General features: G+C 47.3%; 1 protein-coding gene, 1 long non-coding RNA gene and 1 pseudogene across 2 annotated transcripts; 2 read left to right on the forward strand and 1 right to left on the reverse strand.

Moving 5' to 3' along the window:
* Positions 1–11,433: 11,433 nt before the first annotated feature.
* On the forward strand, positions 11,434–28,625 carry LOC144163651 (uncharacterized). The gene is made up of 3 exons (XR_013320964.1): positions 11,434–11,651; positions 13,711–13,817; positions 26,466–28,625. It is a non-coding gene; the product is annotated as an uncharacterized LOC144163651 (long non-coding RNA).
* A 32,619-nt stretch (positions 28,626–61,244) lies between these two features.
* On the forward strand, positions 61,245–67,139 carry LOC144163661 (uncharacterized). The gene is made up of 3 exons (XM_077694456.1): positions 61,245–61,400; positions 64,017–64,626; positions 66,511–67,139. Exons 1-3 carry the CDS (start codon positions 61,361–61,363, stop codon positions 66,854–66,856), a joined length of 996 nt encoding a protein of 331 aa, XP_077550582.1. The 5' UTR covers positions 61,245–61,360; the 3' UTR covers positions 66,857–67,139.
* Positions 67,140–67,406: 267 nt separating this feature from the next.
* LOC144163658 (uncharacterized) lies at positions 67,407–69,568 on the reverse strand (annotated as a pseudogene).
* Positions 69,569–72,089: the final 2,521 nt, after the last annotated feature.

Consider the following 72,089-nt stretch of genomic DNA (forward strand, 5'->3'; position numbering starts at 1 on the left):
AGGGAATGACGTAAATCTTCTTGTATATTTTGCGTTGCTCGCCCTGTTCTTTTCTTTGGTGCATCAATTCCTGCTAAAGTGACTCACGAACAACAGACAGAACGAAAGACGGCACCATGCTTGTTTAAGCCATTCAATCTGACTGTGAAGGCTATATTGTACTTCGCGAGTGCAGAATCTGTTCAACGCAGCCCTTAGGCAAGTCACGGATACTGTTCGTTTCATCAATTGTGAGTGTGCTCAGTGAAAGGAAATCAGTTGCTTGTTGGCATGCGGATGATACCGCCAGCGCACGTGGGTGTCTCCGAACGCAATTAGCAAATCGGGAAAACAAAAAATGCCTAATGTTTATTTTTGCTGAACAATGTTGACCATTATAAGCAGTAATGCTATGCCTATATAAATGTCTTGTTCAAGAATTATTTTACTTGCTGCACGTGTGGTTGGCAGTTACTGTCACACTAACTGGGTTATGCCCTCTCCACATTGTTGTTCTCGCGTTACCACGCCTAATCCTATGAAAGCCTCGACGAAGAACAGCTTCCAGGTTAAAAACATAGCGCACGGATTATTTTGTTCACTATTTCTTGGAATAGGTGCGTTGCCGGCGCTACAATGGACTAGTTATTAATACATTAACCAGTACACGGACGCGTTTCTTTATGGGGAACGCCTGCCAACATGTAAAAAAATATACATGATTTTGTGGTACGGCACTATTTCTGAGAAATGTTCTCAAAATCATACGGCAACGTGAAAACTTTGTAAAAGTTCTTCGAACGTTCACGGTAGAGGGTTCTGCAGAAGTTTTAAGAGAACGCGTTTTTTTTGTTATCCTGGTTGCTTTCACCCTTCAGGGCATAACAACAAGGCCACCCACCCAGATTTCGACTCTCGATGAAGCATCTCCTCTTACTGATACGTGCATGTTTCTATGCAGTATAACCAGAAATATTAAATAAACGCCCCGGGGGAGTTAATATTTTAATGCAGGGCTGCTTATATTGCCGCTTAAAAACTGCGTTGTCAGATATTCGTTGGTGCAATAAAATGAAGATTACTGTAAAGGGTTTGGCGTATACTCGATTTCTGTGGGCTTGATATCCCTCATTTCTCGTTACAGTGAAGCCTTGCTCCAATAGACATAAATAACCCTATACCTAAAATACGGGTTTGCCGACATCGCGAACGCAAGGCATTCGTTAGCAGTAGATACAACAAAGGCCGGGAAACGCCTATGGCTGAAAGTTGGGCTAGTTGGTGTTGACTTAGAACCATTTTACCAGCCAAAAAAGGACAAGGACATAGAAAGCCGTAGATGAGACAATCGGGGTGCTATTCCAGAAGGCCAGAGTTTCGCCTACTCCCGAGTTTCCAGCTGCTTGGTTTATGAAAGTAGTGATATTGGAGCATTTAATACACCTTGAGTAAAACCACCGCAATCGCGTGCAGCACGCCTGACATATTCAGCGCGCTGTGTTGGGGCCGCTTACATTGATAAAGTAGGGCGTGTGCTATCTTCCGCATGCATCACCCTCTGAAATTGCTCTCCTACACTCATTCCCTAGCATAAACTAGATAACCCCACTGCTACTTTGGAATCCTCCGCGTTGGTGTGGCCACGCCCGTAAGGGGCAGTTCGTTTTTCTCGGTGTTCTGTTGTTCCACTAAATTATGTTTTCAACGTGGCCTGAGGGCAGTCCCAGTGCAGCTATGGGTAAGCGCAAAAAGTAATCAAGCGGGTCCGATGTAGCGAATGGAACGCGCCCTGCTCCGGATCATCAAATATGGCTTTTGTTTACGACTTGCTTGAGTCTGCACGACGGGCGCTTATGATAAATCGTCCCGTGTCAATCGAAGAGCGCGTTTGAGAATCGGCAAGCGCGTTTTGGGCGTTGAAGTTGTGTCATTAGTCGTCGAATATGTTTTGACGGTGTATGAAGAAGGCTCCCATCAGAACAATCGTGTCGTTGTTTACTCTCCTGTCGACTTGTACAATAGTGAAGTCCAGTTCGAACTGAACACTCCCGCGACAGTGACACCGTTAGCTGACGGTGGCCTGGGGACTTCATTTGTGCTTTGTGCGAAGTTCTTGTCGCTGCTAGGGGCATCAAGGGACGACTTAGTGACTGCAACGCTACGCCCCTACAAAGCAGACGTCATGGGTGGGTGTGGCTTCGGTTGTTACGCCGCGCCTCCGAAGGGACTGGGTGGGTTCGACTGACATCAGAACCCGGAGGTAACTGAGGCATGGTTTTACACGGCCGAGTTGAACTTGGGACGCCCGTGGTGGCCGCTGCTGCGGCGTGGTTTATATTTATGGTATCCGTAGCACGCATATTTCTGCCCCGACAGGCCTTTTAAACGAAACAGGAATTTCGAGCCCATTTCTTTCTCTCGAATAGTGCTTTGCATTGGTTGTGCAGTCGTTTAGCGAGAGACCCCCGTTTGCGATGACTTAGAAGCGACTTTAGCTCCGTGACCGTCGAGGAGCACGTTTAGTGTGCGCTGCGGTTTTGCGCGACGGGCAGCTTTTACAGAAGCGTTGGTGGCGACCACACCATCGACCGCCACCAGTCGACTGCCAACGGGTGTGTGCGCAATATAATCAGTGGAGACGTATTTTGCAGACCTAGCCTTTCTTTGATGTGGTTTGGCGGACATGGCTTCCGCAGGTTCCTACCGCAGGTCTATCCGTCTGCAGCCGGAGGATGCGCTTCAGTTATCGTCTGCTCGCAAAGCAGTTTCGAACGAAGCGTTGCCTGACCGTGTGCTTTGTTTATCATCAGCGCGGCGGATAGTCTCCCTCGAGGGTTTGCGTAGCACGCATTTCTTGTGAAAACGTTACTGACAGGATAGCTTATACGTATTACATATGCTGTCAAGGAGACAGTCGACGCACCGATAGTCGGTTGATGTGGTGCATTCGCAGGGGTGAAGTCCATAGGAACGCATGTCCGAGCGTTGAGATAACCCAGCTGGTTTTTGGCGCATGCACCGTATGGGGTTCATGTTCTTCCCCTGGCACGTATTTCGTGCATATCATCGTGTCTGGATTGGACATAATCCTGCCTTCCTCTTCCACATGGCCGATACTGTACGGCGAATACCCCGACAGCTTGATGACCTGTAGCATCGTTTCATTATTCTCTCTACAATACAATGAACGTCGCGTGCCTATTGTGAGAGGCGATCTTAACACATTTGAACCATTTTTGTTCAGCGTCAGTCGTGTGGTAGGAAGCAGGGCATAGAAAGCTAGTAAAGGGGAGAGCTAAAACTTAAAGCAACCACGTGAAGCCAGAGGGAGGGAAAGCGGGATTGGGAAGGGCGCGAAGGAAAGGACGGTTGCGAGGGGATTGATCTCTACGAAAAAAAAACGACTGTGGAGAGCTTTTTCGAACAAAAGCGATGAAGAGCAAAACAAAATAAACCAAACAAACCTGAAAAGTTGGTTTCCTTGTTGCTATTCCTTCCTCCGTATCACATGGCCACTTGGGGGAAGGGCCCGGAATTTAGACCTGTGCGGAAATACCGTGCCCGGTTCGCAAAATTCGTAACACTGTAGAAGCGATCAGTAACAGTTGTAGAATAGTGCACGCAACGTAAAGCCTGAACGTGATGTCACTGGAGGAGGACAGGTGCACACCACCCTCGCAGAACCTCGATTCTAGGGAGGCTGTGACGTGTTCCAGTCTGCTTGCACACTGAGGCGAACAAATAAAAGAGAAGAAACTGACGCAAACACGCAACAGCAGAAACAAAGCCGTGTAAACTTGTCCGTGCCAAAAGAGAAAAATCGCGCCAATCCACCCCGTGAATGTGGTTGGAAAGCAAAGCTGTAAACGGCACCCATAACGATTACCCATGCGACGTCACTTAAATTCACTCACATCACTCTAAAAATAGTAAAACCAGAGAGAAGTGAAATGCACTTACCCACGTCACTTATTACTTCAAAGAGATATTCTTGGTAAGGTTAAATCAATGAATGATGCATGAACGGTGTTTGGTTGAGTTGTATTGGTGTAGCACAAGAGAGGAAACTTTTTTTATAAAATAAAGTAAGCTCGTGTTAGACGATCTGACTTCTCCGTCTCTGCGCCGCGGACGGAGGCGACGAGATTTGCGGCAGAGAAGGAGGACGAGGAGGAAGAAATACTTCTGTTCAGATTTTTGAACGTCTCAGAGTGCAGCCCTGGGGAGTGATTCCTTCTTCTGTGGGGCCCATATGCAGTCCGCGCGGCCTGTGTTCTGTCCACCCGCTGAAGCTGGGTAGGTAGAGAGGGCCTGGACAGCAGCATCTCCCATTGCTCTTGTTGGGTAGTTGACGGAAAGAGAGGAGGGTGCTCAGGGCTAACGTCGCACACCCCAATTACGGGGCGGAGTGTTCTACTTCTGAGCAAAATTTACATTCAGCGTCGTAGCGATTCGCATGCGTTAAATGAAGAGGCGTAGGCTGTGGGAAGGAGCCATGATTGTATGAGTCGTACGATAGTTTGTTCTTCTCTGGAAAGGCCAGGGTAAGGCGAAGATAGGGTCTGTCTCTGAAGGCGATAATGCTGGGTTATCTCCCTGAACGTTACAAGCGGGTGACTGTCCTCGTGCAGCCACATAACACGGGAGGTAAATCTGCAGGCTTGTTGGGTGGGCGTATTTGTTGCCCTCCATTGAAGCGTGAGGGGTGTCCAGATGAGCTGAATGGAACCGTTTGGGGAGTGTTTGTTTAGCACGCGCAGTGCAGGTCAGGACACTGAACACGACTGGTAATTCCAGTAGGCTTGCTGGGAATCGGTGACTACATTCCAAACACCTGGTTGAGTGAGAGCCAAGGTGATGGCTGCCTCTTCTGCTGCCGTCATTGTTTGGGTCCTAAGTGAGGTACACGCAAGGAGGTTGGTTCTGCAGGTAGCCACATTGACGGCGCTTGCTGCCCTCGATGTTTGGAGGCGTCGGTGTAGATAACTGCATGATCCCCACCGAGGGTGATGTTTAGCGCTTGAGCCCATGCGTTTCGGTGACCCTGGTCATGTGAGGGGTTCATATTTCCAAGCAAAGGAAGCATCTTTAGTTTTAGTCGCCAAGAGTCTGGGAGTATGTCAAGCGGAGTGACATTCTGCGCTGCCCAGCCAATCTGGTGAAGCATGCGGTTTCCCACCGCAGTTCTAGTCGGACCTTCTGGTTAGAAATATGGCCTTCTATCAGCTCTTCCACCGTGTTATGGAGCCCCGTGCGAAGCAGCCTCTGTGAGGACGCACTCATGAGAAACCCAATGGCCTGCTCGACCACCTTTCTGATCATTATATAACGCATCTCTATGTCTTCCTTGTTCAAATACTCCTTGATGGCCCGGCCATCACTCCAAGGCCCAGCATCAAGATCCTGGGCCTACGTCTCGAGGCTAACACCAAGAGTGACGTCCCCTTGTAGCGTCTCAAAAACAGCATTATTCAAATCATACACATGATCAGGCGAGTTGCCACCAAGAAGCGAGGCCTAAAGGAATCCGGTACCTTTCGATTAATTGAAGCTTTTGTCCTCTCGAGAGTCACTTACCTCAACCCCCTGTCTTCTTCTCAACAAGGAAGACATAGATATGAATTATATAATGATTAGAAAGGTGGTCGAGCAGGCCATTGGTCTTCTCAAAAGTGCGTCCACAAAGGGGCTGCTTAGCACGGGCTTCACAACACGGTGGAAGAGCTGATAGAAGGCCATCTTTCTAACCAGAAGGTCTGACTCAGAACTACGGTAGGTGACCGCATGCTTCACCAGATTGGCTGGGCAGCCCAGAATGTCACTCCGCTTGACATACTCCCAGACTCTTGGCGACTAAAACTAAAGATGCTTCCTTTGCTTGGAAATATGAACCCCTCACATGACCAGGGTCACCGAAACGCATGGGCTCAAGCGCTAAACATCACCCTCGGTGGGGATCATGCAGTTATCTACACCGACGCCTCCAAACATCGAGGGCAGCAAGCGCCGTCAATGTGGCTACCTGCAGAACCAACCTCCTTGCGTGTACCTCACTTAGGACCCAAACAATGACGGCAGCAGAAGATGCAGCCATCACCTTGGCTCTCACTCAACCAGGTGTTTGGAATGTAGTCACCGATTCCCAGCAAGCCTACTGGAATTACCAGTCGTGTTCAGTGTCCTGACCTGCACTGCGCGTGCTAAACAAACACTCCCCAAACGGTTCCATTCAGCTCATCTGGACACCCCTCACGCTTCAATGGAGGGCAACAAATACGCCCACCCAACAAGCCTGCAGATGTACCTCCCGTGCTATGGAGCTGCACGAAGACAGTCACCCGCTTGTCAAGTTCAGGGAGGTAACCCAGCATTATCGCCTTCAGAGACAGACCCTATCTTCGCCTTACCCTGACAATTCCAGAGAACAACAAACTACCCTACGGCTCATACAATCCTGGCTCCTTCCCACAGCCTACGCGTCTTTACTTAATGCATCCGAATCGCTACTACGCTGAATGTAAATTTTGCTCAGAAGTAGGAACACTCCGCGCCGTAATCGGGGTGTGCGATTTAGCCCTGAGCACCCTCCTTTCTTTCCGTCAAGTACCCAACAAGAGCAATAGGAGATTATGCTGTCCAGGCCCTTTCTACCTACCCAGCTTCAGCGGGTGGACAGAACACAGGCCGCGCGGACTGCATATGGGCCCCACAGAAGAAGGAATCACTCCCCAGGGCTGCACTCTGAGACGTTCAAAAATCTGAACAGAAGTATTTCTTCCTCCTCGTCCTCCTTCTCTGCCGCAAATCTCGTCGCCTCCGTCCGCGGCGCAGAGACGGAGAAGTCAGATCGTCTAACACGAGCTTACTCTATTTTATAAAAACAGTTTCCACTCTTGTGCTACACCAATACAACTCAACCAAACACCGTTCATGCATCATGCATTGATTTAACCTTACCAAGAATATCTCTTTGAAGTAATAAGTGACGTGGGTACGTGCATTTCACTTCTCTCTGGTTTTACTATTTCTAGAGTGATGTGAGTGAATTTAAGTGACGTCGCATGGGTAATCAAAATGGGTGCCGCTTACAGCTTTGCTTTTGAACCACATTCACGGGGTGGATTGGCGCGATTTTTTTGAGACGCTGCAAGGAGACGTCACTCTTGGTGTTCGCCTCGAGACGTAGGCCCAGGATCTTGATGCTCGGGCTTGGAGTGATGACCTGGCCATCAAGGAGTATTTGAATGTATTCCTTGATTTGGCGTGAAGGCGGACGACAAGGAGCTGTGATTTTTTACGTGAACACTGGAGGGCACAGGCGTTAGCACATTGGCGTGCTAGAAGTGTGATGTCATGCATTGGTGTGAGCTTCCTATAATATTTGTCACTCTTAGCACATGAGCAAGGTGCGCAGAGGGCCGCTAGACGGGCGTGAGTGGTCACGTGACGCTTTCACGTGGCATTCAGCGCGAAGGCAGGGGGTAAACCCGTAGATGTGCTTGGTGAGTACACCACCTGTCTTCCCCGTGTTCGCGTGGGCTGGTGGTTAAATCGGTAAGAGAACGGGCTCTCGCTTTGTTAGTCTATTAGTTCCAGGTTCGATTCCCGGCGGTGCCAGTGAATTCTTTTATTTGTTTGCTGGAGTTTTCTGGTGACACCAACGGTTGCGAAAGAACCCTTGGGGGGTAGAAGTAAAAAGCTTTGCTTTAAAAGAAACGAAAGCGAGGAAAAGGCGTCAAGCGGGCGCGAGCCCAGTGAAACGAGATATGTAGACCTTCCATATTCACAGTGAGGCAGATAAATGTATGAGCGTGCTTTCGATCGCCCTAACGGCAAAGGGCTAAGCTTCTTGCAAGGGTGCATGCGCGGGACGTAGCTTGGTCATGTGGGGTGGCATGCATGTGTTACTGTATATTGTTTTTTATCATTTTTAAATGTTGCCTTTTTAGCCCTGTCAGTTAGCCTTTAATATATTACGTGTCTCAACTAAAAGCTGTCAAGTCTATGTCTAGCAATTGTTCCGTCTACTTCTTTCTGCGTCCCTGTCTTTTTTCTCTGGTAAAATGGTTCTATAAACACCTAACACTGAGGAAGAGAGTAGCTAAATGTTGGAATCTATTATAGCTCCTTACTTCACTTGCTTGGTCCAAGTAAATCAACGTTCGGACATTTACACTACAGAGAGCGAAAGTGACCATTTTGCATTCGCTATGTCGTTATGTATCCCTGGATTGTGTTTTTTTTAGCTGAAGTTTTTAGGGCAGTTCCCGCATATATTTCGAATATTCCTTGCAAATCGCGACAATACCTAATGTGCGCAACAAAATTCTGAAGCCAACGCGATACAGCGAACTCACGAACACTACTTGCACTGTGTCTGCTCAAATAAAATGAACGCGTGGTTTTACAGACTGATCGATAAAATTGACCAAACCCTGTGCCTGTTCCTATCAACACGGTGTATTTGCGCTTACTGTGGGCATTTCAGTTATTTTACACGAAAATAAAATCTAAAACTGTTGAAGCACCGAGTATACTTCCGCTGTTTTTGTAGCTGAAGCTAATTTTGCAGAGCATGTGTAATTATTCTCTATGTTCTTCCGCTTTGCAATAACATAATGCCTATTCTCTATGTTCTTGCGCTTTGCAGCAACATAAAGCCTAGTTTCTTCCTATTATAAATGGCGCTGTGGCAAATTCCGGCTTGGGCACCTTTGAAGCAGCCTGCTTGTGGGGACAAGTATATTTTGTATTTCAAATCTCCGCAAAACGAGTCAACTACACGCACACGGGAAGGTAAAGACGTATTGGGTAGTGGTGAATATATTTTACGCCACATATAGATTTCTGATAACGAGGGTGGAGGGGAAAGAGCCTAACCTTCTATTCAGTGGCAGAACTAACATGGAATGCACCCACTGTGGTGGCAAAATGTACGGATTCAATAACACGTGAAATGTTTTAAGAGCGAAGTTCTTTAGCAAATCGCAATTTTTTCCGTCCGCAGGTAAACATACCAAGATAATTCCGAGCGCACGAACGTGAGCGCGGGCCTCGCAGTGACCGCCCGACAGTTAACAGAACCAAGAAAACGTCTGGCTATCCTGTGTGCGTGGGTCGCGATGACCTCGCAGCGTCCCCTATGCACCTTTGTGAAGACAAGCATGCCAACATAGGGAGATTTGATAAGATTGCGGCGATCGCCCGGCAGTTAAAAAAATCAAGAAAACGCCGAGAGCTTGTTCGCGCGTGCCTTGCGGTTACCGTGCATCGTCGTCGGCGCACGTTTAAAAGTTAAGCATACCCACTTCGGAGATTGAACGATTGGCCAAAAAAAAAAAGAAAAAAAGCCCCAGCGTTAGCCGTTATCGTGGCGATACTTGCTCGGAACAAAAAAGACACGTAATAGCGTACGCCCGTCCAAGGTGATGTGCACTGATTATCACTTCCAAAGAAATGAAGGAAGCACACTTACAGCAACAATGATGGAGTAAAGGCCGTTGCGGCAGCAGCGAAGAAGCAAATCGGCTGCAATCGTAGACTTAAACCGTCGTGATGGTCGTGCAGGTCGCGTACAGCTTCGCTACCTTCAAGTCTTACGCGTTAGTGTGAGCTTCCTTCATTATTTTGTGCCTGAACACAAACATTTGTGGCGTAGATAGAATCCTCTTCTAATTATGACTAATTAGTACAATCGAACTCCTTCAGAATAAAGTTAGTTCATTCACAAACGCAGCTTTTTCAGAGTATAGCGTATATCAGCAACAATTCAGCACTCCTGAGGTAAATTAGAACTGGAGGTTTAGATTTTTTCATATTCTGTAATCTCCATTGTCTATACTCGAGTGGCACAAGGTGGTTTGTTACATTTCTTGCTGTGTTTCATGGTTTAAACGTGCAACCTATATTTACGTAAACAATTCTCTACTGCACGTTACAAATTACTATTGATATAATTTGGCCCGAATATTTTGAGCAATCTCCTGTCAATGCTTGGTATTTATTTACCACTGTCAACGCTTTCCATACCGTGTGTGATTTCGTACACCCCTTACTCTTACATTCGTACTTTCTTCTCTCTTCCCGTCTTTAAACCTCCTTTCATGGGCCGCGTGCCACAACAACGGTGTAAAAATACTGATTACTTCACCATCTTTACCTGGGCGTGTGTTAGCTGCCTTGTTGTTTCTCCCTTGGTACTTCTGCGCCCAAGCGTTTCCTTTACTCGGGCTTCCGCTGTTTCTGTGAATTGACATCATTACATTTCCGTACGCCTATGGGTCTTCGTAGCACCGGACTACAATGACTAAAGTTTGTGAACATTCAGCACTGTTTAGTATGATGTAGATTTAGTATGATGTACGAATTCTGCCCAGAGGGTCCTCTGGCGATTGAAACATGCAACTGTCTCTCGGGCAACTGCCCATCCACCCTAGCAAGAGACCATGCTGCAAGAGACCTTACATTCCTATCCAGGAACTAAGAAGACCTTGCTTTATAAACCAGCTCCGCTAATGGTTCACTTTCAACACTCTTGCTATACTCTTCAGCAAATACTAAAATGGGCACGCTCGTCAGCCCTGTGTGGCGGCGCGTAGAGCAGCGGGTTCTCACGTTAACGTCCTGGGCTTGAGCATTAGTGGCTCTTAAAAGGTTTCGCTATTTGTATGCAAATATTTTGCTAGATCATTTGCAGGCCTTGTTTTCTCAGTTAAGACTATTATTGTATAATGTAGTTAAATTTAGGGGAGGTCGCAGCTTCTTAACACGTTTAATGACGTTCTGCGTGAGGGACTGCACCTCAATGAGGATCAGAATGCCGCTTCTGGCAACTAGTAGATATAGCAAAAAAGGTACAGCCAAAATGTGCTTTAATAAGCAATGTTTGTGTCAATGCGTTTTAGACGCATTTTCAATATGCTGGACATAATGAAACACAAAAATACGAACGGCTGTGTTGATTAGAAGAACTTGATTATAGTAAGCACGAGAAAATGTAGTCGAACAGGAGCGCAGTAAGCTTTCTCGGCTGGGACTGGATGCCGTTGCAACCGAAAAAATATAGCAGTACAGTAAGCCGGAAGAACTACTGTTGGTTGGAGATGAGTGCTTCCACGTACGACGAACTTGTTGCTGAACACAATCGACGCCAAGTTTCGCTGGTCTTTACCAGAAGCTATACAGGTTATATAGAAGTTTGGACAAATAGCTTCGGTTTTATCTTCCGGTCTTATTGTGTCTCCGATATGAACCGAAAAGTCCAAAACACAGTTATAAGGGTTGATATTTATAGGGCGCTGCGAAACATCGGTATACTTGTGATTGCAGGTGACGTGCTATTTTTTGCTACACGTCAGCATTAGACAGGCTTGTTCTTTCAGCTCGGTACTCCTTAAGAAAAGACCGATCGATCAGTCGCATGCTTGCAGAGCGTTCTGCGCACACGAGGGACACTTGGCGCAATTTCTAAAAACCAGCTGCGGGCTGTAAACGTGGTCATGCGCTTACCTGTTGCATGAGGGGACGCAAGAAGAATTTTGGCTTAAGTATACGAACTCCCTAGACAGCGCACGCTGGGCGTGACGTTTTTCGTCTGTCTTAGTGAACATCCTTCTAGGACTTTATTTTATCAATCCCTTGGGACGCGAAGCGAAACCAAGATGACAATCACAGTTAAGTTTTAAAAGCGTTGCGTAATTGCGAACATTTTACCCAGAACAGAGAAACAAAGGCAAAAAACATGCGGGGACGACAGATTTTGTTTTGCTTTTCAATTTTTGAACAAGGTTTACCGAAGGCCACGTTTTTGTCCGCATCACGCTAGCAAGGTTTTGAGGTTCATTTTCTGCGTTTGAATGCAGAACTTGGTTAGACAGACAAATTAGGAATCACGGAAAGGATATTAGATGGGCGGAAAGTACATGTTTCACAATAATTTATATCCTACATATGGCATGTGGAAAACATCTGTGTGAAGCAACTCACCTGTTCGATGACCATTGGTGTGATACATTTGACTGTTTTTCTAACATCCTTATGTTTGCCTCTGAGTAGATCGCAAAACCCAACTTCATGCCAAATTCAGAAGTGATGACCCAGCATAGCTCGCCTACTTTTCAGCTTCAATTCATGTGAATTGTTGGGTGTAGGGATAATATTTTAGTGAATGAAATATACAATTTATTGCTACCATGTTTTGTTGGCTGTCAGGTACAGGCAAAATGGATATTCTGCAATGTGGTGACTTGGGGTTCGTTGCCGTTCAGTATTTAAAACTGTTTCCAACCAACAAGAGGTAATGGGGTGTTTACAACGATTTGCGTTTACAATTCTGTTTTATGTTCAATGTAGCCCCCAAAGTTGCACGCAGATTCCTATAAGACTACGTAACATGTTCTTGAAATAGTTGTTTTGGCTGGTGTTATTTTTTATTTCCTCTCCTAATAACTATTGTAAGAATAGTGTTCGGCCTGGCACATATTTTGGCAATGCTTCAGTAGTTTAAATCTGGGCGTATTGTGGTTAATTATAACGATTTGGTAAAGGAGTATGCCTCATAGTCTTTATATTATTTGGTATTTTTATGTTCACCAAAATGAGCGAATGTCATGAACCGTTTATCGTTGGTGCTGGTGTCTTGCGCGCTCACAAAATTTCGAAACTTTGTTTCATACTTGAAATGACGTCTGTTTTCTTTATTTATTTGCACTGCCCAGGAACAGCGCCTGGCTTTTTAGAGTGATCCACTGAATACATAGATATAAGAGATACAAAAAGATAACATATAGGAAGGTGAATAGGGGGGACGCGGGAGGAACGGGACGGTTGGAAAAGTGGGACAGTAAAAAATTCAGGAACCTCACACTGACGCGTAAGACTTCATGTTAGCGAAGCTGCACACAACCTTCACTACCATCACGACGTTGAAGTCCACGTTCGTAGCCGATTTGCTTCTTCTTCGCTGCAGCGATGACATTTACTCCAACATTGTTGCTATAGGTGTGAGGTTTCTTCATTTTCTTAAGTGTTTATTATTGGACGTCATCTTGGAGCAGCTTACGCTATGGCGTGTCTTTCTCGTTCCGAGCAATATTTGCCACGAAAATGGCGAATGCTCAATTTGTTTTTTGTCCAATCTTGGCCAAACTCTCATAATGCAAATAATTGTTTTCGCCAATCTTTGACAATCTACCTAAGTGCGTTTGCGGGGCATTCTTGGCGAATCCCTCCAAGAATCTCCGCAGTTTTGAATCGTAGTGGCGGACCGGGTCGTCGTGTGGAAAATCTTATAAAGAATCACCTTTCGGCCCGAAAAGTATGTATAAGACATTCTAATTTATTGGTTGCGGAGTCCAAATGGAGTATTACACGGCTGAAATGAAATAGGGTGCAAAATTTCTATTTAGCGAGAGCTCTAAGCCCAGACATTTTAGGCCTATTCAGTGACCGTTTTATGGGAAGAGCAGCTTTACTGCGTGCAGCACACTTTCGAAGGAATGGGACATCGTGATGACGGTAGAAACGGGACACCGTCCCGCTCTTCCCTGCAGTATTGCGCTAATTTCTGGGTGTTTTATTTAATTGATTTTGCTGAGATGTTAGTGATAGCGAAGCGCTACCGCGCAAAAAGTGATAGCGATAATCTATCTGAAAATGAAAATCATGTCACCATATTTTGTGATTATATGTGAAAAGTAATGACAATTTGAAATTGTTTCGTTTTGCTCACAGGACAATGGCAAGGATATGGAAACGCTAGCGCTCCAGGGACAACAAGCACCAAATGGCGGAATAGCTGAGGCGGTTCGACAAGTGTGCGCACAAGAGAGAAGCGTTCGGTATGTGGGAGATTTCAAAATATCGAAATAATCGCTTGAACGACATGTAAAGAAGTAGATTTGAAGTGGTGAGAACAATGACATTGTATTCAAAACGAGCCTCGTTTGGAGGGTCGTGTTCCCAGTAGAGACAGAAAAGCTGTGGAGTAAATTCCTGCTGAAGGCCAGAAAATATGCACTATGCCCTAATGCGCATGCAAGTTCGTACACTGGCCCATCAGTATGCAATAGCACTCTGGAGTATATTTTCATCATCATGGGAAAACAAACTGGCAAAGTGGTTCCTGGGTTTTATGGAATGGCTTCTAGAACTCCCGCTGCAATGGCCATAAAGCACTAGACTTGGAAGGGCATCCAGCGTTAGGAGGTTAAACGTTAAGGTCTTCCTTAAAAACATGCAAAGCGTTTACGAGCGGTTTACGTTTTCTACAGAGCGCATCCATAACTGCGGCTAGAGTTGATTCGCTAAGGTGCAGAATCCTCCAAAAGTTATCGGAGTACCGGGTGGAAATCGGCCAAGTGACATTAACTGAACGAGGTCGATTTATCATAGTTCTTGTCGGGTGAATGCCATCGGAAAAGCCATTCCTCATGTCTTTTACTCTGTAGAGTTCAATACAATGGTTATTTTTTGAATGGTGCGCCGGCTGAAAGTTTGTGCTTGGCCAACCGATCAAGATGGATGATGGATGACTGCACAGTTATGTTCACATGCTCTCGATCACATTGCTAAACACACAAAAATCACAAAGGACGATTCCATTGGGCTGGGCATCTACTCTCTGGGCAAAGAGTTGGGCATCTACTCTCTGACATTCCCCCCCTCATTGCAGTCATCGGTTGCGGCAGCTGGACGTGTTCGTTTTCGCCCCTGTGAATGACCGCTGCAATGCAGTGTGTTAAACGGTGCAGTGTTTAATTGTGTTTAACAGTGGTAAACTACAATGCAGTGAATGTTATACAATCCTGGAAAGACCATCACAGTTTGCAGCGTAACAGAGGTCTTCGGACTGGCATACACATCAGCATTCACCCCCAAAAATATCATTTCGGAAGTTCAAAAGACCAGCACCTCCCTTTTCAACAAAGAACCATTTACGGACGATGACTTCCTGATGTGTTTTCTCACTGAGAGAGCTCAAGCGCTTTCCATCGAGCCAATGACTCCAAGTACAGAAAGCATGATGAATGACGCAAGCAGCTCACTAGCATTTCTTGAAAACAGATACTTTGTTGACACAAATGTATGCGATGGTAAAAACAATGATGCAGCCGACGTTACCATGGGTGGAAGTGAAGGATCAACATCTGTGACGTCTACACCAACACCCAGCGATGTTTTCTCTTTTCCAAAACCCTCTCCAGAAGAAATTACCAAACAAGGGGGAAAGTGATGTCTAACGTCCTCATGGGGACACCGGAAAAGCAGGAAATTGAACTTGCGGCAGCTGAAAAAGATATACAGAAGCTGCAACATGTGAAAGAAGCAGGCATTGCTAGAGTGAATACCAAGGTCAGAAATTGTGAGAGAAGCATAACTTAAGAGACTTTTACCTCGACAACTGATGAAACTATTTCTATGGCATCCGCTTAAACACAACTTTTGAGTGAGTTGTCATCACCAGAAAACGAGCCTCACCGCCTCCCACGAATTGACTGGCTTTCACCCCCAATGAATCTTGAAGACTTGACTTTGTCTTTGTAAGATTGTGCAAGGAAAAAGCAATTGTTCTTTTTGGTGGTAGAATCGAAACAAATGACGGCACTGATTTCACTGTGAAGTGTGTAAAAAATGGCAATTCTGCATCCCTGTTCATTCGGATGTAAGGGTGGTACGAAACACGGAAATCATGGCAAAGCTGCCAGAGCCGCATAATGTAAGGAGAAACCAAAGACTGAAATCAATGTTCACGTTTGACGTAGACCTGTCTGCTTATAACGTCCAGTAGGATAACTTTCCGACAATATGCAATGTGTCCCATTCCTCGGAAATGACGTCGCACTCCTCCCGCAGGCAAGGGTGGAGTGAGACAGGTTGAAGTGTTTGCAAATTATTTGTTAGAAGCCTTCAGAGAGTAGGCCGAGAAAGTGATTTTCAGAGTTGGTGAAGGAGGTTCTGCGTTGCATTGAGAGAACCCAAGCCCACTTATATGCTGCAAATAAAAGAAAAAAAAGTGCCCGTTCATACGCCTCTCCCCTAAATCAAAAAAGGCGGAAAAATAAAGCTGCAGATATATACAAAAGAGGCGAGTGATGAAAGAAGGCAAACATTTTCTGAACAACAAGCGCTCGGTGGTCGTGTGAAGAGTATGCACTAATGAACACATACAAGCATAAGCAAAGTGGTGTTTTTGGTGCAGAAACACAAGAAACAATGGAAAAGTGCAGGTGCAAGCTCTCTACAACATGCGAATTGCAAATATCAAGATATTCGCGCAGCTTTCGAAAAGAACCATGTCATTGCAAAAAAAGTACACCATATTCCCGTGGGGAACCCTGATAAGGATGCGAAGCATCGTGGCGGTTCCGTGTGGTTCCATTGTGTTGCCGTTGTGTTGAGTGATCTGGTTTTTCCTAGCGCCAGAGGGAATTCCGCGTCGGGGTCCACACCGGTGGCAAAGGCATGCAAGTGCTGTTGTGTTACGGTGAGTCGGCGGTGGTTCGCGAGGCGCCGAAACTCGTCCATCATGTGCTTGTCGGTGTTGTCTCTGTGGTAGAATCGGTAGTCTCCGTCAGCTTTGGTGAGGTAAAGGTTGTTAACATTGGTGCACCGGCTGAGAGCAATGTACACGCCCTCCTCTTCGCAGCTTTGTCATCTCGTTCTTCTTCTTCTTCGGCGGTTCCCCTACGGGAAGATGACGACGGTGGTTGAACGCGAACCTATCTCGTGATGGATTCTTCGGTTGGCCAATCCCTAGGGGCATCCTGCCACAATCAGCATCAGAGGCGCTGCGGACGGGGCTGGTTGAGCTGGAAGGCGCGTGGCACTTCCCGCCACAGCTTTCCCACGGGACATTCAGCATCCCCCTCTTACGTTTTCAGTTCGTCGTTTCCGTTGACGTTCAGCTTCGCGTGCCTTCGTTGTATCAGTAGCTTCTTGACGTAGTTTGAATGAGTCAAGGACATAAGGCGCGTTCGTAGCACTTGCTCCTGTCCCGGATTTGTAGCGTAGTGGGAACAGCACCGCGTACCTCCCGGTGCGGCCAGAGAGTCGTGGGATCGAAACCGGGCGCCGCGATTTCTTTTTTTTTATAGTGTAGTATCGCGGAGCGGTGGGTGTAAGGAGGAGAGTTGCGCATGCGCAGTGAGCGTGTGGACGGCGCCGCCATCAACGACGGAGGACCAGGCGAGCCTAAGAAATGCTCCGCATTCAAAAAATGTGAATATAAGATATTAAGGCAGTACATAAACAGTGTCATAGATTCGAACCATCTACAATTTCGATGCTGTGTTTTACGCTTGATAATTAGGGCGTAGATGTACCAGGTTGAGCATACTGGCGCTTTTTTCTGCACTCGTATTGAGTCTGAACTCTCTGCTTGAGGTTAAAAGACCATAGTGCGTCAAAAATGACTTCTGAGCTCGGGCTCTGCGCTTGCATATTCCGCCAGTGTATGTTTGAAAGAGTGAAATGAATCGGGCTTTTTTTTTCAAATCTTTCAACATGTCTGCGTATTAAGGCTACGATGGTGATATTGGATCACCCTTCATAACTATAAATAGAACTAACTGTGGTTCTGCGAAAGTTTAATATCGAATTGGTAAACCTTCATTTCAGCACTTCCCTCAGCTAAGATCTGTGTGAATTCAGTCGAAAAATCATCGAACACGCATTTACTGAACAAGCACTACAATCACGCTTGTTGGTATGTATGTGTTATGTGTTGTTAGATGAGCCGGACTTAACCTTGCATAAATGCCGGAAATTGCTCCGCGATGACGCTGAGGACGCACCTCAGTATGTAGTTTCGTGGCTGAGAAGGAAATGCACAGCTCGCCCATGCATTCCGGGGCGGTTTTCATCGCAAGGTGAGCTTCAAGAATTTCAGTTGTTTGCGGGCATTTACGTCGAAATAAAATCACTATGTTCTCGAACAAATGGAGGCACTCAGTAGTATATGACCAGTAGTGGGAGGATAGATGGCTATGGTAGCGTTTCTCTTTTCAGTAATAATGCTCCTTTGATCTGGTGTTTAAACAACGCCCCGTTCGGCCTACGTATAGTTTTCCAGAGGAAAGCCGGATCAAATACACTACAAGTGGCGCACCAGGCCAACTTTTTTATGGTTTACAATGCCGGCCTCCTAACGAATCTTTACCTTTTTTCATTCTTGGACAGATTCTTTCTAACTTTGTAGGAGACACAAGCAATACTCTGAGATTGTATCGTCCTAAAGCTTTTCTTTTATTCAGTGAGATATTTTGTACGCGTTAGTCACTGCGGCAAAATTCGTGGTCTTCTCTTTTGGTCTGTCTGCCTCCTTGTCTGACTTGACCTATTTTACCAGCTTAGCAGTGGCCCTACAAATTCTTGGGTCACAAAACGCGGACTTCCGCAACTTCTCCGGTGTGCTCAAAAACGTTGCTAGCAATTGAATTTTTGCAGAATGTGGGAATGGTCAACTTCAGGCAAGAAAGCGCAATGCTGATCTTTATTACGTTTTAGTGCGGTGACCCTAACTTGAGAAGTGCTTTGACAGACTTCTGACAGTACTTATAGCACACATGCCCTTCCTCGAAGGTACGTTTACAGAAACTGGAGCGCTCTATTTTTAAGCAATTCAGAAGTGAATTGTAGACCTTGACCACATTATTTGAAAACTTTGAGTAGATCATGGCGAATTCCTCAAGGTGACAGTCCAACACTACCAGCAATTCGATCATACTGGAAAACTACGACAAGTTTCTCCCCGTTTCTATTTTAGACACAAAGCCACTCTGTCCAGGAAGATATTACCGAGGACTGGGGCTACTTGGCACCCTAAGCACACACCACTCTTCTGAGTAAATATGACTCCGTTCCACGGGAACACAGTAGAAGCCAAATAAAAAGCCAGATGCTGCAAAAAAGATGGCAACGACATCCCAGACCTCGCAATGAAGGCAGCGTCGCCATTGTCCTGCGTTATGCACCTGTTGACATAACTCATTAATTCTTGATGCGGCATTGGGAATATAAGTCCTCGACATCAATGCTAGATGCTTCAGAGGTTGCGCTGCCCAGCTCTCCGATGCACTGGACAACCACTTCAGAACTGCAAACCATTATGGCCCTTCACCCGTACTCCGTTGAAACGGGTAAAGCTCCAGATCACTGAAAGATAGCTCGAATAGTTGCAGTTTTGAGAAAACAGGAGAACGAGACAATCCACAAAACTTCAACCTAAATTTTTGACTAGCCATCCTTCTGAATTACTAGAACACATTATATCTTCTAATGCCGCGACTCATTGTGAATCGATGTATTTCTCCTGTAATATTCAGCACGGCTTCCAAAAGACCCAATTAGCCAAATTTTGCCGGAAGCTACTACAAAGCATGGCTGATAACCTACATATAGACGCCACATTCCTAGATTTTTACAAAGCGTCTGATCGCGTAACTGATATTTTATTCCATATTTCACTCCTGCGGAGACGAAAACTGATAACTAAATTGCTACATGCTACAATATTACGATCGTTTTACAGCTGAATAATATGAACGTCGCCTTTAAACTTGAACCCTTGTCTGCTTTTTTAGGATACTTGAGGACATCAATAATGGAAGTTATGAAATATCGATTCGCTGCTAAAACCATACAATGAACAATAAGATTAGTTTCTTAACCATTCTGTATAAGCCAGGTTCGAGAGTGCAGTGCTCCCAATAAAACAAGTCATTCAGCAGCGGGACCATGCCCTGAAGTAATGAATATTTCATATCGTGTAAGCACTACCCTCCAGCCCAAGCAATGTAGGCAACAAATAATATGGAGGAAATTCTAAGAAAGCTCTATTTGTGCAACTACACCGGTTGACGAAGTGCAAATCGTTTCTTTCCGACGCAGGGGGCACACACTGATAGAAAGAAGTGTGCGAAATTCCCAAAGCGAGCGCAGGGGGCAGAGTCTCAATAAACACGCGCACCTCTAAATCTTGGAGTGGTGTGAACACTTTTCTCTCAGCGATAACAAACTTCTCCGACCACATTTTGGCACTTGTATTCTGTATTCTGTACTGATGTGCACCACCTGAAGTAAACTGATGGCCGCAATAATGGTTTCGTTCCCGTATCAGCCGCGGTGCTTTCTTTCAGATGGAGGCAGAAAGCGAAAACGCCCGTGTATCGAGGTTTCACCGCACGTTAAACATCCCCGGGCGGTCCAAATTAGTCTGGAGCTACGATTTAGCACCTGATCGATTGGCCTAGTTGGTATTACATGGTTCCCAGGAGTTAAACGCAAATAATGGACAGGGAACGTAAAAGTACCCAGAACTACCCAGAACCGCAGCTTGGAGCCCCCAACTACGGTGCGCCTCTGAGCCCAGGTGTAGCTGAGTGCGGTAAACCCCACAATCAGTCGTTTCCGCATTACCAAACGTATTTAGGCATTGTAGGTATCCGGTGAAAAGATTGAGTTTAAACCTACGGGTATACTCTAAAAGTTCAGGATGCTGCTTTGACTTTGCACACACCCACACACCGGCAGTGTTTCAAACAGTAATTGACACTGTTCTGGCGGGCGAAAAAGGCCGCATATCCTCCTGTGTTTCGGCTGCGTTTTCTTATGTTCCCGCAGAATCACTGCGTTCCTGCTAGTGCAGGGTCAATGATTAATGCAATTCAAAGAGTGACATCAACGTGAAACTTGATATCCTTGTCTTAAACTGTGATTTGTGCGCTGTAGAATATTTTTATACGCAGAGCCCATCCGCCTGCGTACTTGACAAAATACACCGTCTGTTTTTTTCAGGGTGAAGCTCAACAGGAAGAACTTGATGAACTCTAACAGGGCACACAGTGGTTGCCGATGCTAACATTTTTACGTAAAGAATACGCTTTGCTACTTTAGCATTACTATTCTATATTTACTCCTACAGGCTTCCACTGGTGCGATTGCAACATGTTTAAGCATAGTTATTATCCATTTATAATTGTGTGGTTTTCGGCTGCTATTTACTATTATTTAGAGGCTTTCCCAATCGTCATTGCACGCCGTACGTAGGCGGTATTAGCGCGAACGTTATTCGCTGCTTCCTGAAATTCGCATGCTCGAATATTTTTTGTCGGTTGCCTTATCATTCTGTGACATGTTTTGTTAATTGAAGGCGAGAACGCATTCACCATAGTGCGTCTTTATTTTGCTAAAGACAGCGACTGGGCAGAAGGCACCTAATGCGGTTGGGCCCATGTTCTGTAAATCCCAGGTCCCGATTCCCTACCCAAACTGACCCAATTTTCTGTCCTTTGTCATCTATTTTTGGATATTTGTCTCAATACGGTGACACCGGGCGCGAGATGTTTCATAACGGGGCTGTAAATGCTCCCACAATAAAGCTACTGCTGTTACAAAAAGCAGCTCCTTATTATTATAGACGATTTGTTACTTGTGCACTTGAGTTTTCAGAAAACCATTCATGGGGGCAGCGGAGCATTGTGTCCTTTGTGGGAGGGCATATTTTAGAGACCAGTTTGGCTTGCTGGTACGATGGAGACTGCGCTTGCGACAATTACACGTTAGCACCGTCACCAAGTGTGTCACTAAGAGTCATGGGCACGTTACCGAAAAAAGTAACAGTGTTACAGTTACAGTTACCTAACCCAAAAAAGTAACTCTGTTACATTTACAGTTACCAATTTTCCAACGGTAAATAGTTACAGTTACAGTTACTGCAAAAAACTAACGTCGTTATTTTTTCCGTTACTGTATAAAACTAAGTAATAGCTAAAAAAGATTTGGCTTAATAAAAACGTACGTAGGCATGCAGGTAGTAAAAATTACACCTTGTAAAGCCTACATGACGGGAACCTAAAGTGATGCACTCTCATGCCCAAAGCAACAATCGTTGTGTACGCCTCATTTTTTTTATTTCGGAAGTTTTGCTATCCATCATAAGGAAGTTTATTTTTTGTTGCTACACTCTCGCTGCAAGAAATTTGTTTGGAAACACCATTGTAGCATAGAATTAGTTGTTTTTCAAAGTTTGAATCAAAGAGGCCGAACGGATACTATACAGAGCTGGAGGACGACACAGCCGAAACAATCTTTCAATGTCAACTTAATTTATTTTCGCCTACAATGCCGTCGCTTGACCGCCCCGCGTAGTGAGAGAGAATGGGAAAAAGGGGGCCGAGGGGGCGGATCGACGGAAGGCCCTTGGAGGAAAGGGGAAACCGACGTGGGAGTACTTCGGTTGTCGAGGTGTTTTTGAAAGCGCTTCGTTAACTTTTTGATTTGTACTTGTTGTCGGAGACGGGGACCAATTTGAGCCGTTGCCGAAGCGACGTTTGTCCGTGGGCCTCGGAGTCGTTCTCCCGCCCCAACCCCAGCCACCCCCATCCCCGGAACGAGACAAGATATTTCCAAAGGGAATAGAAACTGAAATGAACGCTTTACTGTTTCCCCCTCCTGCTCCTCCCCCCTGTGTTTACAAAGGCGGATTTTGCCGTCTCGACCGGAAAACACTGCTTTCACAATTCCAGCCTTCCACAGCAATCACGTCGCTGATCCCAGGAACCCCTCCCTTCGTTTGCTTTGAGGCGTAGGCCGAACGAAGCTCGCCCAAGTATTCCTTGCACCCAACCTTCAGGAGGAGATGTAGCTGCTGTTTTCGTTTCGGCTACAGCCCTCGAAACGAAGTCGCGAGGTATTCCAAGAACATTTTTTCGTGCAGTGGCAGTGTGGTCAGACGTGTGCTGGCTGGTGCGAGGGCAGCCGGGGGCCACCATTGTTGGGGTCGTCGTATGTGTGGAGGGGCATGAAATTTATTCCTCGACCTCGTTCGAGCACTATTGACAGCTCTATGAAGCCTCTAGACCAGGGGTCCCAAACGTCGGTTCCTAATACGGCCAGGGGTCTCACACAATGGTCGCAAGCAAGTGCGACTTGTGAATCGAACACTCTAGAGTGCGTTAAGGGCTGGACGAGCGCGAGGCCGCCGAGAGACGCCCTGCGGCATTTTATGACCCTGCAAACGGGGCTGCATGTCGCTAATGAGAAAGAGACGCCATGCATCCACATGCGCTTAGGCGCGTGTAGCAGGGCATGGGTGAGAGCGATGTCGCGCTGCTGAGGAAAATACTGCAGCTTAGAAACTTCGAGCCTTTAGTGGACCACGTGGAATGCCACGCACACGTGCACGCCTAAACATTTCTACTCCAGATCTTTTTACCCATGCAAAAGGAGTGAGCTGGCATAGATGAAGTAGACGAAGGTTCTCCGGAGGAAAAGCCGAAAAAGTGAAACGCGCAAACTGTACAACGGTCGTTAATGAGTGTTGCTGTTGGATAATTTTTTTATAGAAACAAAGTAACTGTAACGATATTTATCGTTACACTGACTCAACAAAAAAGTAGCAGTGTTATATCCAGAAGTTCCTCTAACTTAACAGTAACTAGTTACTGTTACGAGTTACTGAAAAAAAGTAACTAGTTACCGGTAACGCGTTACTAGTAACTGGTTACTGCCCAAGGCTGGTCACTAAGCACTGGGCCTCAAGTGTATTCGTGGACCCACCGCCAACCCTCGCTGATGAACACGGTGCCTTAACGTCGCATCTGCATATGGATAGCTGCCCGTGGATTTTACAACCAAGCTGTGTAGAACTCGATTTCTGCATATGGAGGGCCTGAATAAATACGGGTACCACGGAAATTTTATGAACCTAATTCAAGCGTGTAGTGTTTCCTTACTAGAACACTTTTCAGATTTGGCAATGAAATCAATTCAGCTGGTAGGACGACTAAATGGGGTATTTGAGTCAAGGGTGAGCCGTATACGCCATATGTGAAATTTTAGGTGGTTTTTAAAGATAGACCCCACTCAGTGGGGACCTGGCGTCATCCGCGTTATGTTAATCAGCTTCGCGTGTGCTTTCTCGCGCCCATTACGTTAGAGGCGCGTCAGTCGCAAAAGCCACGTCACAGCTGTATGCTTCCGGTTTTCCTACTCTCACGGTTCAGTGCGAGCGGCAATCTCATGGTGGCATACGATCACTGGCGGGCCATCAGACTGAAATTTACAAAACGTGTGCTCCTTGTCTCATGGGCGGAAGTGAATCTCCTTTTAGGCAAGTAATGGGAAACGCGTATGCCCTCGGTCACATGCTCTGTCGAAACACCCGCTCGTGCAAGCTGCTTTTATACTATACAAACGTCGATTTGACCAGGCCAGGATTCTTGTGTTTGGTGAGGTACTTGGCGCCTGAGACGTACCACTAAAGGACGGGCTTGTGAACCAAGATGCCCCACCTGAAGCGGAAGCCCTTGCCGACCTTGCTGCTTCCCCCCCAAAAAACAAAAGTTAGTTTGATTGACTTTCGACCTCCCAACGCGCGTTCTCTGCCCTTTTACACAACGCCGTCTGTGTATTCATATCACGCAGTACACTTTTGAGGTGTAGCCAATAAGGTAATCAGCCTGGTTATGGTATCGTTTAGGCGTTGGCTTCGCGTCGTGCACACCCGCCTTTGTGAAGCCCTGATGAAATTCTTAACCGGTCGTGACGGTGATATGGCGAGGCGCATTTGAAAATTCGGAAAGAAGCAAAGGCTCGTGGGCTGTTCTGCCTCCCCGCTTGTAAAAAATGGGCATTGGAAAACTTCACGTAAGTAGCGTAGTTCACGTGGTGCCTGGTAATCGGCCAGGATGACCGGTGCTGAAACACAAGGTAAGTAAACAGAACCACGTTTAACCCAAGTGGGCGTGATCACTTGGCGGCTAACTACAGGAAGTGCGGATACCAGCGCTATTTCGTTTTGATTGAGAATAATATTGTTTTTACACACAGCCGTACGATTCACTTAATTGTTGAAGAGTACCATCTTACTAAGAAGAAGGGGGATGTGTGAGCTAGGCTTGAGTACCTTGTTGGAAAAAGAGGTTAGGCTTCTGGATGTGACGTAGTCATGGCTTTGCTTGCTTTGCTTGGTCATGGCCCACAGTGTGTCACGTCGTGTAAGAAAATATGAACTATTAAGAAAATAGTTGATAGTCGCACCATATGGCTTTCATTTTGGTCAGCCGTGTGTATGTGGGCTGTTTTACGTATTGAAACTATTGTTCTTTTTCTAATTTTACTAAGCACGCTAATGCCAAGGCCAACTAGCTGTTTCTATACCTAGAGCAAACGTGAACGTTTGTAGTCTGGCGCGCGAGCAGACCGCATGTAAATTTTGTTTGGGATTGATTTCGTCTATGCACAGTTCTGGTTCACATGAACAAAAATAAACTGCCCATCTGTAAAATGATTATCCATAGACCACATCCCATTTTATTTTTTTCACTCGCGACCTTATAACTGCTGTCTTGAAACTTGATTTACTGCACAGCGTCCGAAGGGTGCAATTCCCCAGAACAGTTGTATGCTGTACATTTTCAGAGATTTCACTGTTTGAGGTCAGCTGCAGTTTACTTTTTGGAAAACCTTTTCGTGCAGTACGTCACAAAATCACATACATGATATTCATCGAGGATGTAACAAAGTGAGAGTTTCTAGAAAGAGAGCTATAAATTTTGTGCGCTTGTCCCGGAATAAGAGCTTCCGTTTTAATTGCTGAGCCGGGTGCGTGTTTCGGTGTTGAAAACATGGGCTTGGGTCCTATGAAATTTGCTACGGTAACATCTTTGAAATAGGTGACCAGAGCTTGGAATGGGGCTAGTTCGTTTTTGAGTCGCAACATTGCTAGAGCTGAGCGGCACAAGGACGAAGGACGGAGGATGACACAAGGCGCGCTCTTCACTCGTTCATGTTATCCGTCGTCCTTCGTCCTTGCCCCACTTAGCGCTAGGAATGGTTCGATTTAAATAGGTGACATCACGTCAGTTTTATGTTTCGCGAGATCCCTGGTGCGTGCACATTATTTTGTCTGGCTTAAAGCCATTTTATTGGACAGCAGTGACAAGAAAAGTGTGCACAAAAAATCCCAATAAATTACTCTAAGGAATGTTTTTGGCAAGTTGTGTCATCAGCGCAGAGTTGGTATTTGTAAGGGTAGATGTGAATCTGTATAATCAAAAGAGCAATATGGTGCAAGCTTGGTGTTTTCGTAAGTTATTGTTGGACCAGCACAAAGAAAGGCGCGTGCAAGACGTGAGAGACGGGAGATCAGACTGAGCTGTGTGTCGCTTACGTCTTGTCTGTGTCTGCTTCACGTTGTTCCAAAAAAGTACACTATGTCGTATCGTGAAATGAAATTGATCGATTCAAACCTTGATTGATTACGCTGTCCAAGGTGATAAACCTTCTTTAATGGAATCAGTGAATAGCTGTGCCGTAAGGTAATTGGATGTAAAATTCAATATTACAGTCATTGCAAAAATCCCAAGGCGGAAAACAACTCATAATATATACGGGGACAGTATGAGTATACGTGGCGCGGAAAATGAGCACGGTGGCTGTGAGAATGCTACAGCGAGTAACAAGTGTTCAATTACGTTTCTTTGCAGCAACCTGGCTCAGAAAGGTTCCGTGAATGCTGACTGCGAAGTTCGTCATGTGATGCTGCATCTAGTCAACGCAAATAAGCTCTAAAAGCTGCTCTTCCAAAAGTGTACGCCCTACCTAAGCGTCATTGGCACACATCTGCAGGACCTAAACCTGCGCTCAGTGGAGAAAAACCTAAATTCGAGGAAGTTTCAAACGCAGGTTTAAACGTTGCTAAAAACCTCCCCCTGCAATCAGGAGCGCCCACCTCCAGCTTATTTGTAGCCGCACTGGTGCACTTGGTGATGTTCATTAATTTGATATGTTCTGGGACTGGATATTTTCTTTACCTATTGGGGGGTATACTTGATGCCCGCTTTAAATATGGTGTAAATGTTGTTGCTAGTAATATTCACACTGTTATATTTGCCCGTTATGTTGTCTTTGCCCGTAGCTCATTTGTTCCAAGCCAACTTATGTTTAATCACCTATAATACAAATGAGAGGCAACGAACGTTGCACGTTGTGTCCATGCGACAGTTGGCAATCAGTGAACTACAGCAGCGCTCTCAGTCTCACAGATATTTGGGCGCTCTGATGCAGGTATTTTAAGAGGAGGAGCACAAGCTTTTGAATGCCTTCCCTAAGGCTCGGTTACACCGACCACATGACATCTTTTCAACACAAGAGGTTACACCAGAGTGTACAGTGCGCTGGCTATGCCCCTCCACTGATTCGTTTGCCTACCAAAGTGTGCAAACCACACAAATACGAGCCAGCACAAACACTTGTCAACGTTCGTCTGTACCCGTTTTTAAACTTGTGTTTTGGGCTGAACGAAGTCATGGATCACCAACACCAGCTGCACTAATCTCACTGATCCGGTCAACCAGCCATGCTGATTGGCCGGATCTTCAGAAAGCTGTTTCGGCTCAGTGAGGCAGCCACTTAACACGGAATGCTTCGAAAACTCCAAAGGGACGTGTCGTAGAGGAGACGAAGCACGGGAGTAAAAGGAAAACAAAACAAAGAATTTTGTGCAGATACTGATTATTTAAAACGCATAGAATTCCCAGTATAGTTTTTTTCTGTTTATTAAAGTATTCAAGGGTCTGCCAGCGCTTGTTTTCTGTACAGTCCTTTCTTCGGCTATTCAGTTTCTGATGTCCAAGAGAGAAGCCCCAACCACCTCGCCCAATTCTATCATGTACTTCCGGGCCGAAAAAGACGCTCAATTAAGTAACTTGCTTTTTTGAACTAGAGCTCGTCCCATGCACATGCCAGTAGATGAAGAGGGCCTCGAAGTTGTTACGAGTAGTTAATTGGCGGTAGCTGATGGTACAGTCGCTGACCACACGTAACTTGCACAGTACCTCGTGCACTACAGTAGTACACAGAACAATAACAACATTTAGTGTCAATGGCCATTTTGGTACTATTGTCTATCACCTGAAAACCTAAGCATTGTCATATAACATACAGATTTTGGGGAGAGCCTCATGCTTAGTTTACGCTATGGATACACGAGAATGTTCGCGAAGAAAAATTTCCCAGCAGTTGGGTGGCTGCATCCTCAAAATACGTAAAGGCTTATGTGCGTCCATAGTCTTAAAATGGTGTTTGCCTTCTGATTGGGGACATTTCCGTCACCTGAAAAACTAAGCATTAGTATATAGCACATAAAATTACGAGGAGAGCCTCATGCTTGATTTACGCTGTGGACACACGGGAATATGCGCGAAGCGAAATTTTCTAGCAATCAGGTGGTGGCAACCTCAAAATTATTAAATGCTTATAAGTGCGTCCATACTCTCGAAACTGTGTTTGCCGTTGATTGAAGATATAACAATTAAAGCCGTGAGTGTCCACTACGCCCGTTAAACTATAAATGTTGAATTTTTTGAGCGTTAAGCGATAACCTTAAATGATTTAAGATGTGTCAATAATGTCAAAGATCTGCATACTATCATAAGTTACCGCCTGCCATGTTAAAAGCGCAATATTGTGCTGCCGATAGACAAGCGCACTATGTGCACGTGTGTGCACTCCTAACAATATACGTAAAACTATGGAATAAAAACAATTACAATTGCGTTTTGCAGCTTGGTATATAAAGCATGCGTAGAGATGTGCGAACGTGAATGCCTGCCATTCAAGAATGTCGAAAACTGAAATAAACTGTTCCTGTAGATTGTTATTTATTGTCATTCATGATCCGATACGGCGTACGACTTATTTCTCATGATCGCCTTCGTTTGGTGTTAGGAGCCTGCTCAAAGGTAAGTGCTCGAAAACAACATTGCGGCCTCCTATGTACACTGGTTATTGTAGAGTCATCTCACCGGTCCCCCAGTTTAAAGGTTCTCTTGGAGAAGCTCAAGCATAACGTTGCGCCGTGTATTCTTCGGTACCACTCAGAGAATAGATGTATCACCCTTTGCAAGCATGCTCATGTTATTATACCTCATTTCCCAAAATGAAATTGTTACGTGCGTAATTCCTGTCGGATCGCAGATGGCGCCGATACAACATTGCTTGTTGGCAGCGCCCACCTTACGGAGTGGGTTTACGCCTTCCTTAAAGGCCAACTGCAACGAAATGTTCGGCTGCGTAAATGCACTATTTTCCGGTATTATCACCTTAAAAGTTGCTACCTGCAAAATTTGGAGGCCCAAATGTGCTTCGCTGCATCGTGAACGAAGATCAAAAACGCTCTTTTCAAACCGAAACTGGAAAAAAAGGGCGGCCATTACGGAAGGCCGGAAGTGACGCTACACTCAGGAATCGAGTGGGCGCAGCCGGCGGATTTTCCCACAGCTGCCTGTGAGAAGACGGCGCGCATTCGATGTGTTTCGGGTCGTCTGTTGCTTTAGACATTTAAAACAGGCGCGAAAAGGGTTTGGGAAGTTCGTGCAACCATTATTAAATCGTTGTGAGCTGCCGAGACGCGCCTGTAGTTCTTCGGTAAAACGAAAACACAGGCATTGCGAGACGTCGTGGCGAAGCTGGGTGCACAAAAGGCAGTGGTTTAGCGCTAGATGGGCGCCGGCCCAGCTAATATGCCCTGTGCCGAGCGAACCATCCTGTGTTTGTGAGATAAAAGAAAAAATTCCCCCGCATTTCCCCGAGGGGGAGAATGTCAAAGTGCGAATGCACGGTTGTCGGCCCGCTTGCGGCGCTTGCGCTCGGCCCCCGCAGCCCACCGCCTCGCCGCCTTCTCTTCCATCTCTTCCATCGGGTTTGTAGTATCACGTGTACACCACGCAGTTATCAAGCCGCTATAACGCCGCTGAGTCGCCAACGCACGCCGCTGACGACGTAGTTTGAATGCGTTAAAGATATAAGGCGCGTCACTAACACTGATATCACCGTCGCGTCCGTGGCTTGGTCGGTTGAGCGTCGCGCTGCGGCCGCAAAGTCCTCGGATCGAAACCTGGCGCCGGATGCTGTTTTTTTTTTAATATAGAGGAGCACTGCGGACGCCGCCGCCGCCGCCGGCGGTAGATGGTTTGGGGTCGCTTATAAAGTGCATTCGCACTTAAAAAAGCTACCGTGGGAGGGAAGTGTAGAAACATGCCGGCTAGGGTGTAGGTTTCAGCGCTTGTGAAAGTTCAGATCCAGAATTTTATTATTTTTGTATACGCGGGCAGTTTTGTTCCTGTTAGCAGTGTGCCCGCGCCAAATCTTTAGATAATGATGCCATGCAGCGACGAAAGCGCTGCAGTGTCTTTGTGAAGCAGTGACCTTCCCCAAGGCTCAGTACTGCGAAATGTAGCCTCGTTTTTTGTTTTTCTAACTGGCGAGAGAAATGTTGCCAACAGCGGCTAGTATATATTTCTTTCTTGACGAAGTAGTTTGAACTGAATCGATTCCGTGTAGTTCGCCGCGTGGTGTACTCGTCCGCGCCCCGACCGGCGCGATGAAGTGACAACAGCGTATCACCTCGCGTCGGCGCAGAGCTCGTCGATGCCGTCGGCGTACTCGCGCTCTCGAAAAGTCGACCGGCCGATCGCGCAGTGGGCCGCACAGCTAGCTGCCGTACTCGTTCACGCCCCATCCGGCCGCGACAACAGCGTATCGTCTCGCGCCGGCCGTTCTGCTCGTAGAGACTCGTAGAGACGCCCGGCCGCGAGCTTGCAGCGCGCCGCACAGCCGCCGTAGTCGTTCGCGTGCCGACGCACCGGGCGGCCGCGACAACAACGTATCGTCTCGCGTCGGCCGTTCTACGTATTGCGCACTCGTAAAGATGCCCGGCCGCGAGCTTGAAGTGCGCTGCACAGCTGCCGTAGTCGTTCGACCGCCGCCGCACCGACCAGCCCCGCCAACAGCGTACCTATCGCCTCACGTAGGCTGTACACGCGTTTCGCGTGCTCATCGAGTCGACCGAGAGCCTGCTGCCGCCGTCGCGACCACGAAATCAGTCGCTGTGCTACTGCCGTATTTGCTCTTTATGTATCGGCAACCAAGAGTTTCTTCAGTTTCTCGCATTCCGGAAACCAATTATTCATGCAAGAGGCACGAATTACACTGCTCACTAGCGTGAGACCGCACGTAAAAGGGCCACAGAGGAGAGGCGACAGCCGCACGGGAGTCCTGACTGGCACGTCACATCCGGAAGTCCGCCGCAGTGGCGACTATTTGCGGCGACACTCCGCTAGGTGCTGCGTCGGCTGAAGTGGCGTGTTTTCGAACGGTTTTAATAAAAAAAACTGCGCGTTTGTGGAGTTTAAAATTGGGTCACATGGGTCTTTAGAGGTGCACACGACACATTGAGGCACAATTTAGCGCAGCTAAATTTTCGTTGCAGTTGGCCTTTAAGTTATCATCCTTATCATCGTTCTAAGAATGACACGCACGACGTGAACGCTAAGCCGCGACAAAAACGATGATGGGTCCTTTCCGTGGGCGCGTGTTCTTTGAGTGAGTGCATGTGGGCCTCTGGTACATGTTCGCCTAAAAGGTCTGCTTTCCTGTTCGCCCTTCTCTCATTGATAAGTTGTTGCGGCATCACAATATCGGCTTGTTGGCAATATGTCACCAGAATAATTATTTATTCAGACATTAAGCAAAGATGGCTTTACCTCAGGGTTGGATCTCTAAACTGCGCATTTATACATCTTGAAATGAGATGTCTGCAGCTGTGGCTGACGTTTTAGTGCCACGAGAGGCGCGAGTCGTGGGGTCGAACAGTTGGTTCGTTGCTGTTTTCTAGATGGAAAACAGGAGGCTTGTGAATTGCACTATAGAAAGTGGAATGTTTGCAGGCTTTGGTTTACAGGGTATACTACGAAATGTACAAAATGCACAAAAACTTGTGACAAAACTGTTCGGCTTGGCCCACACTACATACCGCCTAAATACATGTGAATTGACCCAAGTGGTGCAACTTCTCAGCCACGTCTAATCAGCAGCGCCGAGGTTCATAAAACCGCAGAAAGTATAAACTTTGACCCTCAGACTTCCTCTATACAAAAAATAAGCACAAGCGAAAACAGTCAAAATAACCGCAAGCACACCAACTACCAAGAAAACTCACAATTAGCTCGTTGGTGTGTCACCCTCAAGCATGACGTCGCCATGATGCGTAGATGCCATACAGCTGAATTCCGAAATGAAGCATAGGTTGCAAACTTTTAGTGGCCGACCATTGATTAAGTGACGCGCGCATCGTACGGCCAGTGTCGGATGACACGCCATGAACCGGCACCCGCTGCGGAAAAATTTAGAGACAGGTAACATATAATAACTTATCTGCGGTGGTGCAGCGTTTACAGGCGGCGCAGTTTTTTGTATTGGTATTTTTTGCTAAAGCCACCGGACAGAACGTGCTGGTTTGTAATTTACGGCTGAGTTTACTTCGTATCCAATTACCTGAATGAAATTTGGAAAGACCGGAGCTGTATCCTAGGGGTCTAGGCATCTTACTGTTTGTGTAGCACGGCAGCCCAATCCACTCTACCACTGGGGATACCGGAGCGGTCGCATTGGGCTGCTTGACGGCCATGTTTAAACCTCATGCCTCCACAACGGAAGTCATCAGCAAGGTCATAAAACCTATAACTGCGCGCTCCAATCCCCCTTTTTCCACTCCCAATCGACAGTGTTTTTCATGACTGGTTGACGGTTTATGCGTACATGACTGGTTGGTGGTTTATGCGTACACGGGTTGGGAGAGGAGGGAGGGGGGATGGGCCCCGGCAGCTATCGGTTTCATGTCCTTCATCATGACATATGTGTCGGGAGGCTTAAACCTGGCCGTCAAAGCGCCAAGTGCAACCGGTCCGGTGTCCTGAGTGGTAGAGTGAATTGGGTCGGCTTGTTGCACAAACAGTGCGGTGCCAACAACGCGGAGGGAAAGGGACAGCTCTACGTATTGTACCCTACGGTAAAGCTCGGGTATTTCCAAATTTCATTCAGGTAATTGCCTAGGAAGTATGCTCAGTCGTATATTAAAAGAAATGTGTTTTTTCGCGCACTCAGTGGAAAGCATGCAGCTTCGCAGGTCATCCTTCTTCACAAAGTGGAAGGTCTTTAATTCTTTTTTCGTAGAATTTTGTTGCTGACACGATATAATGGTCATAAATATTAATCAAACGAAGCCGTTCAACCTTCGAATAGCCAAGGCAAGGCTGCCTCTCGGAGGTGCATAAAAGTAGGCCCGCGCTTCGGTTGACGTTTCTCGTTTGCGTTGTAAACCTCGTTGAGCGGTGTGGCATTTGTGCCCATTCAGAAGCGCTTTCGCGGTTTTTACCTGTGCTACACTATCGTTTCAAAAGCCTTCGGAAGTCCATTGAGCCGATTCTCTATCGAGTGCCCCAGTGTAAATACTTAGAGAGCAGTTGTGGAGCAGTGTCTAATTGTCAACTGAAAGTTAGCTTGTAGCGCATGTATTGGTCACTCGTGTTTCAACTGAGGAAACGGAGTTCGCCGTAGCGTGCTCGCCTCAGATGGGGCAGCCATAGTAAAATTCTGCGCAGTAGCGTGAACTACCGCGACGGTTCGCTTAAAGCGGTGACCACACGCACGCGCTTGCGCGCTTGATTCCACGCGCTCAGGCGCCCGTGCGCCATCTCGCGACGGCCGGCGCGAAGCTAAGCGCGTCGCATTCCCGAAGGTCAAGAATGGCCAGATATTTGGCGCGCTCTCCTGTGCGCCTACCAGCCTGGATCAATGAGAGCACCGGTCGACGGGCTTCCATTTCCCGTGCCGGGGGGCGGCGGCAGCGCGGGCGGATGGAACCGCCGGTACAACATCGACGCTGCCGCTGCCCGTCTCCTCGTGATAAATCGGCGTAGTTGCTTCGTTAGCCGCAAAGGCTTTTGGGTGCTTGGGCTTCCTTTGCGTCACATCAGGAAATTGCGCTGTCGGCGATTAATAACGCACACGCTCAAACTTCGTCAGCCCATCAGCCGCAGGCAAACATGGCTCTCCGCCGTCGTGTGTGCCTAGCGAGGCGGCGATGCAGCTGTGTTTTAGTTCGAAGCTGGCATTAAAAGTAATGTTGCTCTGGTGTAAGATGAGAACCCTGCGTTTATGCGTGTTGGAATGAGAGTGCAGCAGTGTTGGGCGCTGTACGGTTGGGCCATGTCGACAAGGGGGTCCCGTCAAGCGCGGGGCAACGCACGCTCGTGCTCCCCAGTCCCCTCCGTGTGGGTGCTTGCCCTCACCCTCGCCACGCGCTTGGGCGCCCCGACACGAGAGCGCGTGTGGAACCGAGCGCGCGGGCGCGTCCGTGTGCTACCTCTTGAGCGAGGCCCTGCTCCACTATTGACGCTAGCGCTCCAGCGCGCCACGCATGCGCAATGGCGCTCGCGCTTGATATCGGAGGGGAGCAGACCGTCGGAATTGGTCAGCTAAAACTCTCTATAATCGACTGGGCCGGTGGTGGTTTCGGGCGTTTTCACACCCCTTCGCGCTGCTGTTGATGCTCCGCAATTATCTGATGACGTCGCTACGGCTGCTCTCAGGCGATTGCGAAACTTGATGGTTGCGAGGGGAATAACCGTCGTGATAGCCTATGTGCAAGAGGGGTCGGCGGTGGCGAGGAAGAGCCCCGGAGCGGCGCCGAGTAAATCGACTTCGCCGGAATGAAAACTAGGGTGGGGGGTAGGGGGCGGTGTGAGGCATGTACATAAGTCACAGCGAAATCTCATTGATTGCAGAAAATGATTTTGAAACTAGGAAGTGGTCTTTATCCATTTCTACACGATGAAGTCAAGGCTCGATTTCGAATCGATATGAATGATGGGTCGACCTTTTTTTTTTACCGTGGACCTTGCAGTTTCTAGAAAATATTTTTCTTTCTCCGCACAGGGCACCTTGAGCAATCTTGGTGACGGTATTGGCGACACCGCGGACCCCGAGCCCCCAAACATAAGCTGGAACCAACCGTGGCGATGTGTTTATAGGTGGAGGGTTAGAAACCACGAACGGTGGCCGTCGGAGCCCAGGTCAAGCTCCGGCGGATGGGCTCCCTGTCTGTGTACCAGGCAGGGAGCTCCGGGACCTCTCTCGGCATCAGGGTAAACCGAGCGAAGAAAGTACCCCCGTCCCCTGCTTTTTCCTAGGCTATATGGATAGTTCAAAACTCCCCCAAAAACATGATCGGCCTCCGAAAAGGGGCCGCACCGAAGTCTCCTTTCCTCTCTTGCCAGAGTTGACATTTCCAAAACCTGACAATTTCTCCCACTTCCTAATAATGGAACCTCTTGACAAGTCAAAGCCCGTCACTGCACAGTCTGTTTTACTCATCTCCAAGTTCCTTGAGGGCATTGTAGGGAAATCCTACAAAGCCAAGAAACTCAGAACAGGGGAAATTCTGAGCGAGATTAACAACAGGCAGCAATCTATCAACCTCCTCAAACAAACCCGCATGGTAGATACAGACATAAAGATCACACCCCACCACACGCTGAACAGTTCCCAGGGCGTCATCTCCGATCCTGACCTGATGAACGAAACAGAGACAGATCTGCTCGATGGCGTTCGAGATCAGGGTGTGACGGCAGTGCGAAGGATAATGCGTCGAAATGACACCGAAATCCGTACAAAACACTTCATCTTGACATTTGACTGCTCAACACTCCCCGAGTCGGTCAATGCAGGCTTCATACGATGTCCAGTCCGACCGTACATACCAAACCCGCGCCGCTGCTTCAAATGCCAGCGGTTCGGGCACGGTACCAACTCTTGCCGCGGCAAAACGACCTGTGCCAAATGCGCCGCACAGGACCACCCGACAGATAACTGCAACTCCACCACCTTCACTTGTGTTAACTGCGGGGGATCGCACGCGGCGTACTCCCGCTAATGTTAGAAATTCCAACAAGAAAAGAAAATAATCAATGTCAAAGTAACAGAGAACATCACCTTCCCAGAGGCGCGGAAGAGGTTCGCCTCTTTCCCCCTGGGGAGGTACGCCGACGCAGCTCGCCGGGGGGCGGAGCGGCGTCTGGTCTCGGCGGGGACAGAGTACCGCAAGTCGGACTTGGTCTCGCCCCCCCTCTTCCCCCTCTGGGTTGCCTCTGGCAGCCCAACCCGCCTCCGCACTGCTCGCTGAGCCAGCAGCGGTTGTGGTGGCATCCTCTTCCGTCGGGACCGGTGCCGCTCCCGTCCCTGCCTCCGCATCCCCCAGTGCGGTGGAGGGTGCCATGGACACCACGGGCCCCGCACCGGCTCCCACCACCACCGCACCGCCCGTGCCACTTCTGGTGCCTCCGATACCTGCGGCGGTAGCGGGTCCAACGAAGGGCCTCCGAAGGGGGGCCAAGTCCGGGGGGCCCGGTTCGACGGGCACACCCAGGACATCGGACGACGCGATGGACATCGTGTCATTCTTGCCTGCAACGCAGCGCAAGGATCGGCCTCCGACGTCCAATCCTACAGATAGGCCCAAAAACCCCAATCCAAGAGTCACAGCCCCGAAAGACGACACATAAACATATACACTCCAGTAGCTCTCACACTAAATAATGGGAAGAGAAATTATTGTTCAATGGAACTGCAGAGGCCTTCTGAATAATCTTGACGACGTGTATGAGATTCTGCATACCAATAAGCCAAGTGTAATGTGTGTTCAGGAAACACATTTGAATTCTAAACACACAAATTTCTTGAATAGTTACCTGGTATACAGGAAAGATAGGGATGGCTGCACACACTCTTCTGGCGGTGTGGCCATAATCGTCCGGAAATCCTTATCATGCCACCCTGTCACTTTAAACACTATCCTTGAGGCTGTAGCAATACGCTTAATAATATTTAATAGGTTGATAACGGTATGCTTCATATACATTCCTCCTGATGTTACACTTTTGAGCTCTGACTTCGAGGCACTGGTTGACCAGCTGCCCGAACCATACATTCTAACAGGCGATCTTAATGCTCATAATTCTCTTTGGGGCTCTTCTCGTACGGATGCCCGGGGTCGCCTGATAGAGAGGTTTCTTACATCCTCTGGAGCATGCATTTTCAACAACAGCCTACACATCGTAACATAGGACACATCACATACTCATGTCTTGACTTGGCTATTGGCTCCGCAGTTCTCTTTCCTCTTCTCGAGTGGGGTGTGGGAACTGACCCATATGACAGTGACCACTTCCCCACCTCACTTACATATATAGGTAAAGGCCCAAGCAGTTCATCTTCCCATAGTAGGTTCAATGAAGCACGAGCTAAATGGAACACATTTACAGAGACATCGAAAATAGACTACACAACTATAAGACACCTACACGTAGATGAAGCCGCACAACTCCTCACGGCGCACATCCCCGACGCCGCCGAAAAGTCTATTCCCCACGCCTCTGGTTCCCCGCGCAACCAGCGGAGGCCGTGGTCGAATGAGGACTGTAGGCGGGCGCGAGAGGCCCAGAACAAGGCGTGGGGTAACCTCCGTCGGTACCCCACGTCGGGAAACCTCCTCTTGTTCAAACGGGCCAAGGTATTCGGAAAACGTGTGCGCCGTGAGGCAAAAAGAGATAGTTGGCGCTCATTCATAAGATCTATAAACTCATACACAGACACACGCTATAGTATGGACACGTATACGCAAACTCAAAGGACAACAGACACACAGCCTGCCCCTGGTGAGTACAACAGGGGACGCACTGGAAGACCAGGCTGACACACTCGCACAACACGTTCAACACGTGTCCAGTTCAGCACACTACACGAACACTTTCCTGAAGTATAAAGACTCTAGTGAAAAGAAGTCCCTACACGACAACAACAAATCACAGACTTCTTACAACTCCCTCTTTTCACTACATGAGCTGAGGGCTGCTCTGAGCACGTGTAAACCCTCAACTCCAGGCCCAGACAACATCACATATACAATGATACAACACCTACACGCAGACACACTTGAAGCACTTCTACATCTATATAATAAAATATGGCTTTCGGGGCACATTCCACATTCTTGGAGGGAGGCCATTGTAGTGGCTTTCTTGAAGAAGGGAAAGGACCTGTCGTCCCCCTCAAGTTACCGTCCAATAGCCCTGACGAGCTGCCTGTGCAAGCTCTTCGAGAAGATGATCAATCGCAGGCTCGTGTACTTCCTCGAGTACAATGGTCTTCTCGAGAGCTGCCATGCAGGCTTTAGGGTAGGGCGATCGACAAACGATCAACTGGTTGCACTTGACTCATACATCAAGGATGCCTTCGTGCATAAGCAGTACTGTTTAACTGTCTTTTTCGACCTCTAGAAGGCCTACGCCACCGCTTGGCGTTATGGGATCCTTAGTGACCTCAGGTCATTCGGGGTTTCCGGTAATATGTTGAACACCCTTGTTAGTTATTTGTCAGAGAGAACGTTCAGAGTAAGAATTGGTTGTGCAATTTCAAAGGTTCACGTCGAAGAAAAGCGCGTTCCGCAAGGTGGCGTGTTGAGTTGCACTCTCTTTATAGTAAAGATGAACTCTCTTGGAAAGGCACTGCCAGCAACAATCTCTTATTATGTGTATGTAGACGACGTATAAATGTCTTTTAAATCATGTAATATGTCAATATGCGAACGTCAAGTCCAGCTTGGTGTCAAGACGCTTGCCGGCTGGGCAGACAAGAATTGGTTTAAATTGAATCCTGCAAAAAGCTCCTGCGTTGTGTTCTCCAGGAAGCGCGGGGTCCATCCGGACCCAGACATCATTCCTAATGGCGTGTCGCTTCCTGTGAACAAGGAGCACAAGTTCTTAGGTGTTGTGTTTGACCACAAACTCACATTCATTCCACACGTCAAGGAACTTAAATATAAGTGTCTGAAAACAATGAATATACTTAAGGTTCTCTCCCACCAATCGTATGGGTCCGACAAAGAACTCCTACTACGGCTCTATACTGCTTTGGTTGGGTCTCGTGTAGACTAGGGCAGTGTGGTATATGGGTCGGTGACTAAAACAGCGTTGCGAATGCTTGACCCAGTGCTACACTTGGGGCTACGGCTTGCGTCGGGTGCTTTTCGCACTAGCCCTGTCGAGCGTCTGTATGCCGAGTGTAATAAGTGGAGAATTGAGAACCGACGGACGTACATAGACTTACTTTATGCTTTTAAAATTTCATGGCTGAATAACCATCCTTTTTATCCTGTCTTTAACGACACATCCACATGTGTGCTTTTTGTAAAACGCCCATCCATTGCTCTGCCCTTTTCATTTAGAGTGAGAGAGCGTGCCGCCTCGGATCTGAGCGCTTCGTTTTTAGAGGTGTACAGATCATCCTTTTCAGACATTTTACCTCCTTGGAAAGTTCGTCCTGTGTCCTCCGACCTTTCTTTTATGAAACTTGACAAAAATAGGGTACCGCGAGCTGCAATACTGCAGCACTTTCTGTCTCTGCAGTTTAAATACCCACTTGCAGAATTTTGCAGTGACGCGTCTAAAACCTCCACTATGGTCTCCTGCACTGCTCATGGTCCGAATTTCAGTGCAGCCACAACCATGCGCGTCCACACAGCAATTTGTTCAGCAGAAGCATATGAAATTTTACTGATTGTACGACACATACTTGAACATCAAATTCCGAAGTCTATCATCTACACAGGTTCCTTGAGTGTTGTTCGCGCACTGTCATCGCATACACCCCCCAAAAATCACATAGATAATCTTGTATTTAACACTATCATGTCCGTGTATGCGCAGAAGCATGCGCTGGTCCTCTGCTGGGTCCCAGGACACGCAGGGATCGCTGGGAACGAGTTGGCAGACGAGAGGGCCGCTGCTGCTGCACTCAGGAACACCGTAGACATTACAACCGTACCATATACAGACCTCAAGCCACACATAAGACAACAGCTGCGCAGAACATGGCAAACACACTGGGATGAACAGACAGACAACAAACTACATGTAATAAAGCCACACTTGGGACGGTACACAGCTGACTCACGCAACAGACACACGGAAGTCGCCTTGGGTAGGCTGCGGATAGGGCACACCCATGCAACGCACTCGTATCTGCTGACAGGATCTTCTAGACCCCAGTGCAGCAGGTGCGGAGAGGCCCTATTTGTAGTGCACATACTAATCACATGCAAGGCACTTCACACAACACGACACAAACACTTCAGAGAACTATACAGACAACATACTCCCCTACATCCATCGTTTTTTCTAGGTGACCATGCCATTGTTTCCGTGAAACGTGTGTTTCAGTAATTGTCGGACGTCAAGTTTTTAAACCTCATTTCCTATCACGCATAATGAAATCTGGCCCTATACACCAGCCTTGCTCATTGTCGTTTTGTGATTTTACTTTTGTTTTTGCGTAGTGTTTAAGGTTTCACCCCCCATATATGACTATTCTTTTGGCGCTCTTTGCCCCAGTTGGCCTTGCGCCATAAACATCCAACCATCATCATCATCAAAATATTTTTCTTTACACTAAACCCGAACCAAGTGCAACTTTTTATTAGCGCGAGTCAGGTTCTCGGTGATGGGAAGGCGAGAGAACGCATCCTCTTCTGCCAGCCGAGGAAGCTTTGTGAGCGCGCTGATCCACTGTTCCGTTGTGCCAACGTTGTGCACTTGCACAAGGATTGGCGCAAACTTGTTAGGACGACTAGGCAGACGCTGAACACCTGGGATATCAGTTTTACTGGAGTCATTCAAGTCCAGCTTCACAGCCAGCTCGCACACAATAGAATACAAGTTATCTTTTGTCTGGAAAGCGGGACTATGAACTTCGAAATTGCATCTACAGGTGTACTCTTCTGACTGATTAAGCTCGGTTGTCAGCAGTTCCAAAGCGTCTGCGTGGTCTTCCACCGTTCTAGCCACTGACTGCGGTTGTGCATTGAGTACGGCGATTTCTGCCTTGTTCGCATTCATCGTAGCAATTACTGTGTCATAGTTTCCGGACAGATGGACGATGGATTCCTGTATTTACAACTGCACTCTTGCAGCAACTAATCTTCCAGTTTTGTTGCGAGTGCGTTACAGTGCGCAAGAGGCTATCCAGCCTATGGTTCCAGGCCGACAAGCGCTGTACAAAAGAGCTGTCACCTGAGCGGTTATCTGCGTCCGCACTGGCCCCTGAATCCGACCCCAATTGCTGGAAGCGCCACAATTCTCTTCATAGGGACACTGAAGTGATTTGTAAACATTGCGGGATTACTAGCGAAAATTGTGGCCTGGAGTCCATAGGCCATGTTTCGACCACTCTGAGCGCGTTTACGCCAATTTATTCAGTAGAAAAATCAATTCGAAAATGCTGTCCTCCTCTCTGCATCCTCGCCCATTTTCTTTTCCATTTCCTTGTGAGGTCAGGAGGAGAAGAGCTGGCAATTGGCTGCGATACTATACGGCTCGCTGACCTTCCGACAGAGTCACTCGGCCGAGCGTTTAGTCTGCCGGCCGCCGATGGGTCGTCGCTATTTGTTCGCTCCGTTGAAATTAAGCCACAACACGTTTGTGAATAGAAGAATGTGCTTTTCTTTACTTTGTTAGTTTGTACACTGTATCAAGCTCTGAGTCCGGGTCGTTCCACACAAGCGCTGCACAAGTGCACATGCGACGCTTCGCTGACTCGTACGTGGGTAGGAAACTCTAAGGCCACTTGAAGGCGGGAGAAGAGTCAGCGAAGTCAATATAGGTACGAAGGAAATAAAATGAAGTGAAAATTTTAGCGTACAGAGTAAAATAGGGAGCAGCAAGCACTTATTTGCGCTGGGTGAACAAGCACAGAGATCAGCAGCACGATCACACATCTGCGAACGCTTTTCTGTCTAAGAAACGCAATTGCTAGACGCGAGATATTGGGAAAATTTGGGGTAGCTCACTGCACAAGCGCTATACAACAACTAGTCATCTAAGGTAATGAAAATGTAAAACTAAATAAAACTGTAAACTAGGTGACCAATATATACCTCATATATCCAATCTTGGTATCGCTGGCTTGTGGTGTGTGTTCGCCTGAATTTTGATGTATATGTGCTTCTCATAACTTCAGTGTATTCTTTTGTTTGCTTGTATTCCTCGTACTGCAAAGACTCAGCGTATTCTCCCATGTAATAAAGAAAAAAAGGCTCGTGGCCGAGTGGTCTGATTCGCTAGGATTTTGCTTTTCTAAGTCGCAAGTTCGAATCAACCAAGGTACATTCTTGTTTTTTGTAAGTTGATTTTTTTGTTTTTGGGCCATTTCTGGGCCAGTTCACCATTTTTGGGCCGTAACGTTCGCTGCTCCACGAGCGAGTTCGCAAAACCCGCGCAGACTGACTCTGATCGCTTGCGAGTTCTGGTTGGCGTGCTGTTGCCACAAGCACCGACTACTTGCGGGCAGTGGGCAAAGGCCAGTATCAGCCTACCCTTGGCCTGGTGCGAACACGCTTTTTACAATACAGGCATGAATGGGGCAAGCTCCGAATATGCGGAAAAAGCGCATGGCATTTGAGCGCCTGCGGTAACGCGAGGCCGTTCATCCATTGCGTAGGCCTCGGCTAGTGATTGCTACGATTCTAAGCTGTTCTCGGAAGCTTATCTTAGGCATTTTACAGCCACCAACATCGCAGAAGTGCGGTATGACGATTAACGAGATATCGAGAATGCCCATTCAGCGACGCCGTCGGATGTCACGCAAGTTGTTTTACAGAACCGAAACCGAAACTTGCTTGAATGCTAACCTTGGACATCGTCCAGTCACGGTGCATCTCCTCCCGTCGTCACAGCCTTTAGTTGGTGAGGCCGCCACAGAGAGCGCATGGTAGTTTTTCTTCTTTCCCGCTTTATAATATAATTACCGACTTATCAACCGGATAAACTTTGAAAAGTGGGGTAATTTGAGCCAGTCTACGCAGTGCAAGCAAAACCGGGAGCTTGACAAATTCACTTCAGTGTCCCTTTACTGTGTTCATTTTAGAGAACGACGAAGGGGAAACAGACGAGCACGCCTTTCCAAGGTGAAAGCTTTCGCAGCATTTACATGCCAGAAATTTCCCGTTTGCGGGTACCAATTAAAGCATAAGGCGCACAACGTCATGGCAGCGCAGTAATTGGTGAACAAACATGAAATGAAAGCTTTTTGATGGCGTAACTATCTCACCTGCCAACAGCAAAATTAATGGTCAGCACTAAATACTGGCATGCCACCGACTGAAGGGGTGCATGGTGGCTGTTTCGTATAAGTAGGCGAGGCCGACTACCAGGTGACATGTTTGAAGGCTTCAGGCGCGACGGCCATGTGGCGATGACCAACGGGTCCCAGACAGGCAGTTACTGGCTGAATAGTCGATCGAGGGCCCGCACGCCCAGTAACTGTAACCTTGGAAGAAGGGCCGATGTGGCTACGTGAATGCAGCCAAACTTGACAATGTTGATGCACTTCTGCCTTCTGGAGAGCCTTCCATCATCCAAATCAATTATCAGAACGGAATACTGGATTGCCGCTGACTGCTCTGGCCGACTGCTGTTGCCAGCTGGTATCGAAATATGGAGTGTATATGGTTAAAGGGGTCCTGAAATACCTTCCGCCGATGCATGGATGTACATGTACCCAAATAAAGCAATGTATTTGCAATCTCCTCACGCAAGAATGTTGTTAAAGCGATGAGTATTAGCTGAGAAATCGTAAATCAAAAACCGCGCATTATCGTCGCTCCGCGTTTCCTCCTCGTTTCGACTTACTCTCCGCTGTTGACGGCGCGCGAGCCTTGCCTCCCATGATGCTGCGCTCCGCAGGGGTGACGTACTTCCGCTATTGCGCTGCTCAGACTGTCGTCTGCTACGGGCAAGCTTTGTTGACACCATGAATCCCACACTCCGCTCAAGGCTGGAAAAGCGAACGAAAAATCTGGCCGCATTTATGCGTCGGCCTGGCCTTGCCCTTTCGCGGTGTACGTTGCTGGCGGCGCATGACTTTTTATCGGCGCCGAACTCACAGCCGCACGGGGAGGGTCGTGCGCTCGTTCCCTTGATGCACCGCGCACTGTTTATCCAAAAAGCGCCGTATCAGATGTGGCCCCGCTGGTGCCGGGTCTTATTTTGCGGCGGTGGTAATTGCTGCCGGCGGCATGTGAAAAAGTCATATTAAACCGATACAGAACCCGTGCACAAAACGCTTCAATCATGTGACCAGTTCAGCTTGGGGCGACGCGTGGTGGAGAGCGGCAACGTTGGCAAAACATGCTCCGCCACGGCTCTGAGCTTTCTAGCGCTGGAGCGAGCGCCATTTCTTTGACAATATCAAACATCGGTTGCCCTGGCAACAAGGCACAAACCGCTCTAGAAGTCAGTTACGGTTGCGTGATCCCGGTTCAGTTTGGGGCCGCACCTCGCGACATATGGGCACTGCAGGCGTACCACTCACTCCCATTGGGAAGTGCGAGATGCATTTGGCATTACAGGAGGCGATGGTGTGTGTGTGTTGTGGACGCCTTTGTTTCGCGATGAAATGCGACGTTGTGCTTCTGCGGGTAGATAGTGCTTCCCATGGTCCGGATTATCTTTCTCGAGCGACGTACGACTCAACCTCGCATGGGGTATGTGCAGTGTGCGTGGCTAAAAGCCATCGGCTTGTGCGCCAGAATTAAGTGGCTTGCTGTTCGTCCCCGCAAAGCGCGCGCGAGGTGAGTACCGAATTTACGACGGGCAGGAGGTAACCCATCCTCTGTCAATCGTGGTTCAGACTTTCAACGCATGTTGTGACGTTGTGTTCGTTAGAAACGCATCTCTGGATTGTTTTGAAGTTGAATAAAATGTATGCGTCAAACCCCGGCATTCGGCTCAGGGCGTCCTCTGCTAATGCGCGAAAGAAGTGCCATGGGGCTTCAACGCTTTCTTTATGGAACGTACTCAGGTAACAGAATATCCATGTCGTGTTATGGCCGTGTTGCATTCAATACAAACGGTTAAGCGTTTGTTTTACACTTGTTTCGTTTGTCGTAAAATGCCCAAGCACTCCGGCACTACGCTGGCAGATCAGCCGGCGAGCCGACGCTGAGCAGACGACTCATCTCTTTGCCGGAAGTGCGTGAAAAAGCCGCCCAATAGCAGGATGTCTAGCTCATGACGACAACTGGGAATCGATGATGTAGACATGTGAAGATGGCGGCGTCCAAAAACACGAAGGACAGGGTGAGAAAAAAGCGACAAACTTTGCAACAAAAGTGTGAGCTTTTAGCTGCGCGTAAAAGAGTAATACTTGGCACAGAGGACGTTGATGACCCAATCTAACGGTTGCGCTAGTTCATTTAGTGTGCTCAAAATGCCTTTCAGGGCCCCTTTAAGGCTTTCTATTGTTTTAGTTTGGACATTCCAAGCAGCTTAGATGAATATTTCTCCGGTAACGATTTTACAGTAAGCATCCCCTAAGTTCCCGCGGATATTTATTACTCACGACTGCGTTTATTGCGGAGTAAAAGGGATTGCAAATGTGTTGTCCTCCTGCTGAACGGCGTGCTAGTTCACTGTGCAAAAAGTACGCCCCGTACACTGGTGTTGCGCTTCAAAATGAAGGTTTGGGTAATTTTTATTGTTTATTACCTACATTAACCTCGCAGCTTCTTTTCCCGCCTTTACATGGCGTTAAAATTTCTAGTAGTGTAGCAGTCGCAGAAGCATATGCAGCTGACATCTGCAGTTAAGCGAAGTCAGCGGAGTGTGGCATGGAAACTTTTGTGGTGCTAAGTGGACTTTATAGACTTTTCTAATCTTAGTACAGCCTACAAGCTTACAAACTGAAGCAGCATTATTCCATACACAAATTTTGTCGTGGGTTAATTTTCCACTGACCGAGTGAATCTCGACGACCAGCCGCCGGTACACAGATTGACTATGTCGGAGGGTCCCCGGGCCGCGCAGTAGGCGCAGTCCAGCCAAGCATGGAGGAGGCAGCGTCACACAAAACGCAATAAGAAAGTGACATAGAGGATGGAGGGAGCCTATATAAAGACGCGCAAATGCACCCAGGTTTGCGGAAAGATGGCCTAGGAACTCCGGACTTCAACTTGCGCAAGTATTCCCACAATGTTTGCAGAGCATTTGTGGCCCCTTTGGTTTGAGATGTTACTGCTGACGAATGTTCAATCAGAAGTGCTCGTTCTATGGGGCGGCGTGATTCGTGTTTGTCCAAGAACGTCTCGTTTTAGGTTCAAACTAAATGCTGTGACCGGCATCCGAAAAGCCTATCCGAAATGCGTTGTCTGAGCATTCCAAATTCGCAGCACTTCACGCACTTCCAAATGAAATATGGTTACCACTGAGTACAATTTTATCTGATAGCTAAAAATGATGCTACGTATATTCTGACAGTGTATGAGACTGCCTGCGCTTCAATTAGCTGGTGGGCACACTGTGGCGTCATGGATTGAGGGATGATTAGGCATTGGTTTGGACCAGGCTGTTTCGGTGCCATTTACATCACCAATCTGGTGGTGTGTATATTGTTTTTCCCAGACTCAGAAATACCGTGGCCTCTAGAGTCTCTTCGTAATATGCTGCTGCCAAGTGAAAAACTGTTGAATTTGGATCACAGAAATCTATTCTTATTTCCGTGATTACGGTTATGCAAGAGGCATTCTCAACATTTCACATGTGCTAACAATTGTTTGTCTGGCTTGAATACGTGGCTTACGGCTGGCTAAAAAAATACAGCTAAAGACAGCGAAAGCAAAATACCTACTTTTCAGATCTAGAGGACAGGCTGCTCCCGCCAACTTGAGGCTAAAATTTAAGAATACCTATGTCGTTGATGCTAAAATTTAAGAATACCTATGTCGGCCAATCACAAGAAATTCGATTTTCAGGTGTTTGGTTTAACGAAACCTTGTCCTGGACGCCACATGTAGACGCTTTGCGGAAAGACCTTTCTCGAGCAGTAGGGCACTGAACAGACTGGGACATTATTTCCCGAATAAAATTAAGCGGCCGATATATTATGCACTTGTCCATTCTCGACTAAGTTACTGTAGCCGTGCGTGGTCTACTACAACAGAGACAAACTTAAACTACCTTTTTTGTTACAAAAACGGGCGGTGCGGGCTACAGAGATCATATTGCTCTCGGAGAGTTGTAGGCCCTACTTCGAGGTAAATGGGATACTAAATATCAGAAAACTATACAGGTATAGGCTGTCTGTAGAAATATATCGTAAGTACCAATGTGACACGCACAAATTTAACACTTAGTTTCATAAAACCCAAAGCCTGTATAAATTAAGAACTAATTTAATCGCGAAACCATATTCAAGGACGGGTTATGGGGAGCAGCGATTGGCTTATCCAATACTCGGATTACTGAATCAGTACCCTGTGATCTTAGATCTCTTAGATACCTATGTTTCAAAACATGGTTTTAAAAAATACAATGAAAGCTCTCTTCCTTGCGGAAAATTGATTTAGCACCGCACTGTTTTGTATGGTTTTATATTGAATGAAAAACTCCCAACTGTGTGGTCACCTAATGGTCCTTTGTTATTTCTGTGCTGGTTGTCTGTTTAGTTTTTGACTTGGTGTAAATTACTTTGCATTTGCGGTAAAACAATTACTATTATGGTATATTATCTACACTGTCCCAAAAATGAGCTCTTTATTGCGTGTATGTTTTCAAACGGGATTTCTCGGTGTGTTACTGGTGTAGTGTATCATCATGTTTTGTGCGTAGTTGAGCTATTAGCTTTCGTTTCTCAGCATTTTTATGCTCACAGTTAGTGCACTGCATGATGGGTTGTCTACAGTTGTTGAGTGGGTGTCGTGGCCCCGTCAGGCGTTAATTCTGCCTATAGCCACGCCACTTAAGACAAACTTGTAATAGGGTTGTCTTGAATAAATGAAAATAAAAGTCAAATGACAGCTTCAAGCTTGGTTATCCTATTTAAAAGACTCCTAGCAATAATATTAACAACCTAAGCTGATGAAGTCGCGGAGTAAACTGACTGGTCGCTTGCGGTATCTTTTTTGTGTCGTCAGTTTGGATAAACATTATATTTCATGTTATCATTCCAGATGTTGTTGATGTTTACCTTATTTTAGTAAAAAAATCTTTACTTTTTTGTATGCCTCAATTAGGTTTGTAGTTTTCGCAAACATACTTCCTTACGTTGAAAATCGTTACGGAAAAGTATCCACTGACGAAAATGTCGTAGCGTTTCTGTTATGGGCGGTTTTATTACGTTGACTTTATCTCTGAATCAAGTTCATTTGAACGTGTTTTTATTTTTTCTTTCCCTTAGACGGTATATACTTTCAATACCGAAAACATTAACACCATGTTTTGTGTTCAAGGTCCCAGTATACTTCGCAGCCTTGGTTTCGGTTCCTCATTGCGGTGTGCCACATACACTTGACTTGAAACATAAGCTTGAACAAAAAAACACAGGGCTAGGAAGAAAACAAGGGTACAAAGAAAACGCGGACGCAAGCGCTTTTACCATAGATACTTTATATTTTAGCGTGAACTTGCTTTCTACAATCGTCATTCCCGTGTTTGAGGTATACGCTGCTTTCAATCTGTGATATTAGGTCACAAAGTGTTTTAATTTCTTCGTCGAGTTCTGTTAACTTTTCTATGTCCCTTTGGACAGTCAGCAAATATTCCTTAGTAGATTAGTTACCGCTCTTATTTTGTGTATATCAACTGAAAGGTTAGTGATTTCTGCTAGTAGTCCTTCTACATCGGGCCAAAAATTTCTTTTCAAGTTGCCGGCGAACAACTAAGAGCCCTTTAACTGAGCACCGTATGCACAAAGCAAAATGAAAGTTTCGGTTGGGAAATCACGTGAAACCGCAAGGAATATCAGCGCAAAGTTACCGCTGCCGGATGCACAGCGAGCAGAGAAATAAATGCCCACGTGATCGTCTAGTGGTCGAGGCCTTCCAGTGGTGGCGCAGTGCCGGCAACTCTTCGGAGGCCTGCCCTGGCAATAGTGGGCATAGCCTATTTTAACAGCGGAGCTATTGTAGGTCGAGTAATTGTGCTGAAGCTTGTCCATTACGCAGGGGCAGCATCGGGTTCCCAGACCCGCCGACCGCCTCGCAGAACCCGTGTCGCAGCTCCGCCGATAGATGGCGCAGTGGTTTCCCTGCCTCCAGCTAGGGAAGGGAAGATGGGAGTGAGATTTCTGTCGGTGGCGTTTAGCTTCCGATTTCTTTGCGTGCAAAGACTAGATGTTGGTCGTCTACAAGCCGGCAAAAGAGGACTACAGCTACACTATTCAGCAGATTTCACACTGGGTCGAACCAGGATTAATTTTTTTTCATAAACATAAACCGGTCTACCACAACTGGATGACCACTCCTTGCAATTCCAAAAATTGACGGTTCATTGCTCTTCGACAGCTGTCACAAACACTTCTCAAGCTTTTAGAGTTACGGTTTTCCCATAAAGCAAAGTTTTAGAAGTTACGCATCATTTTGTCTTTGGGTATCTAAGTTCCGCTACATTCCCCGCCAGGCTATGTTTAACCTATACATTGGTTTGAACATTGGGATATGAGTAAGAATTCCCTATCAAGATGGAACGGCCGCCGGTAAGTGTCTTCCTGAGAAAAGAGCGTTGACAAATTGAGAGGTCGGGAACGTCGTCAGGGACGACCGAATAAGCTGTTGACAAAGAGACAGAATTTTTATGTGGTGGCCAAACTATGATAGTTTTCGTTCGATGTGTAAGATAGTGCAATGCAGGTGGTGCGCCATCCTCATATACATCATAAAATTGTTGGTGCCGTTCGACGCAAGCGATGAGTGGTGAAAATTGCGAACTCTGGCTATCACTTTTATTTACGAGGGAGAACCACGATATATGCGGTGTACGACAATCGGTGAAACAAAACGCATGCTGGCTGCTACTTTCTTCCTGTAAAACTTGTACGTGTGCCCGCCTGCCAGCTGCGTTTTCATTTTCCTCCTACATCACTCTCTTCGATGCAAGCAGTGCAACCGCTATCCTCCGTTATTTTTATATGCGAGCGCACATCAGTTGAAGTAAATGCGCCTTGACAGCTCAATTGTTTGTCATATGTTTCTCTGGGTTCTGGTCATTGTTTAGACGCGACCAGGCGAACCGTCTTTCGTGTGAGTACCGACTGGCGTCAGTTGTGCAAAAGTAAAAGAATAAGCCAAAAAAGAGCTCTAAACGCACATTGCATGCGTAACTAAGCTTATGTATGCGTAACTACGTATCCAAGAAGGCAAGTATAACTAAGTAAAAACCAATAGATATGCATTTTCCTCCTCAAAGTGCTTATAACATATCAGTTGAAGTAAATTTTTCGAGCCTTGTGGAGCCTGGCCTGTCACTTCACGTTGGTGCCGATGTGGGAAGTTGGTTATCATCGCTGGGGAAAGTGGGATCTACGAATGCATTTTTTTTGTCATTTTGTCGCCATTATGTTACGACTTGCGTTATTTGTTGTGTTTACGCAAGACAAAACGCCTATGGCGGACATATAGCAGAAGTAGGGCTTGCGCCTACAACAAATCACCAGTGGTGAAGCTGGTGCCTATGCGAGACGAAAAACCAGTGGTGGAGGTTAAATTAAAATTGGGAAGGTATTCGCCTACCTTCACTAGGTGAATCTAGAGACAAGTTGTCATTATTGTTACGACGGCGTCAATATTAGCTACCGTGTATTCCGTTATTTGTGACATTCCTACTTTGGGATGAAAAAGGAAGAAAGCGTGAAAACAGAAAGCCCTCAGACGAATTCGTCCTATGTCATCCCGTTCTTGTCTTCTGTCATGATGAAGTACATGTCAAATGAATTCCAGGTGTAAACTTCAAGTATAGTGCTCTGTAGCGTGCGTCGTCAAATGGTTGGCATAGTTCAGAGGCGAGCCTATAGTTCTATTTTGTGCTACATTTAAAACGTGTATTGTAGGGTATATTGGTTTTTCATTTTTTGTAATGGCGTCTTTAAGAGGGACGACATGAGCTAGATGTTTACGATAGTGTATGCTGACTTTAAAGAGCCGAATTTCTAGGAAAACTACGCTTTGCCTCTGTAATGACGAAAGGGTAAGGTAAGTTCCACACACTCCATTGAGAAATGGGAAGGAATTTTAATACTGAACTGCTGGAAGCCTCTACCACTCTTTTTTGTTCTTATATTACCGTGGTATTAAGGTAGTGGTATTTGTCCACGACTGAGAACCGCCGCAAATCATGTCACGTGATATAAAATTCGGTATTCCGTGCCGATACTACGCTACGCTGTGATGTAGGCCTATACCGTTGCGGAAGGTCTGCAAATAATCTCAACCAAAGAGTACTCGAGGCCCAGATATTTTCTCTACTTTGGCGTTTCATACGTATACCTTGTGGAAAATTCTCCCCTTGTGGCCGTAAGACACGTGATAACAATAAACTATTCAGTACGTTATATTTGGCATGCCATCCATCTTTGCTCATGGAGGCGATCGTACAGCAGCACGCTTATCAATAGAAGAGTATAACATCACTTCTGCGGAGGGAGGCCAATTCGACTTGGTAGCAGTTAACTGGCAGACAACGCCTTGAAGGAGCGTTATATCTGACGCTGTGAGATTGGGTTCCTCGAATATGTCGCAAATTCTCACAGGTTTCGCGAACGGACCAGTCTGGTGTCCGTTGTTCCTGCTACCTTTGGTTACTAAACTTTACTTGATCCTGGTTACACTAAAATCTACGGCATTTTCTTCGAAACTGCGCGGAGGTGGTTGCTCTTGCTGACTCCAATGGAGAGGGCGCGTCCAAGGAGGACCGCATCTCGCACACCCGTGACCTGTATATAACACTCGTGCTAAGCCGGCTATCATTAAGGCAACGCTACTTTGCCAGCTAAGATTAACCCGCTCACTGCCACTTTAAAAAAGCTATGTTATGCGTTGATTCCCCAAACATTTCCGCACCAGCTAAGATTAACCCGCTCACTGCCACTTTAAAAAAAGCTATGTTATACGTCGATTCCCAAAGCATTTACGCACCCCAAAGATGATAGCCTTTCTTGGGCTACATGAACGCGAAGATCTCGGTTTGTTTGTCTGTCTGTCGCTCGATTCAGCTGCTCGGCCAAAGTGAAACCGGTGCTGCTTCATAGTTTTTTATACAGACAGTCAAATCTAAACGCCTAAGACTGGTGGCAATGTTCATACTTTTTAACATTTCTGAGGCAAGAAATTAATACATAGGTGATATTCGCTTTGTTTTCTCTATTAAAAATACACGGACGGTTGATTTAGTGAAAAATAAGTCCAGGAAAATACTAGAGCCGCCACCCGCAGTTTACCTAGCGGCATGTTATCAAATGGCAATAGTAATGAAACGTTCCACTAGATAGTTTTCACGTTCCACTTGGGACGTTCGTGAAGTAGGGTTCCTCGAATGACTGGGGTCTCCGCCGTGCGGCAGCGCTGGCATAGAGGCATTCGGCGTGAAGCAGTGGAATGCGGTAAATTTGAATTGACTTGAGCAAACCGCTAGCGTGTTTATCTTGGTAAGAACGACACGGGAGAGGAGCAGCATGATAGGTGAGCGGGAAAGCGAAAGGAGGCATTTACTTGGCAGTGGCGCCAGACGACTGTCGTCTTTCGTTGACATTTGCAACGAAGGGAACAAGTACTCGGCCACTTTTTTGCAGAATCCGCGGTAAGGAAGCTTGCAGCGAACTTTGCCGTGCGTAGGTTTGCTCTTTCGTGGAGGTCGACTATCTATGTAAGCGCCAACCGCCACACCCAAGTGTGCGCTATTAGTCTGTCAATTTCTGAATCCGCTGTGCTTGATATCCGGCTTTTAAAGAAAATCTGCTCCCAGGACGTTGGGCGGCCTTTGCAAGGTGGTGAACTCAGAGGAACCAAGGCGCAACGTTTGCAACAAGGGACACACAAGGTGTTTTATGGAGTCCACGACCAGAGCAGTGTAAGAGATCTCCCTGTCCTGCGGTGGCTCGTATATAGGACAAATGGGACGATGTCTCTTCACGATGATCGTCTTCACGAGCACGCTAATGTTATCAAATCCGCTAGAGCTAGTAACCTTGCCACACATGTTACCTCATGCGCGAAGGAGCCCTTATGCGAGCCGTTGTTTGAGCTATGTCGTGTCCTTAAGCGCTATGGTGACTAGAGAACAGAGGAGATTTTTGAAGCATTTTCGGTGCGTCAAGAAACCGTCTGCCGACTTGCTGGCCACGGAGATAGCATTTCTACAATCTTAACTATACCTTGTAGTATTCTTTCTGGATTTTCTCATATTGCCTGCGCGCAATAAAATTTATTCAGTGGTTCTTCAGCGCCCGTGTTTGTCTTTTTCTCGTCATCCGTTTAATTTCTTCGCGCTGTTTTTTGCCATTAAAAATTGTCACGGTTAGTACTGAATTGCGGCATTGATGGTACCCAAAAACAGGGCGGAAGGAACACAAGTGGAAAACGTTCCTGTTTTAAGGCGGCATACCTTCACAATTGGGCAAGAACCACTAGCTGTAATATCCGTTTTTTGTTTAGTGTACAATCCGGCATCCTCTTGTGTTTTTAACTCTGACAGAATACAGTCTAATTGAGTGGTTGTCCTCGCTTATATGTGGAGATGCATTGCCATGCGTGTGGCTTTGTCTTTCTTTTATATAGTTCCGTTTTCAGATATGCAGCGAGTGAAAATGAAAATAATAACATTAATGTGAAACAGATAGTACGCGCACATTCACCGTTGCCCAAATGTCCTTTACAGGAAAGAATTTTTGTTGTAGCGTCAAAAGGAACAGGTAGTTTTGCGTTGGGCTTTGTAATACGCTCTGGTTGTTTTTTATTGATTGGTGGATTGTAGGCTGTAACGCGCCAACGCAACACAGGCGATGGAGGCGCGACGTAGTGGAGGGCTCCGGATTACTTTTGACCACCTGGATATCTTTAACGTGCCCACAAATATCGTCCGCATGGGGGTTCTTGCTTTTCGCCTCCATCAAAAAAGCGGCCGCCGTGGCAGGGAATTCAACCCGTGGTGTTCTTGTGCTCAGCAGCACAACGCCTTAGCCACTGAGCCCCCGCGGCAGGTATCAGCTTGTGTTTTACTTTCGCTCTGTAAATAAAATACTTATTTTCTATTAGTAGGAGAAGGCTCTAGTTACACTAAGTGCCGTATATCTCTGATTCATCCGATGATTCTCGTGCTCTGCACCGTCCCTTGCAAGCGTCCATGCAAACTCACTCAACACGGTTCTGCTGGGGTCTCTAATGACGAAACTGCCTCACTAAGTAGCACAACAATAGTTGAATTGACTGTAGTATTTCCAAGAAAACACGATGCTGCCTCCTACAAGCGCGAGCGTTGAACCGCACAAAAACACAAAGTTCGGGCCTGAGTTAACAGAAATTATGTTCTGTATCTGAGCGGTCGCTCCAAAGATACCATCGCTTCGACCGTTGCTGCCCAAACTGTAGTGGTGCAGTAAAAACACGTCCCGCAACCACAAGTAACTTTTAACTTTTTTACGGCCGGGGCGCAAGGCTACAATCCCGCACGAAAAAGTGGTAGTGGGGTTTATGCCGTTTCGGACTGCTCGGCGAGGTAAGAGAGCATAACGCCACGTCGCGGCTCCCTCTGATATACAGGGAAACCAGGATCTAACGAACCTCTAGGTAACAAATTCCTGGATCCAAGAAAGTTTCTCAATTTCCCATTGCCAAATTTATTGTAACAAATGTGTTCTCGACCTCTACGTAACAAAGGCGTCGTGATGGCTAACATTGATGTAACCAATTCGCTACGCTGATAAGCAATTGTTTTTTGCACTTTTTCTGAAAAGTTGGCTGTAGAAATGCACTAATTTCGAGAACATCGCCCGCACTATGCGTTTACAGTGGGAGTGCGGTTTCGGTTAGGTCCTAGGCCTGCTTGTCGGCGTGTAGTCGCGTGTCTCCACTGCTATCTGTGCTGTCGGTTTGCCGATGATGGGTTGTGCTGCCACAAAACGAAATGTTCTGTCTTTTAAATTGTATCTCCGCCTGAAATAATGAAGAACGTCGCCGCCCAGTACAGTATGGTAGCTACCACCCTGTCAACAATTCTGAGAAGAGTGCGAAGTTGTGGAAAGGCGCCCTTTCATTAGTCTCGTCTTTGAAACGGGTTGAGTCGCAGAAAAGTGTCAAAATTGACGCTGAATTTACGCTTGTGAATAGGGGGTAAGGGACCTTGTGTCTTTGGTGTGCCCTGTAGTGCCTAAGCTCCTCGGAAAGGAGCAGGTTCCTATCCCGCAGTTGTTAACTGGGAAATAAATCCTTGAAGGGTGAGTTCACCATCCCTGATGACTAGAATTCTGGCTTCATTTCTTCTTCATTCACGCAAGCCTTAATTCAAAACGTGTATTTAACAAAAACCTACATGTAACTAAAAATCGCGATTTTTTGTCAGCTTCGTTACATTCAGCTTCAACTGCAGCAGATTTAGTGGTCACAAATCAGCTTCTGTAAGCAAACGTTCGCCTGTCCTGAGAGCTAACTCGGCTTGTGCCCTGAATCTGAATTTTGCTTTGCGGAATCTGATACCGTTCTTTAGCGGTAGGCGAGCAAAAAAAAAAAAAAAAAAAACAGGCACGGCTCCGGAACACATTAGTCAGTTCACACTCCTCGCAATGAAGCTGAGGCAGCTGGGCCCTTGTTGGCGGCAGTGCTGCCGGCTTGGCGCTAAACCACATTTTCAAACCTGCGGTTACCTGTACTAACCACACGAAGCCAGCTTTTCCAACCTTTTGGAGGCTATCAATACGGTTACGTCAACTTCTTGACTGCTAGTAGGAACGAGGACAGCACAACGAAAGTTTTTTCCAAAACGCATTTGATTGCAACCATGAGCCACCCCACAACTGCATACACACTCGGATCGAACCATACTAGCGTGCTTAGTCCTCACAACACGAAGGCAGCACTTGTGGGCCAGCACTCACCTTCCCATTGTTTTCCAGGCCATACCGAAAACACTGAATGCGTGCACTATTTGTTGCTTCACGGAGGGATATCGCTTTTCCCGTGAAGTCGATATTTATATTCAATTAAGTCAGCCTGGAATTAGGTGTAGGCATTATGGCACGTTTTTTTTTTGTTCCTGGCGTGTCACTGGTACGCTCCGTAACCCCTCGAAGAGCGATTTCTGCGACCTAGAGGAACGCGCTATGTGCGCACAGAATTGTGATCAAGGAAGCGAGCCGGAACGGAACTTCCATCGGCCAAACTTCGGCTTCTTTGAGTGCGGTGATAGTACCCATGTCTTCACCCATGATAGTCATCGAACACGGCCAGCTTAGCGAAGCCGAATTGCGCGCACGGGGATCCTGGGTCTATGAGTCAATGGTTCGATGCCTAATTGCGTGACAGTCGAGCTTTTTTGTGGCAGCTATTATTGAGGTCGCAATAGGTGAAGCTTGGCTTGGGACGAGCCGTTGCACAGCCGACCACCCCTTAGCGCAGGCAGAACCAGCTAGAGGACTGGTTACGCCCTCCATTTTTGGTGCTCCCGTTTGCCGTTGTATGTACTTACGAAGACGACGTGGCACTTATTTTGGTTTGGCGGATACGCAAGAATGTATTTTCCAAGCATGAGGGAACTTCTTTTCTGCCACCACATTACCCATAATGCCATTTACCAACCGTCAGCTTACGTTCGAACAGTCGCACCCTTTTCTCAGCCCACTTTGCTCCGTGAGTTTCGCGAGCATTGGGGCCGATCAACTGCCCACAACGATTTCTGCTGTACCGTGCCGGTGTTCTTCACCACTTACGGACATTCTGCGTACGGCTGCCATCGTGACGGCAGGCAGCCCTGGGTGCCTGAAGGGATCATTAAGAGAAAATATAACTTCGTTTACTTTAAATGTACTACCCTCTGGTAACCCACTTAGCTCAATTGGAGCCCTGAACAACATTTTTTACTCCAAAAAGTGCGATAAATATTCTAATTTTTAATATTTTGATTCTATAAGATGTCAGCAGGGACTCAATAGATAGAAGGCAGCTTTTTCAGGACTTTAAAGGTCTATGACGACGTCATGGAGCGTTTTAAGGCCAACTGCTCTGATAATTTCGACGAATAAAAACCTTACTTTAGTGTAGTTTGCAAGGTACAAAATACGACATAACTACACGTGTGTACGGCGCAAACGAGCACCCAAAATTGGCGACTTTGAAGCAGAACTTAAAATCACCGCTGCCATTACGACGAGCTTGCTGGCCGCAAGGTCATTTCTGTTTCATGGCTGCTTGCGCGATCCCCCGGCAGGGGCAGCGTCGCCTTCGACCTAGCTATTTCAAACAATTCCAACTGATGAACAACGCATCTCACGACGCTGCTATTTGGTTTGATGGTACATTCTTTAGGTTCAGTATAAATTGGGCCTAGGTGGAATTTGAGTGCAGTTGACCGTTAACCCCTGTTTCTTTGTCCGGCGTCTTACCACCTAACCATAGCAACCCGGGCGTTGGACGGCACCTCTTGTTTATATTTCCCAGGTGTAGTGTTTGCCGCGTTTCTTCCAGGTATTAAACTGTGCTTCAGGCACATATAAATGGCACATAGGTCGTCCCTTCATTCTTCTGTGCGCAGTGTGTTTGAACAGTCGTGTGTACGTAGGAGTTCCTTTTGTAACTTTAAGTATGTCCTTCACCCCAATCAGGCGTAGAAAGTCGGACAGCTTGCCAAGCTGATCTTGTTTCTTAAAGTGCTCTCTCTCTCTCTCTCTCTCTCTCTCTTGCGGTTCACTTCATTGAGAGAGCGCCAAATACCAGCCTAAAAATATATGGTAAGGGGAGACTGAAGTGATTTGTAAACATTGCGGGATTACTAGCGCAAATTGTAATCCGGAGTCCATAGGCTATGTGTTGACGAGTCTCAGCGCGTTTACGCGAATTTATTTATTGGAAAAATCAATTCGAAAATGCTGTCCTCCTCTCTGCACCCTCGCCCATTTTATGTGGCGTTTTTGTGTGACGTCAGGAGATGAGTTGGTAATTGGCTGCGTTACTGATCGGCTCGCCGACCTTCCGACAGAATCGCTCGGCCCAGCGTTTAGTCCTCCGGTCGCCGACGGGTCGTCGCAATTTGCTCGCTCAGTTGAAACTAAGCCACAACACGTTTTTAAATGGAAGAATGTGCCTTTTTTTACTTTTTTATTTTGTACACTGTATTAAGCTCCGACCCGCAAGTGCAAATGCGACGCTTTGCTGTCTGGTACGCTAGTAGGAAAATCTAAGGCCACTTGAAGACGGGAAAAGAGTCAGCGAAGCCAATATAGCTACTAAGGAAATCAAATAAACTGAAACTTTTACCGTACAGCGCAAAACTAGGGACCAGGAAGCACTTTTTTGTGCTGGCTGGACAAGCACAGCGGTCAGCAGCACGGCCACACATCTGCGAACGCTTTTCCGTCTTAGAAATGCAATTGCTAGACGTGAGATATTGTGGAAGTTTGGAGGACGCTTACTGCACGAGCGTTATTCAACAAATAGTCATCTAAGGTACTTGAAATGCTAAAACTAAATAAAAGTGTAAACTTGCTATACATTCTACACCTTATATATCCAAACTCCGCAGCGCTGGCTCCTGACCGAGTGGTATGAAGCGCTAGTATTGTTGTTTTGCAAGTCGCAAGTTCGAATCCCCGAGGTTACCTGCTTCTTTTGTAAGTTGATTTTTTTCGTTTGCGGCCGATGTTTTCTAAACTGAGTTCACCATTTTCGGGCTGTAACGAGCTGCTCCACGAGCGAGTTCGCAGAACGCGCGCAGACTGACACTGACGGGCTAGCGAGTTCTTGTTGGCGTGCTGTTGCCATAAGCACCGACTACTTCCCGGCAGTGGGCATAGGCCAGAACCAGCAGAGCCTTGGCCTGGTGCAAACACGCTTTTTACGATACAGGCATGAGTGAGGCAGGCTTCGAATATGCGGGTAAAGCGCATGGCATTTGAGCGTCTGCGGTGACGCGGAAGGCGTTGATTCACTGCGTAGGCCTCGGCTAATGATTGCTACGATTCCAAGCTGTCCTGGGAGGCTTATCTTAGGCACTTTACAGCCGACAACATGGCAGAAGCGCGGTATTTCGATTACTGAGATATCGAGAATGCCCATCCAACGATGCCGCCAGATGTCAAGCATGTTGTTAACAGAACCGAAAACGAAACTTGTTTAAAGGCTAACCTTGGAAATCGTCCAACCAAGGTGCATCTTCTCCTGTCGTCACAGCCTTTAGTTGGTGCGTCCGCCACAGACTGCGAATAGGTGTTTTTCTTATTTCCCGTTTATAGAACGATTACCGACTTATCAACCGAATAAACGATGCAAAGTGTGGTAATTTGAGCCAGTCTACGCAGTGCAAGCAAAACGGGGGCGTCACAAACTCACTTGAGTGTCCCTTTAGGAGATGTGTATTGGGATGGTTTAAGCAAATGTGTTCGGGAATGCAGAGAACACAATATCTATAGGTCCAATAAAATAGGAGAAAGCTTGGTGCCTCCATAACGACCTTGCTGGACACGCAAGGTTCGCAACAAGCCGGACAACGGGACAGTTGGGTGTTCGTTCTTTCAGTGCTCCCGTTTGTCTCCGTCTCTTCATACCCCAGAGAACACGTTCGCTTCGTATTTTTCGGTGTTTGTTCACCCGCCGAAGTGTCATGTTAGTTGTAAAAAGAATGAGAGGTTGTGACCGCGAGGGGATGATAGGGGTCATGGGCCTCCTATTTGGTGTAATAAATTTCGTTCCTCAATGAGAAAAACGATCGCAACTTCTCTCCCCTTGTGTGAACAATGGCTTGGGATTTCATAACGTGTCACCATCTCATACCGATATCCGCCATCCGCCATGAGGAGCGAAATAATGCTTCCTGTTCAAAAAGTTGGATCATGAGGGATGACGTCCTACAGAAAGAATGCCCTGAGAAATATCGCGTTATAAATTCTTCACTGTAGCATATGTTAACAACTGGTCTTCCAAAAAGGGGCCGCTGGACATTTTTGGTGATGGTTTTGTCCACCGCTCTTGCCTTTTAGCGCATTTCTTTTATATTTCGTGATTGGGATCCGCAGCTACATCTATACTTTCAGGGCAACTGTAGTAAAGCACTGCACCTATTTTGTGTCGCCCTAAATGTCGAGAAATCATTATTTGTCTTGAACGTGACAGAGAGATGAGCTGAGACACGTATGAACGCTACGCCATGCACCCAAAAAACTGGGGCCCCGTTTAATTCCACGCTCGTGCGTTCGTGGCGGCCTGCGCACAGGCGGCGCGTGGCCAGCACTCATTGCTTGTCGCTTAGCCACAGCGCCATTGCTCTTGCAGCGCCCGGCTGCGGCAGCAGACGACCCGAGCCGCTGGGGCGCTGCCACAATTTCTTTGCCTCGATCGAAGAACCACTGCCACTGTCCCAGAAGAATCCAGATTTCTTGGGCTCACTAGCACAGCGCCTCAGCCACTGAGGAATTGTGGCGGGAGAAATTGTGGCCACTACAACAATTATTCATGCCAAAAATTGTGGACCTGGCATATAGAGAAGTTTTCATTGCAGGCACAAACAGGGCAGGCAAAAACGTAACGCAGGCAGAAACAACACCGCAGGGGTGCACCAGTTAGTGCACAGGAGCCGTTGACCTCTTATAATATCTCGACTATTCGTTGCATTGGGTATTTCCGCATAGCTTTGGAAACGTGGATATGGCCTCGTGCGATATACAACGACAAAACTACTGCGTTTCGAATGACAAAATTACTAGTTTTGTCGTTGAAACTACTAGTTAGTTACCGACGACGGAACTACTGCGCAGCGCTCCTCGCCAGCCAGCTGGAAACTATACGCACAAGGCTGTTTGTGTCTGCGCAAAAATTTTCTAAAGAACTCGTCACTGAGCTTAACAGAAATTGTTTACGGAAAGATACCAGAAACATGGGCGCACGTTTACGTGTAAATGCGAGCGTGAATTCGCTTGAAATCTGCTTAGCAGGACGTACAGGTGCCTTTACTTTACAAGTTCCTTTTCTGCTGAAGAATTTGAAGGACACTTGAGGCTTTTCTCGTCCACTAAAGTATTCTCGTCGACCGCCCGCACACGTTGGCGCTGGCCTTATTCTTTGTCGACATGAAGTATTACAAAAGCAGGCTATTCTTCTAGCGCGACGTAACGTTCGAAAACAGTTGAGTGTGCGCCGAGGTGACGTCCATGCCTTGACAGGTAAGGTCTATAGGACAATGCGCACAGGAATGGGGGTGGGGGTTGTTTCTCAGGATTCACAGAAGACCTGCTGCAATTCGTCAAAAAATAAAACTAAGGCTTTCTTTCGGAACTAGCCAATAGCATGTCGCTTCAAATTTAGCACAACTGTGTACTGGCCAACTGTGTTCCGGTCAGCAGCGTGTTTTATATATTGCTCTCGACAGCTGCTCCGTAGCAGTGCATTTCAGCACTCGGATCTATCACATCGTCCTTTTCGGTCGACAACTCAAGACCGTTGCAGCGGAGGACGCGGCACTTCGGCACAATGCGGGCCTTTATTATCTTAGCTGTTTGTTTCGCCTACGGTAAGGACGCACTTTATAACAATCCTTTGGACAGAGTGACAGTCGTGAAAAAAATCATTAGCCTTCTTCATGTAACTCCGATTACTCCGATTACAACAAGCCTTAACGAAATTAGTTTAAATTTTGCACATTTACGGCACTCAGTTCAAGTTGACTCTGGAAACGAGGAAACCTTGAACTAAAAAAAAACCCTCAGTGTATTTTCCGAATTCTGGAGATTGTTGTGAATTTTAAAAGATGCGCAGCGAGCCTTTCGTTCGTGCTTCATTCCTGGAGGTATCTATTCCAAGGCAAAAATTAACTTAAATCGCCTGGGCGTTTTTAGCATTTTCTAACTTCACGTGTTCGGTGTCTCAACGGCGGCTTCCCACCCAAAGCAGGCGTTCGTTTTTGGTTGAAAATTTGTTTCTGGTTTCAGGTTGAAGATTCAGGTGCTGACACGGACGCCCACCTCCCCAAAACAATTTGTTTTGTAGAATAGATACAGTACATCTGTTAAAGTATGTCTACAGTATGTCTTGCATTGAGCTGGAAGCGCGAATTTAAATGCCTAGATACTTTTTCTATCCCTATTCAGTAGTTGCTGCTATCGAAGAGCGAGCGCAAAAATACTTGTTTATGTATACTACAAAGACTGTCTTGCTTGAAACTTTCTTATGCAACCCACCACAAATTTTGCGGTGTCTGCTCGGCGAGTGACGAAACTGCACTTTGAAATTCCTTTACTATTGCAATGTGTCCTGTTGTGAAGGGCATAAAGCACAGTTATCAAATATTTACATTACTAAATCTGCTGCGGTCTTTTGCACACTCGTACATAGGTACATTCGCGAACGACAGCAAGCACCTGCGGTTGTGTAAGGCCATACGCTGTTACCTTAAGCCTAAAGCCCAGAGGCTAACTTCTAACGAGCTCAGCGCAAATACTTAACGGCAGCGCAGAGACTTAACGTCTAACAAGCTTGGGTGGTACGCGCAGTGAAAGGGCTTTCAGGGGGTTGTGTTTTTACATCTTTATATAACAACAGCGCAGCCGAAGTGCGGACGAAATTAAATAGTGACACAGACAAGCCCCAACACAATATACTAATCAAAATTAGAGGTCGCATGCGTAGCAGGTTGAGGCCTTCTTTTGGAGTGAATTACAGTGACAGTTCGGGACATCTTTTGGCTTAACATTAGAGATATTAGGGCAACGGTGAGCTTCTCAGTATAACGTCGTTAACACGTAGCGGTCACTTTGCGAACAAAGACTCGCGTTTCTTCGCTTGTCGCCAGATTAAAATTTTGGCCCATCTAACGTTAAGACACAAAAACCATTAAGGCAAGCCCGCGCAGGTGTGTTCACCCGAGTTTGGCCCCGGATGATTTCTAGTTTTGTGAGTTCAATATTCAAATTATATTACGCACTCACGGAGCACCGCACACCCGCGGTATGCTTTCGGCCAATATTTCCCAACGAGTTTCTCATTCTCATTAGTCGCAAGCCGCACACGTGGCTGCCAAGGCACCAGGCAGCATGTGGACACAGTCGCGTTCTCACCCGTTTCAGCAGTCACTTTTGCTCGCTTTAGCAGCAGCATTCCTTGCCTGTTGCTCATTTCATCAATCATCAGCGTCAGCATTTATTCGCTCACCATCCTCTTTGCACCTACTCGGCGCTGCACTCAGTTCAAATTTTATTGTGGGTTCGGAGGCTTGGTGACGGCCGCGTCGAAGGCGGAAAGCGGCGAAGGACCGTGAAGGGAGTCCCTTCCCGAGCAAGAGGCCTGCAGCAGGGGCGCCAAGACAGCGCCACCTTTTACAGCTCGGCCTCACATCAGCTCTGAATTCTCGTTCCTTTGCCGTTTTACACTCGCTGTGCGACTGCAGATAAATGGGGCCACACATGTGCACCTGAAAAGCGCGTGCCCTTAACGTTGTGTCTAGCACGTGTACAAGGCTGGTCACGCGTAGATTTTTAACCCTATGAATCTTTTGCCTTGCATTCCGCTATACCGAATTTTTTAACAAAAATACCGCCCACAAATAAAACTGGTTGCAAATTCTACACCTACATTAAATCGAAGTAATACTTGAACGCGCGGATGAAAGCGTGAACAAATGTTAAGCACGCCGTTTATTGTGTGGCGCTAAGTGATCTCGGAATGACGCATTTTGGTGGCTATCTATATTGCTCGCGCTATGCTCCTAAGTAATCGCCCAATTTCACGCTATACTGGCGAATAGAAAGTGCAGGGGCGCTAGGAATTTGCATACTATATAGAAGTGTTCGTGGCGTGGCTAATCAAGACTTTGTAAGTCTAACTATAATAAACAGGGGGCTGTGTGTATGCCGTTTTAAAAGCGGGCTGGCCGAACACAATGGCGCATTGGGCAATGTACGTGCCTCGGTTAATAGTTCACCGGCAACTCTTACTTGTTGGCGCATTGCAAGCAGCTGACTTTATAACTGCTAATGACTCTCCGGGCAGCTGTTTCAGAGCCCACCACTTACATGTTTTATTGTGGTTATGTGCCACATACAACCCAAAGTTATGTAAGGAATGGCGGTCCTTAGTGTGCACAATTCGCAACAAATATGTCACGCTCTCAAACACGTTAAAACTCTTTCAGGGTGCGCCGGTGAACTTACACAGAAAGGAATCACTCCTGGGCAGGCTGAAGCTGGCGGCCCTGTCGCTCCTGGTGGCATCGGCCCCGGTGTTTCCATGGGACCGGGTGGTGGTGATGGACTAGGCAATGAAATAGGAAACGAAATCGGTGGCGGAGTTGCTCCCGGAGCCGGAGTTGGTCCCGGAGTCCGAGGTGCACCTGGGATCGCACCCGGCCTTGGGGGCCCTGGCGTGGGCGGTGTTGGCGGAGTCAGTCCGGCAGGCGGCGATCTCTTCATGCTTCTCATTCAGCAGACCATCCAAGTGAACGGAATGGACCCGATGAGGATACCGAATCAGCAACTTCCATTCCAGAAGAAATTCCTCCTCAAGAACTACCGCGGTACCCTCTTCACATATGGCACCGTCATGTTTGGCCTCCACAACTTGAGGCGCACCGGGCCTTGCTTTGTAACCGTGGATAACACCGGCATGCGCCTGGGCCTCAACTTGGGCATCAGCCACGTTTTCGTCAACTCAAGCGCCACTATTAAGTTCCACACGGGCGAGAAGCACAAGATCCTGGTGCAGTCCTACGTGAGAAATGTCCGGGCTGTTCTTGAGATCGCACAGTAAGTAAGCGAGAACACATACACTAACTCGCTCGTGCAAAGATTAACATATCACGCACCTGCACGCAGCAATACCCTGAAACGCGTCAACAAACAAAGCTCAGGGAGAAACATCCAAATTATATTGACAAAGTTGGCATTTTGCACGAACGGAACAAATGCAGGCAGTGGGATAGTGTTATGGAATGTTGCCGGTAACGAGATTCTAGAAGGAACCAGGAGCGATTCGCGTCCTGCCATGCTCTGTGTTCCTCGGTTACATTAACAGAATATTAAGAAATTCGTAAAAAAAGATAACACCCCGATACCACCTGAATTCCACTTTTGAGGTGAAAGCGCAGGCCGTTTGCCACGTACTCATTGCGTATTCTTAAGCCGGAAAATTTAACCATGCAAACTGATGTACCACTGTTTACGTCCTGTCCGCCCTTTGAAGTATGTCCTCATTATCTCGGTTGGTAGCTTTGTGAGTTATTTTTTATTGCATTCAAAACGTATATTTGGAACATTTTAGCACTCTCAGGGTGTACCAAGAGTTTCCTGGAAATTCTCTGTGCAACCGGCTACGTGTGTAACATAACGTGACTACAACTAGCCAGTAATGAAAATGCTCTAGGTTTAGTCAAATATGCGTAGTTGTTTATTTCAACCACTTTCCCGAAATTTGACAAGATGTTTTCTCTGCTTTTCGAGCATCGCCAACACGCGCTAGACTTACAGCACCAGTTCGAACACACCTTTAGGCATGCCGGCGCAATCCTACTTTCTCCACTTATGTGCTGTCTTCTATACCCCATTCCCGTGTTCGCTACTGAAAATTAGAAAGTTTATACAGCTTGGTGATTTGGCCTAAATCGGCCAAATGATGGCGCTTTGAATAACCTTCATGCAAACATTGAAAGCAGCCTAGTAACACATGACATCTTAAAACATGCTGAAAAAAAGGCCAATGCGAAACGGACTGGAAAAAACTGTCCGCTCTTTTTCCTTTTTAATGGTAGGCGGCAAACACCGTAATCTAATGTTCTTGAACTGTTCCAAAAATTCTTGCAGGCGATAACCCGTTGTATAAAGAATACTTGAAACACTATTAGCAGATATCGGTAGATTTGTGAGCGTAGCTTTGGACAGGGCGCTACTTGTATAGCCTTGTTTTTTGTGCAACTGCTACAAATTACGAGATCTGTTTCTAGGACGAGCCAGGTTAGACAATGGGCTTTTAGTTCACCTTAGGCGGGATGAACGCTTCCATAAGCAGGCTATTGAGTATTTTTTTATTTTTAATTAGTAATCGTACGGCAGTATACCAAATGTAACAACTTTACGACGTGAGAAATGTATTTAAAGCAGCAAAGATGTGTTTAAGTCTTGTGCAGGTATATTTTAGTTCCCAAAGCTCATGAAAACATCGACGCATTTGTTTGTACTAGCAACCCTTCCATGCGAGAACCTATTTTATACCTCTGAAATTCAAGTAATGGCGGCATAAAGTTTGGAAGCGCACTAAAACTAGGCGTTTTTACTTACTTTGTCCACAAGTTTTCCAAAGCTATGAACTGTGCTGTATACCTCATTACTGCCAATTGAAGCGAAAACATAATATCAATGATTTTAAACTTACCTTTTTAAGTTTAAAAAACCGTCTCACTGCGCCTATGAGGCAAGAAACCAATGTAGTTTAGTGTGCACTGTGCGTTTTTTGCAGCGCGCTGACTGAACTGGTTGGTCAGTCAAACGTTCGGTGTGCCTCTCGTGTGTATGTATGTACGCTAGGTGGTCCGCGGGTCAGTTACGCCACTTTGCTTTTGCGGTTATAGATTTTTGAGACTACCCTGAATCTTCTCTAACACCTTTGTTTTGCTGTTTTTTCTTTCTTACCCACAGGGTTAGTCCGACACTCATCAAGGTGACGAACTTCAGAATCAAGAAGCTCGTGGGATTTGAACTCCGACTGAGGCCAATTGGCCAGGTGCCCAGAGCCTTCCGCGCCTTCCTGAAGGCGGTTCAGACCTTCGTGGAGATTACTGTCAAGAGGCGGCTTGAACCCCTCGTGCGTGACGCCATCAACGTTCAGATCAAGCGACTCCTGTACGAGCTGTCGGAACAGGCCCGCCACAAACCCCGCCCAACGGACGTCCTAGGCCTGCCACCAGCGTCTCGAGATGACATCGGCGGTGGTCCCGAAACCAATGCGCTTCCAGGCGCAGAGGCTGGCCAAAGCAAACTATAAACAGCTTGCGAAAAAATTAACGGCTTTTAAAGCATACACACCGAATAAATATTCAAGAGAAATGGTTCATTGTTGCATCTTTAACGGAGCTCACTTCTCACTCTGTATAATCGCTAGATAGCGTCTGACTCTAAACCTGTCGGTTTACGGAGTGACAATTGCGAATGATTAAAAAGGTTCAAACTCTAAATTGGTGTTGTGCGCACCGTTATAATTACGAATGATTAAAAAAACTGTCAAAATCACAAGATGATTTTGACAAAGTAAACAATGTTAACCCTTTTTTTTATTTCAAGCTAAACAATGTCTTCTGTGTGTTTTCTCAAAATTGACTGTGCCAGTAGCCCACAAACAAAAATAGGGCTGGTTGTGCTGTTATTAAGGGATTTATTATTCACGTAATTAATTAGAACATCTGTCAATTGAAAACTTCATGTTGACGAGCGAGCGAAGCAACTTTATTGAAAATGCCTGCAGAACGATTAGCCCTCTCATGTAAGGTAGGCGCCACCGTGACGCGGCCATGACGTCTTCCCGGCTGTTGGCGCCTCTACTCCGGCCGCGGCCTCACTACTGCCTTTGGTCGACTGCGCCTGCCCCTGTTTTGGGGTGGCAGCCTCCCTCCGGTTTCACTCGGTCGTTGCCTTTCGAGGGCCGCCGAGATCTGCTGGACGGCCTGGGCTTGGACTTCTTGATCGTAGCACCGCATTGCGGCCTCGAGCCGCGGCGGGATCGTTGTGATCGTTGTAGCTTGCTGCGGGTTCTTGGCACAGTCCCAAAGGATGTGAGCCGCAGTGGCTCTCTCCTTTCGGCACACACAACAAAGGTCACTTACATAAACACTCGGACATATGTGCTTCAGCAGAACCGGGGTGAGTAACGACCCTGTATGTAGTTGTCGATATATTACTGCTTCCTCACGGGTCAAGCCCGGATGAGGTGGTGGCATAGTCCTTCTATCTAGTCTGTACCACTTCACGATTCCATTGTAAGATGTCATCCTGTCCTTGGTTTCCCACCACCACGTCGGGTCGACCGCAGTAGCAGCGGCACGGTTGGTTAGTCCTCGCGCCGCCGCGTTCGCCGTCTCGTTGTGGTTTGCGTTGCCGCTATCCGAGACATCACTGCCCATGTGCGCTGGAAACCACTTAATCGCAACAGACCTACTTTCACTCGCGAGATCGACCGCACGCAACACACGTGCGGCTTCACCACACACTCTTCCTCTGGCGTAGTTTTTCACTGCCGTCCTAGAATCACAGAGCACAGTCGTGCACTCGGGGTCGGCAATGGCTAGGGCAATGGCCACTTCCTCTGCTCGATGCGCCGCTCGAGTCCGCACACTCGCCGCCGTCCGTGTAGCACCGGTCGCTGCCCCTACAACTGCTGCGGCGAATGCTCTTCTGCCGTCTGGATACTCTGCCGCATCCACAAACACAGCACCCCTGTCTTTGGCATGGAGATCGATGAGCGCCTTGGCCCTTGCCGCCGCCGCTCCTTGTTGAACTCGGGGTTCATATTTCTTGGCACAGGACATACCCGCAACCGTCTGCTAATTGCTTCTGGTGCATGCACGTCTGTATTCTCGGGTCCCCGTTCCTTTGGCTACAGGCCTAGGTCACGCAGCACTTGTTTACCCGTTCTTGTTTCCGATAGCCGCACGAGCTGGGCGGTCCTCTGCGCCTCGGCGATTTCTTCCAAGGTGTTATGCACTCCCAGGGCCAGGAACGTTTCGGTGCTTGTCCAGTCGAGAAGTCCGAGTGCTGCCTTGTACGCTTTGCGTATGAGCGCGTTGATCTTACTACGCTCGCATTGCCTCCAGTTGTGGAAAGCAGCAACGTACGTAATGTGGCTTATAGCGAAGGATTGCACTAGCCGGGTGAGGCTTTCTTCCTTCATGCCTGCTTTTCTGTTTGACACCCTCTTTATGAGGCGAATTGCCGTGGTGACTTTGGCCGCGAGACGGTTCACCGTCTCGCCGTTCACTCGTTTGCGCTCAATCAGCATACCCAGCACTCGGATCTTCGCTACCTCCGGGATCGTGTGACCGCCGCTCGTCCTGATCTTGATTTTCTCTTGCTCTCTCGCAGGATCGTTGCCTTTCGCCTTCTTAGCGGCATCTTTCGGTGGAATCACCAGCAGCTCGGACTTGCTTGGAGAGCAGACCAGCCCGGACCCGCCCAGCTGCTCTTCGATAGCATCATCCGCCTCTTGCAATGCACCCTCGATGTGTCCGTCGCTTCCATCTGGGACCCATAGCGTTATGTCATCGGCATAGATGGTGTGTCGGACCCCCGCGACTCGCGAGAGCCGCTCGGCCACCCCAATCATTACAAGGTTGAAAAGTAATGGCGAGATGACCGAGCCCTGGGGGGTCCCGACACTGCCGAGCTTCTTCTCTTTGAGCCGCAGGTCCGCGGCGTTGATCTCGGTGGTCCGCCCCGTCAAGAAATCCTTGATGTACGCATAGGTTCTGTTGCCCATGTTTAGCCGCGACACCTGGGCCAGGATTGCAGAGTGCCTCACTTTGTCGAAAGCACTCTGCAGGTCTAAACCCAAGATGGCTCTGTTGTCTTGCGTGTTGGTAGTGTCATCGAGGATTTCATTTTATAGTAGTAGCATGGCGTCCTGAGTTCCGAGCTTGTTTCGAAAACCGATTACGGTGTTTGGATAGAGCCCCGAATCTTCCAGGTACCTCTGGCACCTGTTCATGAGAACATGCTCCAACGCTTTGCCCACACAGGATGTAAGCGAGATCGGCCGGAGGTTCTCAATGTTGGGTGGCTCGCCCGGTTTGGGAATCAAGATGGGCTTCGGAGCTTTCCATTGCCGGGGCAGTGACCCGGCTCGCCAGCATTTGTTGAAGTATGCCGTGAGGTTCTCGATGACCACTTCATTAAGATTTTTCAGCGCTCTATTTGTAACCCGGTCGGGACCAGCGGCGGATTTGCTGTTGAGATCGTGCAGAGCAACCCTCACTTCCCATACTTCAATGTCTCGATCTAGCCACTCGTTTGCTTCGCCTTGGTAGTCCGGGTGCGTCTCTGTGGGAGTGACCGGCAGATACTTATTGTCAAGGCGTTTCTTCACCCCATCTTCCCCGTGCTCGGTCAGTGCCCTGTGGACGATGTTGGCCACGTTGTTGTGCTGGTGCGTCTTGGTCGAGGTCTCATCCAAAAGATGTCTCAGCATACTCCACGTCTTGCCGCAGGGCATCTGGCCGTCCGCCGCGTTACAAGCCTCATTCCACTGCTGAGTGCAAAGCACTCTGCTGTGGGACTCGATCTCTCCGTTGAGTTCGGCGACCTTCTTGCGTAGCTTTCTGTTTGTCCGCTGCGTCTTCCATCTCGCCAGGATGGACTGCTTGGCTGCGATGAGGTGAGCCAGGCGGCTGTCGACCCTTTCGATACGCTCGTCCGTCTCGACTTCCTTGGTGGCCTCTTCTGCCTTCTTTACAATCTGGGTGGACCACTCCTCAATGTCTGTAATTTCGGTCTTCTCCTCGGGTAACAACCTCCGAAGGGCTTCCCAATCCGTAAGTCGATGTTTCCGAAAGCTTCTGCCGACTTCTTCGTCGCCACCGAGCGGGACAGTGACCTCCACAATGTAGTAGTCACTGCCCAACACGTGCCCCGTGTTTCGCCATTCAAAGTCCCCCGTACCGCTGCCGTTACCCCTGACGAAAGTGAGATCGGGCGTTGTGTCTCGGGTGATCGAGTTGCCGATTCTGGTAGGGTATGCTGGGTCGGTTATTAGATTTAGACCCAAGTCAGTAGCATCTTGCATTAAGTCCCTGCCCTTTGCCAATGTTTTGTGGTAACCCCAGGCTTGATCGGGCGCGTTGAAGTCCCCGCAGATTACCAGCCTGCTGTCGGGCCCCGCGACGTTGCATGCCTTGTGTAACAGTGCTTTGAATTTCTGCTTTCCGTGTGACGGGCTACTGTACAAGTTTACCAGAAAAGTGCTTTCCTTCTTCTTTTTCCCCGTAAGCACTTCTACCATGGTGTGCTCAATTGTGCTCTTGCCCAACAACTCGTGCTCGACGTACGTGAGGTTTTTCCTCACCAATGTGCAAACTCCTCTGCCACTACTGCCAGCCACCGCGTTGACCAGAAAAATCTCTTTTGCATGTTTTCCTAAGCCATATCACCACATGAGTCGCCAAAGAAGAAAATGAGCTTCATAGTTCCTGTATTTGTAGATTTACAAGCTTTCCAATAAAACATGGTCAGTTGTAGGGTTTAATGCGCCAACGCAACGCAGTCGATGAGGCGCTCCGTAGTGGAGGGTTCCAGTTTGATTTTGACCACCTGGGGATCTTTAACATGAGCCGAAATCTCGTCCACGCGGGCGTTTTTGCTTTTCGCCTCCATGAGAAACGCGGCCGCCGCTGCCGGGAATAGAACCCGCGTCCTCGTGCTCAGCCGCGCAATGCCTTAGCCACTGAGCCACCGCGGCGGGTTTCGGAATGAAACTAGGACCTCCGCTATTTTTTACTAAATGCCAAAATGTTCTTTTCAGGGAAGCTTCTTCTTCTTTGTTGCGTTCAGTTTAGCTGAAAAGCAACAGCCGTGATGTCTGTCTCAAAAGGCATCATTTAGAATATTCCCCCGAAAACTAACAGTATTGGTTTCATTCCTTATGCGCTAGAGGAACTTTCGTGTGATGGCATTATTTGACACCACCAGGGCCGAAACCGTTCAAGGAAAAAAATGCGAAGCTCAATAGTGATCGTTCAAGTGTAACTGCGCGTTCAATGCCGTGGTGTCGCTGCTGTTTTATAACTGCCTGATATTCTGAAGGCTGTGTGTCCGATTGTAGTGTATTTGGGGTCAAATGACTTTTTCTGGTGATAGTGATCAAGTTCATTGACCATGCTCACGGCTTTGGAAAACGATATAGCCTTTGGGGGTAACACTTTATATCGCAGCGCGTTGAAACACGACTTGCAATTACTTAAAGCGATAATTTTCCACTTCGTGGGAAAACAGGCTGGGCGGCTCCGGCGCAGAAGTGCAAAGGACACTGGTTAAACTCGCAGAGATGGCCCTGTCGAGCATCCCATGAGCTCCGGAGTAGGGATTTCTCATGGAAGTAAAGTTACCTTCTTCTTTTAATTACTCAAACGGTGTTTAAAAAAAGGAGTGAAAATTGAGCGCGAGGTAGGTCATATGCCACCTTTGTTGGCAGGAAAGGATGGACACAGACACAGAATGCTCTAGTCGGTTGGAAA

Source organism: Haemaphysalis longicornis, unplaced genomic scaffold (genome assembly GCF_048455015.1).
Source record: "Haemaphysalis longicornis isolate Haplotype H1 unplaced genomic scaffold, Haemaphysalis longicornis Haplotype H1 scaffold_129, whole genome shotgun sequence".
Lineage (NCBI taxonomy): Eukaryota > Metazoa > Arthropoda > Arachnida > Ixodida > Ixodidae > Haemaphysalis > Haemaphysalis longicornis.

What these genes read in the sequence shown, in the direction of transcription:
- LOC144163661 (XM_077694456.1), top strand. Translation starts at nt 61,361, where the DNA reads ATGCGGGCCTTTATTATCTTAGCTGTTTGTTTCGCCTACG. An exon ending in AGCTGTTTGTTTCGCCTACG is followed by an intron (nt 61,401 to 64,016) that starts GTAAGGACGCAC and finishes AAACTCTTTCAG; the next exon opens with GGTGCGCCGGTGAACTTACA. An exon ending in GCTGTTCTTGAGATCGCACA is followed by an intron (nt 64,627 to 66,510) that starts GTAAGTAAGCGA and finishes TCTTACCCACAG; the next exon opens with GGTTAGTCCGACACTCATCA.